The sequence below is a fragment of the Narcine bancroftii genome, chromosome 2 (assembly GCF_036971445.1).
Source record: "Narcine bancroftii isolate sNarBan1 chromosome 2, sNarBan1.hap1, whole genome shotgun sequence".
Taxonomy (NCBI): Eukaryota; Metazoa; Chordata; class Chondrichthyes; order Torpediniformes; family Narcinidae; genus Narcine; species Narcine bancroftii.
Window position 1 is genome coordinate 191493358 of NC_091470.1, and position 71452 is coordinate 191564809.

General features: G+C 49.8%; 2 protein-coding genes across 6 annotated transcripts in view; one reads left to right on the top strand and one right to left on the bottom strand.

The window, feature by feature from the left end:
• Positions 1–7448: 7448 nt before the first annotated feature.
• On the top strand, positions 7449–31033 carry tap1 (transporter 1, ATP-binding cassette, sub-family B (MDR/TAP)). Of its 5 annotated transcripts, none has more exons than XM_069919745.1 (12): positions 7449–7624; positions 9182–9703; positions 10308–10422; positions 11391–11521; positions 17132–17337; positions 18468–18665; positions 19572–19700; positions 22732–22920; positions 27336–27509; positions 28009–28165; positions 28897–29033; positions 29248–31033. In XM_069919745.1, exons 1-12 carry the CDS (start codon positions 7564–7566, stop codon positions 29458–29460), a joined length of 2232 nt encoding a protein of 743 aa, XP_069775846.1. In that variant the 5' UTR covers positions 7449–7563; the 3' UTR covers positions 29461–31033. The 5 variants fall into 5 exon arrangements, with proteins under 5 accessions (XP_069775846.1, XP_069775841.1, XP_069775843.1 ...); XM_069919740.1 differs by having other exon boundaries at positions 7549–7624; positions 18483–18665; XM_069919742.1 differs by having other exon boundaries at positions 7611–7678.
• A 27034-nt stretch (positions 31034–58067) lies between these two features.
• The window catches only part of tap2a (transporter associated with antigen processing, subunit type a), a 16752-nt gene continuing 3367 nt past the window's right edge, over positions 58068–71452 (bottom strand). Inside the window, exons 4-9 of the mRNA XM_069915630.1 lie at positions 70377–70505; positions 64154–64342; positions 62488–62661; positions 61435–61594; positions 60317–60453; positions 58068–58319 (exon numbers count right to left, since the gene is read on the bottom strand). Coding sequence (XP_069771731.1) covers positions 58125–58319; positions 60317–60453; positions 61435–61594; positions 62488–62661; positions 64154–64342; positions 70377–70505 — 984 coding nt within the window. The 3' untranslated portion in view covers positions 58068–58124. The remainder of the gene's footprint in view (positions 58320–60316; positions 60454–61434; positions 61595–62487; positions 62662–64153; positions 64343–70376; positions 70506–71452) is intronic.

The following is a 71452-nucleotide window of genomic DNA, read 5'->3' on the forward strand; positions in this document are numbered from 1 at the left end:
AGCTCGCCCGCACCGCCAGCACTCGGCCGCGGCAGGAGTAAACGCACTCAGGCCGATTCCAGGGCGCACCACTCCATAACTGTGGACAGCGGTCGTAGATCTCCAGATATGGTTCGACCTAAAAGGGGAGGCAGGCCTCTCCAGCCCGGTTAAGCAACCTGCATAGGAGAAGGACACTCCGATATAAAACCTACGACCCAAGGACCTCGCTGCCACGTCCCAGCTTGCTTGGCTACGGCACACGAACCATGGGTGTAAAGGGTGGGGCCAGTACTGCGCACACTGCACTCCACCTAAAAGCTCCTTTGCGCAGGCCCGAGGACAGGTCCACGTCCTCCCCCTCAAAAGATGCACACAAACTCAAGCTAGCATGCTGGAACATCAGAACCATGCTAGACAAGGCTGACAGCTAACGACTTGAATGTTGGTCTGCCCTCATCGCACATGAACTCCTCAGACTCGACATCGACATAGCCACTCTCAGCGAAGTCCGCCTTGCAGATGTAGGCAGCCTCCAAGAACATGGCGCGGGCTACACACTCTACTGGTCTGGCAAGCCTCTGCCTGAACGACGCCTATCTGGTGTTGGCTTCATGGTCAAGAACTCCACTGCCTCCAAACTCGAAAACCTCCCGACAGGCCACTCTGACCGGATCATGTCCATGCAACTCCCCCTTCAAAACAAGTGACCCATCACTCTCATCAGTGTCTATGCTCCAACCCTTCAGGCAGAACCAGCAGAAAAGGACAAGTTCTACACTGATCTGCGCAACCTCATCCAATGCACCCCTACACCGACAAAGTTGTCATCTTTGGCGACTTCAACGCTTGTGTCGGCAAAGACTCAGAAACCTGGTCAGGAATCCTTGGCAAGCATGGTGTCGGCAAGTGCAATGACAACGGGCGCCTCCTGTTGGAGCTCTGCGCAGAACAGCGGCTTGTCATTACTAACACCCTTTTCCAGCAGAGAGACAGCCTGAAGACTACCTGGATACATCCCCCATCCAAAAACTGGCACCTCCTGGACAACGTTCTGGTGCGAGGAAAAGACAAACGAGATGTGCTCCACACCAGAGTCATGCCCAGCGCAGAATGCCACACTGACCACCGGCTTGTTCGCTGCAAGTTCAACCTTCATTTCAAGCCAAAGTTCAAGAACAGTGGAGCCCCCAGAAAGAGGTTCAATGTTGGAAACTTGCAGTCAGACAAAGTGAGAGGAAACTTCCAGGCAAACCTCCAAGCAAAGCTCGAGGATGCAAACTGCCTCATGGACACATCTCCTGAAACCCTCTGGGATCAGCTGAAAATGGCCATACTGCAATCCACTGAAGAAGTACTGGGCTTCTCCTCCAGGAAAAACAAAGACTGGTTTGATGAAAACAACCAGGAAATCCAGGAGCTGCTGGCAAAGAAGTGATCTGCCCACCAGGCTCACCTTGGAAAGCCTTCCTGGCCAGAGAAGAAACGAGTCTTCCGTCTCGCATGCAGCCATCTTCAGCACAAACTCCGGGAGATCCAAAAAGAGAGGTGGACTAGTCTCACCAAATGAACCCAGCTTAGCGCCGACATTGGCAACTTCAGGGGTTTTTATGAGACACTAAAGGCTGTGTCTCACCCCAAGTCCAAAGCACTCTGTGCAGCTCAGACGGCAAAGTCTTCCTCAGCGACAAGATCTCCATCCTCAATCGATGGTCAGAACACTTCCAATCTCTTTTCAGTGCCAACCGCGCAGTCCAAGAATCGGCCCTGCTCCAGCTCCCTCAACAGCCCTTGAGTCTAGAGCTGGATGAGGTCCTTACCCGGGAAGAGGCAAATAAGGCAATTGAACAACTGAAAAGTGGCAAAGCAGCAGGTATGGATGGAATCCCCCCAGAGATTTGGAAGGCTGGCAGGAAAACTCTGCATGCCAAACTGCATGAGATTTTCATGCTCTACTGGGACCAAGGAAAGCTGCCTCAGGACCTTTGTGATGCCATCATCATCACCCTGAACAAAAACAAAGGCGAGAAATCAGACTGCTCAAACTACAGGGGAATCACGCTGCTCTCCATTGCAGGCAAAATCTTTGCTAGGATTCTCCTTAATAGACTACTACCTAGTGTCGCCGGAAATGTCCTCCCGGAATCACAGTGTGGCTTTTGCGCAGAGGAACTACTGACATGGTCTTTACCCTCAGACAGCTCCAAGAAAAGTGCAGAGAACAAAACAGAGGACTCTACATCACCTTTGTTGACCTCACCAAAGCCTTTGACACCGTGAGCAGGAAAGGGCTTTGGCAAATATTAGAGCGCATCGGATGCCCCCCTAAGTTCCTCAACATGGTTATCCAACTGCACGAAAACCAACAAGGTCGGGTCAGATACAGCAATGAGCTCTCCGAACCCTTCTCCATTGACAACGGCGTGAAGCAAGGCTGCGTTCTCGCACCAACCCTCTTAACAATCTTCTTCATCATGATGCCTAAACAAGCCATGAAAGACCTCAACAATGAAGACACTGTTTACATCCGGTACCGCACGGATGGCAGTCTCTTCAATCTGAGGCGCCTGCCAGCTCACACCAAGACACAAGAGCAACTTGTCCGTGAACTACTCTTTGCAGATGATGCCGCTTTAGTTGCCCATTCAGAGCCAGCTCTCCAGCGCATGACGTCCTGTTTTGCGGAAACGGCCAAAATGTTTGGCCTGGAAGTCAGCCTGAAGAAAATTGAGGTCCTCCATCAGCCAACTCCCCACCATGACTACCAGCCCCCCCACATCTCCATCAGGCACACAGAACTCAAAACGGTCAACCAGTTTACCTACCTCGACTGCACCATTTCATCTGATGCAAGGATCAACAACGAGATAGACAATAGACTCGCCAAGGCAAATAGCACCTTTGGAAGACTACACAAAAGAGTCTGGAAAAACAACCACCTGAAAAATCTCATAAAGATCAGCATGTACAGAGCCGTTGTCATACCCATGCTCCTGTTCGGCTCCGAATCATGGGTCCTCTACCGGCATCACCTACGGCTCCTAGAATGCTTCCATCAGCGCTGTCTCCGTTCCATCCTCAACATTCATTGGAGTGACTTCATCACCAACATTGAAATACTCGAGCTGGCAGAGTCCGCAAGTATCAAATCCACGCTGCTGAAGATCCAATGTGCTGGGTGGGTCACGTCTCCAGAATGGAGGACCATCGCCTTCCCAAGATTGTGTTATATGGCGAGCTCTCCACTGGCCACAGAGACAGAGGTGCACCAAAGAAGAGGTACAAGGACTGCTTAAAGAAATCTCTTGGTGCCTGCTAAATTGACCACTGCCAGTGGGCTGATATCGCTTCCAACCATGCATCTTGGTGCCTCACAGTTCGGCGGGTAGCAACCTCCTTTGAAGAAGACCACAGAGCCCACCTCACTGACAAAAGACAAAGGAGGAAAAACCCAACACCCAATCCCAACCAACCAATTTTCCCTTGCAACTGCTGCAACCGCGTCTGCCTGTCCCACATCGTCATTGTCAGTCACCAACGAGCCTGCAGCAGACATGGACATACCCCTCCATAAATCTTCATCCGCGAAGCCAAGCCAAAGAAAAAAGAATAGGTGTGGTTCGACGATTAAGGTTTTTGAGGGGAGAAAGCCAGATTTGATGAAATGAGAAGGGATTTGCAGGGAGTAGTTTGAGCTGATTAGTTTTTTTGGGAAGGAGGTCAAGGAGAATTGGAGGGCATTTAAAAGTGAGATTTTGAGGGTGCAGAATCTTTATGTTCCTGTTAGGATAAAAGGCAGGGCCAAATGTTCAAGTGAGCCATGGCTTTCAAAAGAGATTAGGAAGTTGGCTCGAGATAAAAAAGGAGGCCTACTTTAAATGAGATGCTTGAAAGATACATTGATTGTAGAAGCTTAAGAAGGAAATTAGGAAAGCAAAAAGGTGGATGTAGGGAACAGGGTGAAAGTAAATCCGAAGGGTTTTTACAAATTTGTGAATAGCAAATGGAGAGTGAAGGATAGAAATGGTCCACTAGAAAATCAGAGTGGACAAACGTGTGAGGAACCAAATGAGATGGGGGAGATTTTGAATGAGTTCTTCACTAGAAAAAAATGGAATTGTGAGGCAAAAAGGGTTAGGAAAGAGGAGAGGTTGGAACTTCTGAGGAATATAAAGGAGGATAAGTCTCCGAGTCCCAACGGGATTTTCCCCAGGACCTTGAGGGGTCAGGGAGGAAATAGTGGAGGCTCTGCCAGTGGATGTTTCAACAGTCACTGGAGGAAGGTGTGGTGCCACGGGATTGGCATGTTGCAAACTTTTGAAAAGGGCTCCAGGTGTAGGCCCAGCAATTATCAGCCAGTAAGTTTGACATCGGTGGTGGATAAACTAATGGAAAATATTCTTAGAGATAATATTGTAATGGAAGATTCTAACCTGTTTTTTTAATTTGCTGCTCTTGGTTTTGCAAGGCTGAGAACCTGCTTGTGTTTTAGAATCAGGAGACATAAGCTAAATTCCACCAAGGGGCCAGAGATGCTGTTATCTGAAGAAAGGACATCTGTGTACCAAGAACATTTAATCTTCCTGCTTGTTTTGATCACAGACTGTCAGAGGCCTAGCCTTGATGCAAAATAAATCATTGTATTCAAAGTGATAAGCTGAAAATTATGTTATTCATTAATAGCCTAGCATGCTAGCTTGCTTGCTTATCTTTCTTGCTGTGCTGGGAATAGGTGCTTGGGTAAGCAGCTTTTGGGTAATATAAGCCATGGTCCCACTGCTGAAGAGAGAGACTCTCCGAGAGGTGGCAACATCTCTCAGCAAGAAAAAGAACTTCTAGAGTCCAGCCAACGTCCCGGTCAGGGGAGGTGGAGAAGCTGTTACTGGTGCCCTGACAACCTATTACAAGTGTGCAGTCGTTGCCTCGCTTCGGCAGTTGGGACCAGTCCAAGCATTGATAAGTACAGTTTGGAAGGGCTTGCATATTGTAGTGTGAAATCAGCTTTTGAATTTGTAATAAACATTTGTATAAACTGAACTGCTCTTGGTGTGTGTGTGTGTGTGTCTATTTTCTTTTGGTAGCTCAAACACTGTGACCAATCTAAAATGAACAAAGTGAGAGGTCTAAGTTTACCCAAGACAAATATGTATAAGTATCTAGAGGGGCAGGGATTGATCAGGGACACCCAACATGGGTTTGTGAAGGGGAGGTCATGTTTGACAAATCTTGTTGAATTTTTTGAGGAAGTGACTAGTAAGGTTGATGAGGGTAGAGCAGTAGGTGTAGTTTATATGGATTTCAGTAAGGCCTTCGATAAGGTTCCACATGGAAGGTTGATGAGGAAGGTTCAGGCACTAGGGATTAATGTGGAGATAGTCAGATGGGTTCAATGGTGGCTAGAAGATAGGCACCAGAGAGTGATAGTGAATAACTGTCTGTCAAGATGGAGGCCGGTGACAAGTGGTGGGCCTCAGGGATTGGTGTTGGGTCCCTTGTTGTTCTTCATTTACATTAATGATTTGGATGATGGAGTGGTAAATTGGGTGAGTAAATATGTGGATGATACAAAAATAGGGGGAGTTGTGGATAGTGAGGATGGATTTTGGGGACTGCAGAAGGATTTGGACTGTTTAGAAGAGGGGCTGAAAGGTGGCAGGGAGTTTAATGTAGATAAGTGTGAGATGCTTCATTTTGGGAAGAATAATAAAAAAAAATAGGACATATGCAGTGAAGGGGAGGGTGTTGAGGAATGCAGAGGAACAGAGGGATCTTGGAATAATGGTTTATCGTTCATTGAAAGTGGATTCTCATGTAGGGAGGTGAAGAAGGCTTTTGGAGCTGGGAGGTGTTGTTGAGACTATTCAAGGTATTGGCAAGGCCAAGTTTGGAATATTGTGTGAACTTCTGGTTCCCAAATTATAGGAAGGATATCAATAAGGTAGAGAGACTACAGAGAAGATTTAATAAAATGTTGCCTGGATTGCAGTATCTAGAATACAAAGAAAGATTGAGTAGATTGGGTCTTTATTCATTTGAGTGTAGAAGGTTGAGGGGGGATTTGATTGAGGTATATAAAATTATGAGGGGGATAGATAGAGTAGATGTGAATAGGCTCTTCCCCTTGAGGGTAGGGGAGATTGGAACGAGGAGTCATGAGTTAAGGGTTAGGGGGCAAATGTTTAGAAGTAACATGAGAGGAAGCCTCTTCACTCAGAGAGGGGTGGCTGAGTGGAATGACCTTCCAGAAGAGGTGGTTGCAGTAGGGTCAGTTTTGTCATTTAAGAGCAGGTTGGATGAGTGCATGGATGACAGGGGATTTGAGGGTTATGGAGAGGGAGCGAGTAGGTGGGACTAGTGGAGTTCACTTAAATCAGTGCGGACTAGAGGGGCTGAGATGGCCTGTTCCGTACTGTAATTGTTATATGGTTATATAAGGCAGGTGATAGGTGGAGGCGGGGACAGCAGCGATCAGGGGAGAAGGGATGGGTGGGTGGGTGGAGAGGGAACTGGAAAACCTGGAATGGGGAAGGGGAAAAGAAGTGAGCAGCTTAGCAGTGAAATCAATATTAATGCCATCTGGCTGGAGGGTGCACGGACAGAAAATAAGATGTTGTTCCTCCAATCTGAGGGGGGGGGTCCTGGGTGGAATGATACATAAGGCCATGAACAGACATGTAAGTGTGGATGGGTGACTCAGAATTTAAATGGCTGGCTACTGGGAGGTCTCTGTTACTGTAGTGGAGGTACTCAGCAAAGCACAGTAACAGTTTGAGCCGGATCATGGATCTGTTCACAGCAACGGGTTCATGGCAGATTCCATTCCACTGGCTCAACATAAAATTAATGAAGGGAAAATCAGAAGTGTTTAATGGGGGATCAGAGATGGAGAGGATGAGCAAATTTAAATTCCTAGGAGCCTCTATCTTGGAGGATCTTTCCTGGATCACGTCAGCACCTCTACCTCCTTAGGAGTTTGTAGAGGTTTGGAATAACATCAGAAACCCTGGCAAATTTCTAGAGATTTGGTGGAAATTGTGGTGACCAGCTGCCTCACAGTCTGGTATGGTGTCACCAGAGAGACACTCAGTGTCTCCACTCAGTGGAAAACCCCACAAATGGTAGTGGACACAGCCCAGGACATCACATCACATCACAGGCAAAACTCTCCCCACCACTTGTTAAGGATCCACACGCTCTGCTCTTGCAGCTACCGTCAGGAAAGAGGTGTATGTGCCACAAGACTCACCCCAGCAGGTTCAGGAAGAGCTGAACCCCCTTCACCATCAGACTCCTCAACGACAAACTCAATCAGGGACTCTAACTTGTGCACTTTATTTATCACTGAATATTATGTTTCCTGTATTTCTCCAGTTTGTTTATAACTCTCCGCTCCCAGGGACAAGCCTGGGAATCTCCCTTGGACTTCGTCCATCGCCAGTCTCTCCCTTCTGACAAATGTAGCAACTACACCCGCCGTCGCGTCACTGGCTGAAGTTGTTATTTCCTGTAGGGGGCAGCAACGGGCCCAAAGCTATCGACGGTGTGAAAAGTCAAACTCTGGACGCACACTCTACCCAGCAACTAATGACTGTCCATGCAGCTCTTGTCCCATTGGTTACTCTCACCCGGCACAGCTCTGGAGGAGGTGAGTGAGTTTGGCGCCGTCCGGAGAAATTCCCGTCAGTCGTGGAGGGGTCGGGTGAGGAGGATAGGGAGATGGGGTGCTGTTGATGGGGAGGGATGAGGATGGGGGGTGGTGGGGAGGGATGATTGGAAGGGGTTGGGTTGGTGGGGGTGACGGGGAGGGGGGGGGATGGGGTTTGCGGATCAGTGTCCAACATTGAACTGTTCCAGGGAAGGAGTGATGGGCTTGTAGACACCCTTCATTTTCTGTCGGTCCCGAGGGCACCGACCCCATCAATCTCTCCCTGGGCGATCGCTGCCCGGTGCCCGTCTCCCCCTGCCCGGTGCCCGTCTCCCCCTGCCCGGTGCCCGTCTCCCCCTGCCCGGTGCCCGTCTCCCCCTGCCCGGTGCCCGTCTCCCCCTGCCCGGTGCCCGTCTCCCCCTGCCCGGTGCCCGTCTCCCCCTGCCCGGTGCCCGTCTCCCCCTGCCCGGTGCCCGTCTCCCCCTGCCCGGTGCCCGTCTCCCCCTGCCCGGTGCCCGTCTCCCCCTGCCCGGTGCCCGTCTCCCCCTGCCCGGTGCCCGTCTCCCCCTGCCCGGTGCCCGTCTCCCCCTGCCCGGTGCCCGTCTCCCTGGGCGGTCGCTGCCGGGTGCTCATCTCGCTGCCCGGTCACTCCCCCTCCCGCTGTGTGAATTCCGACCTTTCGCTTTCGTTTTCCCCACATTTCCCCGAACGCCTCTTCACTGTCGCAGCAACGGCGCCGAGTCCGACCTTGACCCGCACTCGGTCCCTCGAACAGAGCAAATATGGCACCCGGACCGACTGTTTGCGTCAGGCAGTCCCCGGGACAGTGATTGGAACCGACCGAGAAGCCAGTAGTGAAAACGGACCGGCGAAAGGGCGGTAGGTCAGGGCATTGAGTGTCCGTCTCCATCCCACAGCGGCAGCAGGTCTGACTCCAACTCCGATCTCTCTCTCCCCCTCCCCGCCACACCGTCTCCTCCCTCACCGTCACACTCCTCCCCACCTTCACCATCACTCTCCCCCCACCCCCCGCTCGTCTTTCCCCCCCTCCCGCTCCCTCCCCGGTCGCCCCGCCCCCTCCCCGGTCGCCCCGCCCCCTCCCCGGTCGCCCCGCCCCCTCCCCGGTCGCCCCGCCCCCTCCCCGTCATCCTCTCTCCTCCCTCCCCTATTGCACCCTCTCCTCATTACTCTGTTCTATCCTATCCTATCCCAACCCTTCCATTCCCATCCCAGCCAATTCCATGTCCATCCAGCCTGTCCCCTCCCATCCTCTCCTGTCTTAGTCATTCCTGTCCCAACACATCCTGTCTTGTCCTTTCCTCTGGCTTCTCCTGTTTCCTGATCCCCAGGTGAATGGGTGTGTTAAGTTAATGTTGAGTAAGTTGATCAGGTGGTCTTAGTTGGCTAGATAGTCCTCTGTGCTGTAAATATATAGATGTCATGGGTTGCCTGTGCCAGGCCATGCTGTATCGCTACAAATCAGCCTTTGCACGGCTTTCGCTTCTTCGTTTATTTTTGAGAGAAATGTTGATTTTTTTTCTCTCCCATGTTTTTCAGGGACTGAGATCGATGCTGGGACCATGACTGTGCGTACCGCCCTTCTGTGCCTCGCTGTGCTGGACGTTGCTGCGGTCTGGGGACTGCGTGTGATCCTGCGACTATGGTGGGCTCCACCACTTCTGGAGCTGTGGGTGGGCTCGGTGCTGCGCTGGGGCCTGTTGTCTGCCTTGCTGCAGCCCCTGCGTTGGCTCTTGCCGGGGCTCACTGCTGCCCGGGTGCAGGATCTGAGGCCAGCTCTGGCCGCCTGCTGCCTCCTTCTCCCGACCTGTGCAAGCCTATGGGCGGCTGCCCGTTCCCCACGTGCCGAGCTCCTGCATGGTGCCCACTCCGGCCCTGTGCAGGCCCTCACCTATCTGGCTACTGCGTTGGGCTTCATTGTTAGTCGCCGCTTCCTGCCGATGATTGTTAAGTCCCAGGCACCAGCCCGGAATGCCTCCCTCTACCGACTGTTGTCCTGTCTGAAGCCTGAATCCAGGCGCTTCCTCCTCATCACCCCCTTACTCGTCCTTTCATCAGCTGGTAGGTTCAGCCCAGGTCTGGGGGGAGGGGAGGTATAAAATGGGGGGGGGAGGGGAGGTATAAAATGGGGGGGGGAGGGAAGGTATAAAATGGGGAGGGGAGGGGGAGTGGGGGGTGAATGGGAGGTGGGTAATGGGTAGAGATGGAGGACAGGGGTGGTGGTAAGGTAAGGAATAGAGGGGAGGTGGACTGGTGGCGGGGAGGGAGTCTGGTGGACTGATTTGGAGTTGTGGTTATGGTTGGAGTGGAACAGTGGGGTGAAAGGTTGGGGGTGAAGGTGGGAAGGTGAGAGGGCATGAAAAGCAAGGTGGGGTGGTAGGGGTGAAAGGGAAAGAGGTGATAAAGTGTTAGGAAGCAAGTTTGGGGTTGAAGGAGAGGGGGTGAAGAAGGGATGAATCAATGGGATGAAAGGGGAATGGGAGGAGACGGGGAAGTGAGGAGGGAGCAGTAGAGGTGGGTGAATGAGGTGGGGTGAATGGGAAGGAGGAGAGGAAGGTGGGGGAAGGGAGTGAAGAGTTTGGGGATGTATGGGGAGGGGAGGGGGCTTTTGCAGTGGGGTGGGTGGTCTGGGGGCTCTTGCTCTGACTGTCCTCTCTGTCCCCAGGAGAGATGGCTGTCCCCTACTACACTGGACGGATGACCGACTGGGTGATGAACAAGGAAAATCCATCGGCTTTCTCCAGCGCCATCATGGCCATGGCCACCTTCACCGTTGGAAGGTACCATCACTAGTGGGTTGTAAGGGGTTCATTGTGGACACACACCCAAACGTCTCATTCCCATAGATGTACACACAACCATCACCCATCCAACAGATGCGCACACAAAACCGTCCCATTTTCCCCAGACACACACATGCAACCTTCCCATTCCCCCGGACACACACGCAACCTTCTTGTTCCCACGGACACATACACACACACACACACACAACCGTCCCATTTCCCCGGAAGCACACGCAACCGTCTTGTTCCCTCGGGGGCACACACACACACACACACACACACAACCGTCCTGTTCCCGTGGACACACATGCAACCATCTCATTCCCTCGGACCTGCACACACACACAACCATCCCATTCCTGTGGATGCACACACAACCGTCCCGTTCCCTCGGACACATGCAACTGTCCCATTATCACGACCACCTGTAACCCCAGTACCCCTTGACCCTCACAATGATATCTGTAACACCCCCCAACCCTCATGGTGCCGTTTGTAACCTTGGTGACCCCTGACCCTCACCATACCACGTGTAACCCATTGACCCCGACCCTCAGGATGCTGCCTGTAACCCCAATGTCCTTGACCCTCACAGTACTGCCTGTAACTCAGTGATCCCTGACCCTGATGCTGCTTATAACACAATGCCCCTACCCCCCTCCGATCCTCACCCATGCTGTCTGTAACGCCAGTGATCCTGACCATCACTGTACCACCTGTAGCCCAATGACTGCTGATCCTTACGGAGTTGCCTGTAACCCCAGTAGAACTTCACAACCCCTGTTTGTAATGTGTGACCCAGTTGCTGTCTCAGGGTCCAATCTGTAATCTGGAGACCTGTGATTCTTAATAATGCCATCTGCAACCCTATGACCCCTGACCTCTTCCATGCCCCAAATGGGACCCCTAACCTCCACAGTGCCCTGCCTGTCACCTAGTGACCCTGTCCCTGTCTCTCACAGTGCTGTTTTGGAGTTTCTCTGTGACTATATCTTCAATACCACAATGACGAGGGTTCACACCCGGATCCAGAGTGCCTTGTTCAGATCTGTCGTACACCAGAAGATTGAATTCTTTGACACTCGGCACACAGGTATGGAATGCAATCCTTCCCAGTAGTGGAAACAGCAGAGGTACTGATACAAAAGGAATGAGGGGGAGAAGATAGTAAAAAAATACAGAAAAGTACAGATTAATGTGTGTCTGTGTCTATGTGGGTGTGTGTTTGTGTCTATGTGGGGGTGCGTCTGACTCTTTGGAAGTATGTGTGTTTGTTCTATGTGGGGGTTGTCTGTCTCTGGGAGAATGTGTCTGTCTCTGTGGGAATATGTGTGTCTATCTATGTGGGGGTGTATGTCTCTGGGTGTATGTGTGTCTATCTATGTGGGGGTGTGTCTCTCTGTGGGAGTATGTGTGTGTCTCTGGGAGTATGTGTGTCTGTCTATGTGGGGGTGTGTCTGTCTCTTTGGGAGTATGTGTCTGTGTCTATGTGGGTGTATGTGTGTTTGTGTCTATGTGGGGGTGTGTCTGTCTCTGTGGGAGTATGTGTGTCTGTCTATGCGGGTGTGTGTCTGTCTCTGTGGGTGTATTTGTGTTTGTGTCTATGTGGGGGTGTATCTGTCTCTGGGTATATGTGTGTCTGTGTCTATGTGGGGGTGTGTCTCTCTGTGGGAGTATGTGTGTGTCTGTCACTTGGTGTATGTGTGTCTGTCTCTGTGGGAGTATGTGTGTTTGTGTCTGTGTGGGGGTGTGTTTCTCTGGGATTATGTGTGTTTGTGTCTATGTTGGGGAAAGTGTCTGTGTGTATGTGTTTGTTTATGAGTGTGTGTTTGTGTCTGTGGGGGTGTGTCTGTGAGTGAGTGTGTGTGTATGTGAGTGTGTTTGTCTAAGTGGGGGTGAGTGTATCTGAGTGCATACGCGCGCGTGTGTGTGTGAGAGAGAGATATGGGTATAAAGAGAGGTAGGGAAATGAGAGGAAACCAGGATAAGGAGGGGTACATCCAGATTAGAGGTGGAAGACTGGGAGGAGTGAGGGAGAGGGTAGTTGGAGGGACTTCGAGAGACTGATCAGAGAGACTTTATTTCCAGAGAGGGGAGAGGATGTGTTCATGGAGGCATGAAGGGCAGAGAGGGGAGTGGAGGGGAGCTAGGGGGATGTCTGCTCTGAGTGGTGTTTGGGACAGGTTGACTCACCCACAGAGAAATATTCTGGACCTTCAAGCACCTGTGAAGATGGACTCTGCAGCCATTGCTATGAAGCTGCCACCTTTCTGGACAGCTGAGCCTGAACTGTGGTTCCAACAGGATGAAGCACAATTTGACCTTGGCAAAGTCAAGTTGGACACCACTCGTTATTACCATCTCATCAGTGCCCTGGACCAGACCGTTGCTAAGAGGGTTGGTGACTTCCTACGAGATCCACCACGTACAACGCTTTAAAGGCACTTTTATTACATGTATATGGTATGTCCCGAAGGGAAAGGGCAACCAAACTACTACATCTGGATGTGATGGGAGACTGCGCCCCTTCAGAACTAATGGACAAAATGCTGTTCCTGGCATCTGGCGAAAGGCCCATTTCAATGGGTGATGGATGCTTTAGGACCAATGTCTTAATTTGCCTTGACAACATTTTAATGGCCAGTGGGACCAAAGAGGAATATTTGGAACATCTTCGTTTGCTTTTTATTCGTTTTCAAAACTTTGGACTGACCATCAATCCAGATAAATGCATTTTGGACAAGAAATAATTGATTTCTTGGGGCATAGGATTACTCAGGAAGGCGTGACTCTGCTGCCATCCAAAGTTGAGGCCATTACTAAGTACTCAAGATCTGCTCTGTTTAAAAGCATGCAGGAATTCTTGGAAATGGTCAATTTTTTTGCATCGGTTTCTTCCAGAGCAGCTCTTATCACGAAGCCTCTTTTCGATTTACTGTCCACAAACACCAGAACCATCCATTGGACTGAAGAGGGAAACAACGCCTTCTTGAAGTTGAAAGATTAGCTGACTCTACTGCTCTGCTCAGATACCAGTTTTAAATACAGTCACCGCCCTTTGTACAGACGCTTCCAATATGGCCGTAGGAGACACACTTCATCAATAAGTCAACGGGCAATGGGAACGGTTAGCTTTCTTCAGCCGCCATCTTCATGAAGCAGAGAAGAAATACAGACCTTTTGATAAGGAGCTTTTGGCCATTTACTTGTCTATTTGACACTTCCGTTATTTTTTGGAGGGCAGAGATTTTACTATGTCCCCTGATTACAAGCCCTTTTCCAAGACTTCAGAGCCCTGGTCAGATCGACAACGAAGGCAATTATCATTCATTTCAGAATTCTCCACAAAAATATTACGTATTTCTGGAAAAGACAACGTAGTAGCTGATGCACTTTCCCACTCTGCTCCACTCGAGGTATTGACTACACAGCTTTGGCCGCAGCCCAAGAACATGACTATGAGACGAATGCTTATCGGACTGCAACCACGAACCAGCAACTGAAAAATGTCCAGTTTGGTGTTAATGGCAAACTACTCCTCTATGATATATCAACAGGACACCCATACCTCGTAGTTCTGGCATCATGGAAATGTGGAGTATTCGATTCTGTGCATGGTCTCACACATCCATCGATTAGCTCGACCATTTGTATCGTTTTGGACAGGGTCATGTGGCATAGTCTTAAAAAGGACGTTACACAAATGGCGAGGTCCTGCATTGCCTGCCAGAAAACAAAAGTTCAGCGCCACTAAGGCATCACTGCAGTCTTTCCCGGCAGTTACTTGATGTTTCGCTCATGTCCACATGGACATTGATGGTCTGTTTTCTGTTTCAAGAGGATTCTGTTACTTTTTTTACAGTAATAGACAGGTTTTGCACGGTGGCCCTAGGCTGTCCCTATGGTAGATGCCACTGCAGACACGTGCTCAGTCATTCCTCAGTTCCTGGGGGTCTCGTTTTAGTTTACCGATGCATGTTATTTCAGATAGAGGACCACAATTTACTTCCTTGCTGTGAACGGCTTTGTCTCACTTGCTCAGTACAAAAATTCCTCATATGAATGTCTATCATCCCCTGGTCATTGGAAGGGTGGATAGATTTAATCAACATCTCGTCAACCTTGATGGCTCGGTTAGAGGGCCCAAACTGGGCTGATGAGCTGCCCTGGGTATTACTGGGCATTAGAACAACTCCAAAGGAGGGCCTCTAAGCTTCATCTGTGGCGCTCGTGTATGGCGCACCGTTGGTTATTCCAGGGAAGTTCATCCTCTACCATTCCAACTCCAGCAATGATCCTAAGGAACCGTTGAGCAGGCTAAGGGAGATCATAGGAAAATTGACCCCTATGCCACCATCTTTGCATGGAGAACCTTCTTCCTTTGTACCTGAAGACCTCAAACAGTGTAAATGTGTCTTCATCTGAAGGTGAACACTTGGTCAACATTTACAGTTACCCTACAAAGGGCCTTATAGGATACTCAGACAAACTAGGTCAACCTGTAATTTGGACATTGGAGGGAAGCCACAGTCTTTCACTATTGACAGGCTTAAACCAGCTTTCCCCACTGCAGCAGCTAACAGTCTGTCGCAGAGGTCGACAACCTAAAAGAGAAACAAACCTTTCTGTGGTTCTGTGGGGGGGGAGGGTCGTGTAATGGCACTGTGGTGGCACTACAACTCCCAGAAGGCATTGAACCAGCCATGTGACATCAGTGCATGATGACGTCAGCATGGGTCAAGCGCGTGATTCGGTCTTTTAAAAGATTGTGCGGGTGATGAAGGGTAAATCCGTTTGATTCACTTTAGAAATGCCTTGTGTGTTATTTTGTCACGTCCATTGTGATTCCAGTGGCCACACCCTTCCCACTGTAAAGGTCCCGCCCCGAATCACTCACTGACCATCTCCCTCCACTTATCCAGCACCTCCCTGTTTTCTGTAACTATATTTACTGATTTATTTTCACGTCCTTTTACATTTATTAGCTTTCTTCCTGTATGTTTTGTGAACTCACCTCTGCACCTGGAAGTAAACGAGGAAATCTGCAAGTGCTAGAAAAAAAACCCAGCAGGTCACACAACATCCACAGGAAGTAAAAGGCAGTCGACATTTCAGGCGTGAGCCCTTCACCAGCAGTGCAGAAACTCAGACAGATGCCTGAATACAAAGGTGGGGGACGCACTCATTCCCTCCCTCCAATCAGCCCCTCAGTTTCCACCCCTGTGACCGCAGGAGGTGCTCCACTTGCACTCACACCTCCTCCCTCACCACCATTTGGACCCTAAGCAGCCCTTCTAAGTGAAGCAATGGGTTTGTGAATCTCCAGGGGTCATCTGCTGAATCCGGCACTCCATTAGGGCCTCCTTGACTGGAGAGACTGAACACAGACCAGGACATTGCTTCGTTGAGCTCCATCGCTCTGACTTCCGCAAAAGCAAGGGTCCACCAGTGGCCAAACATGTTAATTCCACGCAGCTTTGCCACACCGACATCAGCCCATGGGCTTGTGCACTGCCAAACGGAGGCCAACACCTCGGTTAGAGAAATGATGCCTTCATACCAACTTTGCAGTCTCAATATAGACTTTTCCAATTTCTATGATCCATTCCCCTATCTCTCTCTTTCCTTGCCTCTCTGTCTCCACCAGCAGCCTACTAATTCTATTCTATCAGAGCCACCCTCCTGCCCCTGTTACTTGCAGCACAGAAAACAGGTCTTTCAGCCCTTCCAGTCTCTGCCAAACTATAATTCTTCCTACTCCCACTGACCTGACCCAGTCCATAGCCCTCCACACCCCGCCCATCCATGTACCTGTCCAAATTCTTCTTAAGTGTTAAAATTGAGCCACATTCACCACCTCAGCTGACAGCTCGTTTCACACCCCCACCACTCTGTGCAAAGAAGTTCCCACTGATGTTCCCCCTTAGTTTTTGCCCTTAACCCATGCCCTCTGGTTTGTGTGTCACCCAACTTCAATGGAAAAAAGCCCAATTGTATTTGTTCTATCTCCCTCATAATTTTAAATACCTCTGTCAACTCTTCCCTCATTCTTCTATCCTTCAGGGAATAAAGTCTTCCTGTTTAAAATTTCCCTGTAACTCAGCTCCTGAAGTCCTGGCAACATTCCAGTAATAAATCTTCTTTGCACTCTTTCAATCTTATTGATGTCACCGATCTCTGATACAACTTTCCACAACTCCTTTATGAAGGCCAATGTGCCAAAAGCTCTCTTTTCAACCCTCTCCTGTGACACCACTTTCAGGGAATTCAGTATCTGTATTCCCAGATCCATTGCCCATTTACCATGTTTGTCTGACCTGCAACACCTCACACTTGTCTGCATTAAATTCCATCTGCCATTTGTCATCCCATTTTTCCAGCTGGACCAGATCCCTGTGCAAGCTTTTAAAACCTTCCTAGCTGTCCCCAACGACTCCAATCTCAGTGTCATCTGCAAACTTGCTGATCCAATTTACCACATTATTATCCAGATCATTGATATAGATGTGGAGTATTGGGTCCAGGACCCCAAGAGATCTCCTGTGGAGTGAAGAGTATGGAATCCCAGGGGATCTCCTGTGGAGTCCAGGACCCCAGGGGATCTCCTGTGGGGTGTTGATGCAGAACCCCAGATCCAAGAGATCTATTGCTGTCCCAAATGTGCACTGACATGTTTTGATGAAACACTGTTCTCTGTTGCCAGGTGAAATCACATCCTGCATCACCACAGATACAAATACCATGAGTGACCTGTTGACGGAACAGCTGAGCCTCTTGATGTGGTACCTGATAAGGGCCATGTGTCTCCTGGTCTTTATGCTGGGCCAGTCCTTCAAACTCTCCCTCTTCACCCTTGTGCTGCTTCCACTTGTCATCATCGTCCCTGAGTTCATCGCCCAGTTCTACCAGGTTAGTTTGGCAGTGCTCCTTCCCCTCAAAACATTCCCCGGTGTCCAATCCCAATCTCCCACCCCTACTGGGCATCCTCCTTGTGGTCATCCTCATTCCCAGACCCTTTCCCGTTGACCAATCACCAACACATTGATCACTATTCATTCCCTGCATGTTTCTGAAAGTGGGTGGGAGAGTGAGATCTGGATCTTTCAGGGAGTCAGGAGAGAGGACCCTCAATGACCCTGATCCAAGATTCTCCTCGTTCAGGAAACCCACACTGATCTCCCTGTGCAGGTGCCCTTGATGGTTCCTGATTCTGGGCTCTCCCTGTGTGGGACCTGTTGGGATCTTCCCATGTAGGAACCTTTGCAATGTTCCTGGACCCTGTGATCTCGCTGTGTGGTTCACTTAATCCCATCTCTCTTTGACTCCTTCGTGATGATCCCTGACCCTGGGATCTCCCTGTGCAGCCCTTCACCAATGCTCACAGACCCTGGGATCTCCCTATGCAGCCCTCAACCTATGCCCACTGTCACTGGGATCATACTGTGCAGCCCTCCACCAATGCTCACGGACCCTGGGATCTCCCTATGCAGCCCTCAACCTATGCCCACTGTCACTGGGATCATACTATACAGCCCTCCACCAATGCTCACGGACCCTGGGATCTCCCTATGCAGCCCTCAACCAATGCCCACTAACCATGGGATCATCCTGTGCAGCCCTCCACCAATGCCCACTCACCCTGGAATCTCCCTGTGCAGCTCTCCACCAGTACCCACTGACCCAGGGATTGTACTGGGCAGACCTCCATCAGTGCCTACTGACCCATGGATCATACTGTGCAGCCCTCCACCAGTGCCCACTGACCCTGGGACCATCCTGTGCAGCCCTCCACCAGTGCCCACTGACCCTGAGATCATCCTGTGCAGCCCTCCACCAGTGCCCACTGACCCTGGGACCATCCTGTGCAGCCCTCCACCAGTGACCACTGACCATGGCACTATCCTGTGCAACCTTCCACCAGTGCCCACTGGCCGTGAGATCATCCTGTGCAGCCCTCCACCAATGCCCACTGACCCTGGGACCATCCTGTGCAGCCCTCCACCAATGCCCACTGACCCTGGGATCTAACTATGTGATAGGGATTGTCTGTCAAGGTCCAAACATCTCTGGCCAAGGCCAACGATGTGGCGATGGAGACCTTTTCGGCCATCCGGACGGTACGAAGCTTTGCCAATGAGGAGGGGGAGTGCCGTCGTTACGAGAACCGGCTGCACCACACCTATCAGCTCAACAAGTGGGAGGCCCTGCTCTACGCCCTTGACATGTGCACCAACAATGTAAGCCCCACTACCATACAGGGTGAGGGCTCACTGAGGAAGGGTGGCCAACCCCCCAGGGGTGGGGGTGGGTGGGACTGGAGGAGACTGGGAGGAGAGTGTGCTGGTGGGATTCATGGGGTGGCTTGAGGGATATAGGATTGAGGGGTTTGTCGGGGGTGGGATCGAGGGAGTGTTGTCGAGGGGAGTGGTAACAAGGAGATCAGGAGGATCAAGGGGAGTGGATTGATGGGGGAGTTGAAGAGCAAAGCAACGGAGAGGGGATGAGTGAGACTGGATGTGGTGGCACAGGATGATGGGGTTGAGCGGAGCTGATCGGGGAGGAGATTTAATCAAGGGTTGAGGGTGTGGTCTCAGGGCCAGGTGGTCCCTGGATCATTCGGAGAACAGACACCATTTGGTTGGTTAGGGGCCACGGTGTCGGTGTTGCTGGAACATGGAGAATGACCAGTAGATCCACATCTTCCTGAAAATGGCATCACAGAGAAGAATGAGGCCAACCCTGGAGTATTGTGTGCCCTTTTGGCCATGTCATTATTGGAAGGATATTGAATGAATACAGAGGAGACTTACACTGATATTGCCGGAGTTACAGGGTTGGGAATTTATTCCCTAGGGTGTCGGAGAACGAGGGGAGATTTAATCAAAGTGTGCACAGTTATGAGGGGTACAGTTGAAGTAAATGCAAGCAGGCCTTTCCCACTGAGGCTGGGTGAGACAAGAACCAGAGGGCATGGGCTAGATGTTTAGTGGGAGCTTGTCTCTGTTTCAGGGGAGGGAGGGTCTTTGTCTGTGGGGGGGTTGGCTCTGTGTGGATCTGAATTGGGGAAGAAGGGGAGTCTGTGATGTGGGGTCTGTCCCCTGGGTTGCTACCCCCTCTGTAACGGAACTCCTCCTGTGCTGTAGCTCTCAGGCCTGTTTCTCAAGGTCAGCATCCTGTGCTACGGGGGCTTCCTGGTGACGGAGGGCAGTGTCACAGGCGGAGGCCTCGTCTCCTTCATCCTCTTCCAGCTGCAGTTCACTTCGGCTATCGAGGTGAGTGAGGGCACACAGGGTAGGTGGTCAATGCTACAAGTACTTGCAGACTAGACAGGGACACAGCGCCCCTGGCAATCAGACACACCCAGACAGCACCTCTGGCAGCCAGACAACTCCCAGACAATTAGACCCCACACCCATAACCCTCTATTATTCTTGCATCCACATGCCTGTCTGAGTCATTTAAATGTCCTTATTGTACTATCACCCCTGACAATACATTCCTGGTAAATAAACCATACCTCCAACATCTCCCTGAAACTGTCCTCCACTCATGTCCTCTGCTGTTGGCCATTACTGCCCTGGGTCAACGGTGTTGGCTATCCTTACCACATTGCCTCCTATCCTCTATCACTGCAAGGAGAAAAGCCCAAGCTCACTCAACCTTTCTTCAAGACGTTCATAACTTCCAATCATCATCCTGGTAAATCTCTTCTACACCTTTTTAAAAGCTTCCACATTCTTCCTATGCAGAGATCCAAGGGTGGTCTAACCAGTCTTATCAAGCTGCAACATTACCTCCCAGTTCTTGAACTCAATCCCCCAATGAAGGTCAATACATGATATGCCTTTTTAACCACCCTATCCACCTGTGTGGGTACCTTGACTAATGAATAGACCTCCTCTCCATGATCTCTGTTCCTCCACTCTGTTGAGAATCCTGCTCGTAACCACATACTACACCTTCAAGTTCACACTCATCTGGATTGGATTCCATCGGCCACTTTTCTGCCCAACTCTGCTGTCTCTTTTCTGCTGTAACCTTCAACATCCTACACTATCCACGACACCTTTGTACCATCTGCAAATTAACTTAGCCATCCGTCTACTTCCTCATCCAGGTCATTTATAAAATTCCCAAAGAGCAGGGGTCCCAAAACAGATCCCTACGGAACTCCACTAGTCAACAACATCCAGGCACATTACTACCTAGGACTCTACCCTCCCTGCGGAGGGTAAGCAATACTGAATCCAAGGAACCTGGATCCCATGGCTTTCTGAATGGCTTGCTTGCTTTCTATAGTGACCTGGGGGATACCTCCATCTGGTCCCAGAGACTTGCCCATCTGAAGCTCAAACACTTGCTCTCTTCACCTTGATATTAGCCTGTTCTGCACTGATCTCACATGGTCCTTCTCCCTGGTGAACACTGAAGCAACGTATTCACTATGGAGCTCCCCTACCTGCCGGCACATGGTTTCCCCCTCCCCCCCTTTATCTTTGCACGGTCTTACCCTCACTCTGGCCTCACGCCCACTTAAAGCTTTCCAGTCCCTCTTAAGTTCCTTCTTGGTTACCTTACTTCATGATGTATTCTCCTGACCAGCTCTCCCAGCTCTCTAGTCAACGATAGCTCTACCATCTTTTCCCTGTCTCAGTAGGACAAACCTATCCAGAACCCCCACGTAATTGTTCCTTCAAAATCCTCCACATTTCTGCTGTGCAATTCCTTGAGAGCGTCTGTCCTCAATTTACTTTCCCAAAGTGCTGCCTAATCCTATCGTAATCAGCCCTTCTCCAATGCAAAACGTTCTCCAGTCCTTGTCTGAGCTAAAGGTCAGCGGTTCTGATCACTGCAATTGAAAGGCTCCCCCACCAAGAAGTCCATCACCTGACCAGGTTAATTAGAAAGGCCTCCCCTCTGACTGGCTTGTCCACGCAAACCATCAATAGTCAGGAAGTTGAAGTTATTTTTGCATCTTTCCAAAACTTGCCTATTTAGATACTCCTGTTTACTGGTGGCTATTGGGCGGTGGGGTCTATAGAATCCTCCCAGTAGAGTGACCCTCCCTGACTCTGACTTCCACATGCAATCACTCAGTATAGTGTCCTTCTACAGATGTAACACGATGCCTGATTAGCAACGTGAACCCCACTTTTAACTCCCTCCCCTTTTGAAACATCTATAAGACCATAAGACAGTAGCAGAAGTAGGCCATTTGGCCCATTGTTTCTGCTCCACTATTCCATCATGAGCTGACCCATTCTCCCACTCAGTCTCACTACTCTGTCTTCACTACATAAGCTTTGATATCCTGACTGTTCAGATACCTATCAATGTGGACAGCATGGTTAGCGCAACACTGTTACAGCACCAGTGATCGGGACTGGGGTTCAAATCCCACGCTGTCTGTAAGAAATTTGTATGTTCTCATGTCTCCATAGGTTTCCTCTAGGGGCTCTGGTTTCCTCCCACTGTCCAAAATGTATTGAGGTTGCAGGTTAATTTGGTGTAATGGGGCGGCACTGGCTAGTGAGCCAGAATTGTTTGTTACTGTTCTGTGTGTCTAAATTTTTTAAAATCTCTGCCTTAAATACACCCCACGAGCTGGTCTACACAGCCGCCTGTGGTAGTAAATTCCAGAGATTCACCTCTCTCTGGCATCTGTTTTAAATTGGCGCTTTTCAAACCTGAAGTTATGCCCTGTTGTCCTTGACTCCCGACCATGGCAAATAACTTTGCCACATCTACTCTGTACATGTCTTTAAATGTTCAAAATACTTCTGTGAGGTCTCCTGTCATTTTCTTCTGAATTTCAAGAAGTGTAGTCCAAGAGCCATCCAACGTGCACCCCAGAAATTGCATCAGCCAATCCTGTCTGCACCGTCCAACTCTGTGATATGGTCACAACATCATAATTCCTTTCCCAGATCCACGCTTCAAATTCACCACACTTTATTCTTTGCTTTTCCTGTATTAAAGTATGCACCTTTCAACCTTATCCTGCTGACTCCATTCACTGCCTACCGTTCCTCACAGTCTCACTGCACACAGCTTCTACCTTTTCACCTCTATCATCTGGCCTAACACCCCCCCCCCCCGGACACCCCATCAGCTCCTGGAACTGCCCTCAGGAAAATGGTCCCTCTGCCAGTTCCAGAGCTCCTTCCCCAATAGAATTGTACCTCGAGACTGCAGTGGTTCAAGAAGGCAGCTCTCCACCCCATTCTTAGGGGCAACATGGACGTGCAGCCTGTGAAGGCCATGTCAGTGGATCACACTAACACCAGCCCTGTGTCACCACAGGCCCTGCTCCATACCTACCCTCAAGTGAAGAAGGCTGTTGGGGCCTCGGAGAAAGTCTTTGAGTACATGGATCTCCAACCTGAACTGGACCCCATGGCAACTCTCGCTCCAGAGAGGCTCAAGGCTCACATCGAGTTCAGGAACGTGACCTTCTCTTACCCCAGCCAGCCAGATATCCCGGTGTTGAAGGTAAGATGGGGTGGTGGGGGGGCTAGGGGTGGTGGGCAGGTGGGGAGTGGGTGACTCTGCTCTGGCAAGTCAGAGGGTGGGGGCAGGTGCAGTGACACTCCATACCCCCATCGGGGCTTGTCAGAGCTGCCCAGGACTTGTTGACCAGTATCGGGAAGTTTCCACTGGCCCTTCAGCCCACCGAGTTGCTTCTGGCCCATGGTGGTGGAGAACCAGAAGACCCAGAACACAGAAGTAAGTGGGATTCAGGTGATGTCAGGATGTGACCAGTGATCGATGATCCTCAGTTCCCCTTGAGGACTAGGGCTCCCAAGTCTACTACCAGCACGTTGGGGAGTAATGCGTGGAGGTTTGGTTGGTCACGGGAACACAAGCAAGAGGAGGCTAATCAGCCCTTCGAACCTGTCCCACCAATCAATCTGATCACCTCCTCTCCACGTGACTCACAGTTTCTTCAACGCACATGTCCTATCCACCCCCGGATTATGCATGCAGCCCCATTCTGTGTGTGTACACACACTGAGCACGCAGCCCCTCTCTGTGTGTGTACACACACTGAGCACGTAGCCCCACTCTGTGTGTGTACACACACTGAGCACGCAGCCCCACTCTGTGTGTGTACACACACTAAGCACGCAGCCCCATTCTGTGTGTGTACACAGACTGAGTATGCAGCCCACTCTGTGTGTGTACACCCACTCTGAGCACACAGCCCCACTCTGTGTGTCCACACACTGAGCATGCAGCTCCACTCTGTGTGTGTACACCCACTCTGAACACGCAGCCCCACTCTGTATGTGTACACCCACTCAGAGCACGCAACCCCACTCTGTGTGTGTACACACACTGAGCACGCAGCCCCACTCTGTGTGTGTACACACACTGAGCACACAGCCCCACTCTGTGTGTGTACACACACTGAGCACGCAGCCCCACTCTGTGTGTGTACACACACTGAGCACGCAGCTCCACTCTGTGTGTGTACACCCACTCTGAGCACGCAGCCCCTCTCTGTACATGTGCACTCACTCTGAGCACACAGCCCCACTCTGTGCGTGTACACCTACTGTGAGCATTGAACTTCACTCTGTGCGTGTAGACACACTCTGAGCATGCGGCCCCACTCTGTGCGTGTACACACACTCTGAGCATGCAGCCCCATTCTGCACATACACACACTCTAAACACACAACCCCATTCTGTGCGTGTACAAACTCTGAGCACACAGCCCCACTGTAGCATGAATAAAAGCTCTCATGACTGGTGGGAGAGCATATGCTTTTATTAGCTTATAACTGAGGGTAAGGTCTTACAGTGATCTTCAGAGGGTCTTAGGTTTTAGGCTGGAAACCAGGATTATATATATGGGTAGATGGGGGCGGAGCCAGCAATCAGTATAACACCAGTGAATCTCAGTTCCCTGTATTCATCCCATCCTGCAGAATTTAGGGTCTGTGGATAAAGATGAGAACATTGATTCAGAAATTTTTTTAAAAATAGTTATTTACAAATTTAAGCAGTCTGGGGGTCTGGAAATCCTGGTGGAGCGCCTAAGCACAGGAGGGCCTTGGGTCTCTTGGTCCCCTTGTGTGGGAGGAGTGGCATGCTGGGTCTCCAACTTGACGATGGAGGGGGCTGCACTTTCCTCCTGAACTGGATCCCCTGAGGCCCTGACTGAGAGTGGCGAGAATGAGCTCCATGGCTTGCAGGGCACCTGAGGCAATGGACCCTCGGTTCTGGCAGGTGCCAGGTTCCTAATGGAGATGTTGTCCTCCCTGCCATCCAGGTACTCCACATAGGCATACGTGGGATTGGCGTGGACCAATTTCACCCTCTCCACCAGGGGGTCAGTCTTGCTTCTCCTCGCGTGTTTCCTGAGAAAGACTGGACCAGGAGTAGGGAACCAGAGTGGGAGTGTAGTTCCCGATCCCGACCTTCTCTCGAAATTGAATAGGAGCTCGTGAGAAGTAGCGTTGGTCACGATACAAAGTAGCAACTGGATGAAATGGAGAACCATAGGGAGGACACTGCCAGTGTGAATCTAGAAGTCCTCTTGACTTCAGAGCCAGTTTGATAGCCTTCCAGACTGTGGTGTTTTCCTTTTCAACCTGCCTGTTCCCCAAGGGGTTTCAGCTAGTAGCCCTGCTGGGCGCGATGCCCCTCACCAGATGAGCCCCGGTCGCTATGAATATAGCTGGGATACCCGAACAGGGCAAAAATTGAGTCTAAGGCCTTTATGACTGACGAAGTGGACATGTCTTGGCGTGGAATGGCGAACGGGAAGCAAGAGTACTCATCAATGACAGAGATGAAGGTGGTGTTCCCATTCATGGAGGGGAGAAGTCCCTTAATATTGACACTGAGCCGTTCGAAGGGCCTGGATGACTTGATCAGGTACGTCTTTGCAGGGCGGTAGAAATGCGACTTGCACTCCGTGAAGACCTGGCAAGACTTGGTCATTTCCCTGACGTCTTCCATGGAGTAGGGCAGATTGCGCGCCTTGATAAAATGTGCCATGCGGGTGATCCCAGGATTGCAGAGCTCATTATGCAGAGACCGCAGTTGGCCAGTGTGTGCAGAGGCACAGCTTCCTCTGGATAAGGCATCTGGAGGGTCATTAAGGGCTCCTGGCTGATAGGCAATGTCATACTTGGAGGTGGAGAGCTCGATCCTTTACCTAGCAATCTTGTCATTCTTGATTTTTCCCCTCTTAATATTATTAAACATGAATGCAACAGAGCACTGGTCAGCGAGGTGCGTAAATTTCCTACCAGCCAGGTAGTGTCTCCAGTGCCTCACGACTTCTACAGTGGCTTGAGCCTCCTTTGCCACAGAGGGGTACTGGAGCTCTCCGAGAAAAGAATGCAACCAATCTGCCCGGCTGGTTGAGGGTAGTGGCCAGGGCTAAGTCCGAAGTGTCGCTTTCCACTTGGAAAGCGACATTCTTGTACACCGTGTGCATGGCGGCTTGAGCAATGTGGTTCCGAAGGTAGTTAAAAGCCATTTGGTCTTCAGCCGAGGGGGGAAATTAGTGGCTTTTAAAAGAGGGCGAACGTTATCAGCCTATGGGCATAATATGAGAAAAACCCCAGGCATCTCCTCAAAGCCTTTATGGTTCTAGGAACAGGGAGCTCTAACAGGGGGCGCATCCTATCGGGATCGGGGCCAATCATGCCATTCTCCACCACGTAGCCAAGGATAGCCAGACGTTTAGTCGTGAACATGCACTTGTCAGAGTTATAAGTGAGGTTCAGAGCTTTTGCTGTATGGAAAAAACTCTGGAGGTTGGCATCATAGCCTTCCAAGGTGTGGCCACAGATAGTGACATTATCGAGGTAGGGGAAGGTAGCCTTCAATTCTGTCCATCTGCCTCTGGAAGATAGAAACCCCATTAGTAATACCTGAAGGGACCCTCCGGAATTGATAGAGACGGCCGTTAGCCTCAACTGCCATATGTGGATGGTCCTCAGAACAGATTGGCAGCTGGTAGCTTTCAGGTTGATGGTCAAATAGACCTGATGGCGTGCAATATCATTCACCATGTCTGAAATTTGAGGGAGGGTTATGCATCCAGGAGTGTATACCAGTTAATGGTTTGGCTATAATCAATTACTAGCCTGGACTTGTGCTCTATATTCGATGATATCCTCTTCGAGCAGATGTTGTGTCTCAACGTTATAAAATCTCGGTCTGCTGGACTGTACATCCTGCTCTCGGTAGCAATGGGTTTGCAGTCCGAGGACAGATTCGGGAAGAGAGGAGGGGAGTCAATATTCAGTGTGGAGAGGCTGCATGTGGGTCCTGATTTTAGAGGCCCTCCATTCTGAACCATTACGGGGTGGGGGGTGGGGGCCAGAATACTCCAAGATCACGCTTTTAAGGTGACACAGGAAGTCCAGACCCAACAACACTGGAGCACACAATTCATCAAGTACATACAGGCGAATCGTACACAATTCCCGCCCTTTAAACGACAAATGTACTATACAATCTTCTTGAATACAGGTAGATTGCAACTGAGACGTGAGGAATCTGCGATAATTGAAAGGATACATCTTTAGGTTGTATTCTTGTACAGTCTGTGAGTCTATTAAATTTTCAGTGGACTCTGCTTGCGCCCAACACTCTACGCTCACCCACTTGCACCTCTTCTCACCACCACCAAAACCACAAATCCACCAGGGGTGGGGACATGGCAGTGGTCTTACAGGCTAGAACACATACCATTCCAGCTTACACCCCTCCACTCCCCGCTCCCCATCACCCCCCTTCCCCATCACCCACCCTCCCTGACACCTCACCTCCACCTCACCCACCCCCATTCCTCTTTTCTCAATCCTATCATCGCTCACTCTTCCCACCCTCCACCCCCCTGTGCATGACAGTGGGTGACGCTGGGACATGTGTGTTTGCAGGACGTGTCTTTTGTGGTGCGGAGCGGGATGGTGACGGCCCTGGTGGGTGTGACAGGGGGAGGAAAGACCACCTGCGTGTCCCTCCTGCAGCGTTTATACCAGCCCCAGTCCGGGCACATCCTGTTGGACGGGCATCCCATCAAAGAATACCAGCACTGCTTCTATCACTGTAAGGTGAGGTTGGGGGGGAGGAGGTGCTGGGAGGAGTAGGGGCCACAGGGAGAGGAAGGGGGTTGAGGCAGAGGGTTGGGGGATATGGTGAGGGGGAGGAGGAAATAGGGGAAGGTGGGGATGGGTGGGGGACACAGGGGAGTAGGCAATGGGGTGGAGGATGGGGAAGAGGGGTGGGGGATGCAGAGGGGGAGAGACAGGAGGAGCGGTTGCCACTGGAGAGGAGGGCTGGGGAATAGGGTGAGGAGGGGCAGAGGGTGGAACAAGTGGAGGGAGCAGATGGATTACTGGGATGGGGATGGAGGGTGATGTGGATGGAAGGAGATGGGACACAGGGAGTACATCAGTTAGGGGCATGTGGGAAACAGGGCAATGGGGACGAATGCACAAGGTGCAGGGGTAATGGGGGAACAAACCCATCTGTCTGCCCCCTTCACACCATTTCTCCTCCCGAGAGCTGTGAGAACACTCTCCCCAGGGTGATGGAGTTCTCCCTCTCCAGGTGACCCTCGTGGACCAGGAACCAGTGCTGTTCGCCCGCTCGGTGGGGGAGAACATCGCCTACGGACTGGACTTCTCCCCCGAGTCAGTCGTTAATGCAGCAAAAAGGACCTGTGCTCACGGGTTCATCACAGATCTGAGGGACGAGTATAACACAAGTGAGTAGAAGAGCAGGGAGGGGGAGCGAGGGGATGGATGGCCAAGGAGGGGGTTAGGGGTTGTGAGAGGGAGCAAAGGTGGCAGAATGGGACGAGAGGGGAGGGAGGAATGGAGGGCCACGGAGTGGGGCAGGATGGGGGGGGGGAGGAGGGCCAGGAAGGAGTAGATGAGGTGGGGAGAGGGGCTGCGGAGTGGAATTGGGTAGAGTGAGAGAGGGGAAGGGGGTGGGATGGAGGGCCGCGGAGTGTGGGTGTGGACGGGAGAGTGGGGAGCGGATTTGGATAGAGTGCCATGTTGGGCGAGGTGGGGTGGGAGAGAGAGGGGAGAGGAGTGGGATGGAAGGCTGTGGAGTGGGGGAGGTGGGGTGGGAGAGGGGAGGGGGATGGAGGGGAACAGGATGAGAAGGTCAGGGAGCAACAGTGTTCATGGAGAAGGGGAGGGGATTGGAGAGAGCGGACCGGAGGGAGGGTCGCAGGGTACAGACAGGAAGGGGGGTCGGAGGGAGTGGACTGGAGGGGGTATGGGTGTGGGCCAGGGTTTGGAAGGGGAAATGGCTGAGGATGGAACAGATGATGGGAGGGGTTGAAGAGGTGTGATTGTGGGAGGTGAGAAGGGGCTGATATGTGTGGGTGTCTGCTGGAGTATGGGGCGGGATGATGTTAGGGAGATAATAGGGGATTGTGTGGCTGTGGGTGAGGGTGCAGCCGCTGACTCCTCCCTGCACTCACAGATGCTGGTGAAAAGGGGGGGCATCTATCAGGGGGGCAGAAGCAGCGAGTGGCCATCGCCCGTGCTCTGATTCGAGACCCTCAAGTCCTCATCTTGGACGATGCAACAAGCTGCCTAGACAGTGAGACGGAGTATCTGGTGAGTCCACCCCCCCCAACCCTCATCCGGCAGGGACTCTTTCCTCCACCCTCCACTCCACTCCCTCCAGCCAGGACTATCCCCTCCCCATCCCATCACAGCCGCACCCCCTCGTGCCCCTCCCCCTCGAGCAAGCTCCCTTCCCGTTCTCTCTACTTTCCCCTTCCCTCTCCCCTCATCCATTAATCCATCTCCCCCCTTTCCCTCTCTGCAGGTACATCAGTCGGTTTACCGCGGGGACGGGGACCGCGCCGTGCTGGTGATCACCCACCGCCCAAATGTGATGGAGAGGGCCGACTGGGTCGTGGTGCTGGAGAAGGGGGAGGTGGTAGAGGAGGGGACCCCCCAGCAGCTGCGGCAGAGTGGGGGGAGATTCCACCGCCTGCTCCACACACAGGGCGATTCCTGGTGGGATGTGGTTACCTGAATGGGGGGGGGGGGGGGGTTGAAATGAAGCCCTGACTGGGGTGGGGGGGGTGTGTTGGGTGGCTGAAGCCCTGACTGAGGCCGGTGCTCTGTCCAGGGGAAAGGAGATCCCTGACAGGTTCCCATCTGGGTGGGGCAGGTGAGGCCTGGACCAGAAGAAGGGGTGGGGACTTAACTCAGTCGATGACGCTCTGATTGGAGGTGGGGCGCAGGTGTGGAAACCAGAGCGAGTGGGGCCTTCTCCAAGGGGAAAGTTCTGATGGGTCACGAAGCCCAGATGGCGTGAGGGGTCCTGTCTAAGAGGGGGGCAAGGATCCATGCTGTTGGGGCGTGGGGGGGGGGGGGGGGGCGAGGATCCATGCCAGGGGTTTTACTGCCTGCGGGTGGGAGTGGGAATGGGGACTCTCCAGTGGATTAAGGCTGGGGAGGGCATGCCCCTCAGTGGGAGTGGGGGGGTGATGATTTACCGTCAAATGTTCATTTCAATTAAATCAGTGGTTCCACTGGATCTCTTTTCAGCTCCCGTTTATCCCAGGATATCTGCATGCCTCCCCTTTATTCCGGGATATCTCCGCACCTCCTATTTATCCCAGGATCTCTCTGCGCCTCCCCTTTATCCCAGGATCTCTCCACACCTGCCGTTTATCCCGGGATCTCTCCACGCCTCCCCTTTATCCCGGGATCTCTCCGGGCCTCATGTTCATCCTGGGATTTCTCCACAGCTCCTGTTTTTCGCAGGAATTCTCTGCACCTCCTCTTTATTCCGGGATCTCTCCACACCGCCCCTTTTCTCCCCGCCTGTTTATCCCGAGATCCCTCCACACCTCCCCTTTATCCCGGAAAATCTCCCCGCCTGTTTATCCCGAGATCTCCCCATATCTTCTGTTTATCCCGGGCTCTCTCCGTACCTCCCATTTATCCTCCATAACAGATCAAATATCCTGCTGGGAAGGGAGAGGTCACGTCCCTGACCCCTTCTCGCTGGGGAGGGAGAGGTCACGTCCCTGACCCCTTCTCGCTGGGGAGGGAGAGGTCACGTCCCTGTCCCCTCCTCGCTGGGGAGGGAGAGGTCACGTCCCTGACCCCTCCTCGCTGGGGAGGGAGAGGTCACGTCCCTGTCCCCTCCTCGCTGGGGAGGGAGAGGTCACGTCCCTGACCCCTCCTCGCTGGGGAGGGATAGGTCACGTCCCTGTCCCCTCCTCGCTGGGGAGGGAGAGGTCACGTCCCCGTAGGCAGGAAGAGGTCCCTTGCCGCCCCCCCCCCCCCCCCCCACCCGGGCAGCGAGAGGTCCCCGATGCCACCCACTGTCACTAGCAGCTTCACCCACACAGTCGCAGTCAGTAGAGACCAGGGCTCCCTTCCCCTCGGGCCCCCTTTACTGAGCCGAATTGTTAGTCCACCGCTGCCCCAAGTCCGTCGGGGTGCACTGGGATACGCGTTAAACATTGCTCCCAGTGCGGGGACTAAAACAGGAAGGTCTGCAGACTCTGCGGCTGAAGTACAAACACAAAATGCTGGAGAACGTCCGCAGGTCAAACTAATTTATGTGCAAAATAAAGATCCATAACCAACTATTTAGGCTTGAGGCCAACATCAAGTTTTGAACAAAATTTTGGCGGGTGGCTGAATAAAATGCTGGGAGGAGGGGCAGGCGGAGGGTAATAGGTGGATAAGGGAGGGAGGGCAGAGTAGCAAACAGAGGGTGGAGGGATGATTCTGTAAGTGGGGAGGGGAGGAGAGAGCTGGAGATAGGGAGACAGAGGGAATGGGAAGGTGGGCGATGTTAGTGCCATTCGGTTGGAGAGGGCCCACACAGAATATTCAGTGTTGCTTCTCCAAGTCATGGATGGCCTTGGATTGACAGTGAATGAGGCCATGGACAGACATACAAAGAAGGACACCCATGGACTGACAAGGAAAGACATGGGCAGACATGTCGGTGCAGACTGGGACATAGAATTGAAATGTGTGCCCACTGAGAAATCCCAGTAAATGATGCAGAGTAAAGGTGCTCAGTGTAGCAATCTCCCAGCCTGCGCCGTCTCTCCAATGTAGAGGAGACCACAATGGGAGCCCCGGGCGCAGTAGACGAGCCCTGTAGATTCACCAGTGAAGAGTTGCTTCACTGGGAAGGAGTGTTTGGGAGGAGTATTGGTGCAAGTGGGGCTTCTGCTATAGTCACAGTGATGTATCATCAATTACTCGAAAGACTTGTTGAGAAACCAACAGACTTTTACTCACTTAAGAATAAAGGCACATCCCTACAATTCGTCTGTCCTGCACTGAGGAGGGGGGTGTGGAATAGTTTCCTTTATTCAGGAGCCTGTGGGGAGTGACCACAGGTACAATTGGCCAATAAGTGTGTTTTACCAGATAATTAAACGCAACAGTGGTTTATCACATCCCACCCCCCCCCCCCCTTGTTTGTAAAAAGAGTCCAGCAGGGTGAAATGAAACTTTCAAAGTTACAATGCAACAGTCACAAATTCAGTCTTTTGGGTGGTCGGGTCATTTGTTGGGGCCATCGTAGCACTAGTTGTGGCTGCGGTGCAGCGCCGGGATCCTGGATGGTCCCGAGCACCAGTATGCTGGTGGGTAGGTGCCGATGAGCCTGGTGTACCCTCCCTCAGGGCTGAGGCATTGGGTGCATTATGTGTGTTCACTGGTGAGGAGGGTGTGGGGTGATTAGGAGTAGTCTCCAGGGCCCCTGAGGGAGCCAAATCCCTGACAGAAACAATGTCCTTGTGTCTGTCCAGATATGTCACGTAGGCATATTGGGGGTTGGCATGGAGGAGGTGGACCCTTATACCAATGAGTCAGACTTATGGTTCCTCACGTTTCTGGAGCAGGACGGGCCTCAGGACGTCAGCCATGCTGGTGGTGTGGTCTTTGTCACAGATTTCCTGGGGTAGGAAAACATGCGTTCATGTGGTGTGTTAGCGGCAGTGACAGCAGGGACATTATAGAGTGGAGAGCCTCCGAGAGAACCTCCTCCCAGCGGGAGACTGGGAGGCCCTTGGACCACAAGGCCAGGAGGACTGTCTTCCAGACTGTAGTATTCTCCCTCTCCACTTGCCTGTTACCCCAGGAGTTGTAACTGGTGGTCGTGGCAGTACCTCTGGCCAACAAGTACTGCCGCAGCTCATCACTCATAAAGGCCACTGGTCACTGTGGCTATAAATGGGGAAGGCAAACAGTGAAGAGGACGTGCAGGACCTTGATGACTGTGACAGCGGTCATGTCTGAGCAGCGGATGGCAAATGGAAAGTGGGAATATTCATCAATTACAGTCAGTGGAGGGTAGGGGTCCTTTAAAGTCACTCAAAGGGGACGGGTGGCTTTAATTAATTGTGCCCTGTCTGACCGGTAGAAGTGCGGCTTGCACTCAGCGCAGACCTGGCAGTTCTTTGTCACAGACCTGATCTCGTCGATGGAGTACGGCAGTTTGCATGCTTTGACAAAATCAAAAAACCTGGTGACTCTGGGGTGACAGAAATCGTTGTGGAGGTTTGGCAGTCAGCCAATCTGTGCGCTGGCACATGTCCCGTGCGACAGGGCGTCTGGCGGCTCATTAAATTTCCACAGCCGGTACAGAATGTTATAATTATAGGTGGATAATTCTATTCTCCACCACAGTATTTTATCGGTTTTGATTTTACCCCACTGCTGATTATTAAACTTGAACACATCTGCGCATTGATCAGTCAGCAGCGTGAATCTTTTACCGGCCAGGTAATGGTGCTAGTGTCCCGCAGCCTCGACAATGGCTTGGGCCTCTTTCTTGACTGAGGAATGTCGAATCTCGGGGGCCTGCAGGGAGAAAGCTGCTGGCCTGCCTGCTTGATTAAAGTGGCTGCCAGGGCGCAATCTGACGCATCGCCTTCGACCTGAAATGGGGTGAATTCGTCCACAGCATGCATTGCAACCTTGGCGATGTCTGCCTTAATGCGGTTGAAGGCAGCACAGGCCTCCACCGCCAGGAGGAAGGACGCGGATTTGATGAGGGAGCAGGCCTTGACCGCATAGTTGGGGACTCATTGAGCATAATAGGAAAAGAACCCAAGGCCTCTTCAGGGCCTTGAAGCTGTGTGGGAGGGGAAGCTCGCGGAGTGGTCGCAGGTGATCTGGGTCTGGGCCGGTGACCATTCGTTTTTTAAAAAAATTATTTATCAGTTGGTACAAAAAAAGATTCACTAATACAGTAATTATTGGAAGTCTACAAAATAATACCAAAAAATTATTTTTCTCCCCAACTCCCCTCTCCACTAAAAGAAAAAAAAGAAAAGGAAGATAGAAAATATACAAAGTAATCAATGAATATTCTAACTGGGTGGGTAAGATGGAAAAAGTGGATGGAATTTTATTCATAAAATCCATATATGGTTTCCAAATTTTATAAAAGTTTTAAATTTGATTTCTGAAAATATATAATTTTTTTCTAAAGGTATACAGTTTTGCATTTCAATCTGCCATTTATCTAGTTGAACCATACTCTCAGTTTTCTATGTACCTGCTTTACCTTTCTTTGCAGTCGCTATTGCTATATATAAAATTATTTCTTGATATTTATCCAATTTCAGTTTTATATCTTTTTCATATATATTCCCAAGTAAAAAATATTCTGGGATCTTTTTGTATTTTTATCTTCATAATTTGTCCTAACAATACACTCAAATCATTCCAAAATCGTTCCACTTTCTTGCAGGACCATCCCAAATGTAAAAAAGTCCCTGTTTTCTTGGTACTGTTATGGACCAAAAGGACCCCAAAACCCAGCAGCAATAGATGTGCGCCACAACACAAAGCAGTACTTAAACAAAAGTAGTTTGTAATTATAATTGAACAAGAAAACAAAATTAAACTTTAATGTTATTTAACCTACCAAACCTAGTTAATCCCCCCTCTAATACTAAGCACAGGTGTGTATAATGTGTATTTAAGATTAGAAAAGTTCTTTGGATCACAATCCAGCCTCACTGGTTGCAGGCAATTCTTGTACTGTGCACAGAAGTTAGCATGAACAAAGTTCACCAGTCTTTGGTGTTTAATAGGCAAATGGTTACCACTCAGGAGGGTTCTTGCTGGTTTTCATAGAGAGATTCCTTTTGTTCCAGGACATCTGCACCTGATTCTTATTTAATCAGTCTTGCTGATGAAACTTTCCCTCTTCAGGGTTCTCCAGATGATCCTCTTTCTTTCAGGTCACCTTCCACACAGCCAGTTTTCTCCTTTGATCAGGCAGCCTTCCAAAGTTTGCCAGCTTTTCCATCTGGAGCTGATTTTCTCTCTGTTTCACTCCCTCCCCTCTCTGAGAGCAAAACTCTTCCGGCTCTGTGGGCAAAGATCACATGCTCTCCCAGGAAAGCTGCTGTCAATACTTTGTTGCCTCCTGCAAAAAGCATTCTGCAAAAGTCCTGCAAATATTGTGTGTTTTAAAATGTGTGTGTGCAACCTGCTCTAACAATTCCTCCAAAACCACCTCAAAATACTCCGTCACAGTACATTGAAAATACTTATCTGAATAATTAAAATTAAGCCCATTTAATTTATATAATATAATCAATGTTGAAAATTATATTTAACCATTTGATATCTAGCATTAATTGTATTTGTAACGCGCTGTTGACACAGCCAATTTGAAGGTGTAATAACAGATGCACTCAAAATTTAAAAATTCTAATATGTATATAAAATTAAAATTAAATAAAATTAAAATAACATTAATATGAAATTTAAAAACTCTAATATGGATATAAAATTACAAGAAACTACAAGGAAAAAGATTTATACAAATCAAAATTATGATGGGAGAAATATTTAATTATACAAATTCAAGAGGAAATTTGGTAAAAACTGTGTCAACAGTCTCCTTTGATACAATGGTTGGCTCTATTGCCAGTCATGTGTCTTGAGGCTGGAGAGGGAGGGCTGGCTCCATAGGAGGTAGGGGCAGTCGTAGTGGTCAGAGCAGCTGGAGCAGGGTCTGGGGTATATGTTGTGGTGGGTTGCTAACCTGCACCGTCCCTGATGGGGGCAGTATGGGGGAAGGTACCAACGATGGTTGGTGGAGGTGGTGGTGGGCAAGGGGTCTTTGACACATGACAGGTCCCAGACGGGTCCTCATGGCCGTCCAGGTATGCCACGGAGGCATACTGAGGGTCGGCGAGCAAGAGTTGCAATTCGGCCATCGGGTCGGATTTATGTTTCAGCAGTAGGACAGGTCCCAGGATTGCAGTGACGGTGTGGTTCCGGTTGCCAACTTTCTGAGGAAGGAAAACATGGGGTTGCATTGGTAGCAGTGTATAGCAGAGATCGGATGGTGCGGAGTGCTTCCAGCAGGACGTCCTGTCAATGGGACACTGCCAGGCCTTTGCATTTGAGAGCTAGGAGGACAACTTTCCAAACTCTGGCATTTTCTCTCTCTAACTGGCCGTTGACCCAGTCATCCTACTAATGCCAATTCCTCTAGCCAACAGGTACTGCCGCCGTTTGTCACTGCCCTTGATCACTGTGGATGCAATTCGGGTACCCAAAGAAGGTAAATATGCCATGGAACGCCTTTATGATGGTGGCTGAGGTCATGTCGGGACAAGGGATGGTGAAAGGAAACCTGGAGTACTCATCAATGACTTTCTGTTGGATGAGGGCAGGGGCCCTTGAAAGTGATGCCGAGTCGTTCAAAGGGGCGTGTGACCTTTATGAGGTGCGACTGTCAGGCCAGAAGAACTGTGGTTTCCATTCCACACAGACTCAACAGTGTCTGGTCATCAACCTGACATCCTCAGTGGAGTAGGGAAGGTTCCAGGCTTTCACTAGGTAGAACAATCTCATGAATCTGGAGTGGCAAAGGTCGTTATGCAGGAACTGAAGGTGGCCAATATGCGAACCGGTGCACGTCCCCCAGAATAGGACATCTGGGGATCATTGAGCTTGCCTGGGCCGTATAGGATGTCGTTGTTGTAGGTGGAGAGAGAGCTCAATTCTCCACCTCAGGATTTTGTCATTTTTGATCTTACCCCACAGTTTGGTATTGAACACGAAAGCAACATCTTGTTGGTCAGTTAGTAGGGTAAATCTCATCCCGGCCAGGTAATGACGCCAGTGGCATACCGCCACAAGGATGGCCCGTGCCTCCTTCTCAACAGAGGAGTATCGTGTCTCAGGACCGTGAAGGGTTCAGGAAAAAAAATGCCTGCCTGGTTGAGAGAAGTCTGAGGAATCACTTTCCACCTGAAATGGGATGGATTCGTCCACGGTATGCAGCGTGGCTTTGGCGATGTCTCCCTTGATCTGGGTGAAGGCTGCCCGGGCTTCTGGTGATAAGGGGAAGGTTGTGGATTTTATAAGGGTGTCGGCTTTATCAACATAGTTGGGCCCCATTGGATGTAATAGGAGAAGAACCCAAGGCACCTTTTTAGTGCCTTGAGGTTGTGGGGGATTGGGAGTTCCATGAGGGGATGCAGGCGGTCGGGGTTGGGGGCAATGACACCATGTGCCACGACACATCTGAGGAGAGCCAGACAAATTGTGCTAAACACACAATGCCACAGATGGTGACATTATGTAGGTAGGGGAATGTGGCCGTCAGTTTGTGCTTGTCCACCATCCATTTCCCTCTGAAATAGAGAGACACCATTGGTAACTCCAAAGGGTCCCTGAAGGAAATAGAAGAGCCTGCCATCTACTGGTGGTATAGTGGTGGTCTCCTGGGCAAAGGGGGAGTTTATGGTATGCCATCTTCATCAATGGTAGAGAACACCCTATACTGACCATACGGTGATCTGGAGAAGGGAGTAAGCGTACCCCCAGCTGCATGAAGGGGTTGATCATTTGGCTGTAGTCGATCACCATATGGGGTTTACTTCCGCCCCTGACTTGGGCTCTCCACGGACTGGAGCTGTGCACTATGACCCCCTCCGCCAGGAGTCACTGCAGCTCGGACTTTATGAATGCCCCGTCCTCAGCGCTGTAGCGTCTGCTCTTAGTGGCTTTGGGCTTACAGTCTGGGCTCAGGTTCTCAAGCAGCGATGGTGGGGTTATGTGGAGGGTCAAGAGACCGCAGGCGGGGGCTGGCTCCGGGAGGGGTCCATGAGCTGGGGATTGTGTATAATGATGGGCGGTTGGGGCCTCCCAAGTGCAATTGTGACACTCCTGAACTGACTCTGGAGGTCCAGCCCTAGAATGATTGATGCGCAGAGCTGAGGCATGAAGAGTAAATGGACATTGTCATATTGTTCACCCTGCACTGTTAATGATGCAGTGCAATACCCACAGATCTCAGCAGATTGGTCCTTTGTGGCCATTGATATCATGCCGCTTGTTGGCAGGGAGAGTTTGTGAGCAGTGTTTGGGTGAATGAAGCTTTCAGTGTTTCACTGTCGAACAGACAATTCGTTTCCCCATCTATAAAACAATTGCCTCACTTCCGGACGTGCACAAGAAAAAAAAACATAGAATGATCCAATATAACCCGGCTTTTATCATTGGTTTGAAGTCCTCTACCTTGTAAATGTGCTGATACCAAAAAAAAAATCTATTCTAGAAAATGAATCATGTCTCAATGAATGAAAAGAGAAATCTTTCTCTGTAGGGTTTACTCTCCTGCAAATATCAATTAAATTCAAATCTTTCATCAAAGCCCCTATTTGTACTGCCACCTTTGATTTCCTTATGCTTTTCGGAGATCTATCCAACAAAGGATCTAAAACACAGTTAAAACCTCCCCCAACCAAAATATTTTCCTTGGCTTGATTTAACAAGAAAAAAGCCTACGACATAAACCTTTCGTCATCCACATTAGGTGCGTAGATATTTAACAAAGTCCATGATACAGCAAAAATTTTAGAATTCAACCTCAAAACCCTCCCTACATTACCTTCAAAGGATTCTCATTCAAACGGTGATTTCTTACGAATTAAGATCGCTACACCTCTCGCCTTAGAATTGAAGGAAGAAGAAAATACATGTACAACACATTCTCTCTTCAATTTCATATGTTCTTTTTCAGTCAAATGTGTCTCTTGCAAAAAAGCAATGTTGACTTTTTCATTTTTCTTATACAAGCCAATACCCATTTACGCTTAATATGTTTATTCAATCCCTGTACATTAAAAGTTGCAAAGTTCAAATTAGACATTTCAGTAAAAACTCTACTATAAAATATAACTCCCCTTTCTAATCCTCTAAATATTCTAAACCCTCTCCCTATATAAAAATATCGCAAAAGCAAAAAAAATAAATAAACTTCCCCTCAGTAAACTACTAAAAAATAGTAACTCCCTAAAAATCTGGGTGTGGTAAAACTCACTAGTGACTATCAGGTCTCAGTGTCATCCATCCCCCCAATCAGACTTTCACAATGCAATTATTCAGACATAGTCAACCCAGTGATTCCAATCCCAGTGATTGTTCCGGATCTTCAATCTCAAGAAGACTTTGCGTCAATTCAACCTTCTTTCCATGTTTCCCATTCTTTCCATTCCCATTTCCATTCACCTGTGGCGGCTCACCACAAGGCAAGCGGACCGGCCCTGGTTGTAAGCCATGTGGCGGGGCAGCCAGCCAAAATGGTGCAGTCGAGGGTTTCCCTTTCTTCCAGCTTGGGGCTCAGAAACCCACGCTTGGGGAACACGTGATGCCCGGGTGACGTCAGCGCCCTCCAGCGCGGTTCTCAGCCAGGTCTGGGCTGGGAGTATAAGCGCAGCCCAGCAACCTGCAATAAACTAGTCTGCTCACTGAGCTCAACCCTTCTGGTTGTGTGTGTTATTGCAGGAGCAGTGTAGCCGCCGCTACAATTGGTGACCCCGACTGGTTCAAACATCTTTGAACCCATCATGAGCGAGCCTGGGATCAGCGCTATAGCCATAAAACTGCCTGAATTCTGGGTTCAGGACCCAGAGATCTGGTTTGGCCATGCGGACGCCCAGTTTCACCTCCACCAGATTTCATCCGATGCGACCAAATTCTACCATGTGGTCGCTGCCCTGGACCAGGTCACCGCCAGACATGTGCTGCACCTTGTTCAGCACCCACCCGCCGAGGACAAGAATGAGACCATCAAGCGAGTGCTTACTGAGTTCCTCGGACTATCCAGACACCAGCATGCCACTCGGATGCTGCACCTCAACGCCCTGGGGGACAGGTCCCTGATGGAACTAATGGACGAGATGCTCACACTCATGGGTGAACACACCAACTTCCCACTTTTCAAGCGCATCTTCCTCGAACATATACCCAGGGACATCTGCCCGCTGCTGGTTCAGGAGAGCTTCACTGACCTGAGGAAGGTCACCCAGAAGGTCCAAGAGCTATGGCTCACATGATTCTTGGAAGGCTCAGTGGTTCAGCAGGTTATGGGGCATGGGCAAGACCACACCAAGCCCACCCCTAGTGCTGCGGTAGAGCACCCGGCTCCTGCAGGGGCCCCCAAGAGCATAACCAAGGCTGCAGCATCCGCTTCAGGCCTCTGCTTTTACCACCAGCGCTGGTGAGCCAAGGCCCGGAAGTGTCGTCAGCAGTGAAACGACCAGGCTGACCGCTGTTAATGGCTGCAGCAGCTGGCCAAGGACACAGCCTTCTCTACTTGCGGGACTCAGTCAGCGGCCTGCGATTCCTCATTGACACTGGAGCCCAGATCAGCGTCATCCCGGCCATGGCTATCAAATCCAGGAACCGACCTCGTGAACCTCCCCTCTGTGCGGCCAACGCAATGGCAATCCGGACGTATGGAGACAAGATAGTCCACTTCCAGATCAGCCAATGGAATTTTGCTTGGAGGTTCACCAACTCATCCCTCCCGACTGCCATCCTGGGTGCAGACTCCTCGCACACAGGCTTCCGGTGGACATTCGAGGTAGGCGCCTGGTGGACGTCCATACCTTCCAGGCCATTTGCCTTGATGCCTCCCGCTCGGAGAAACCGCAGATGGCCATGATCAGCACGCCAGGAAGAGTCACGTGATGGAGTAGTGGCCAGTAAGAGAATACCAGCCCTCTCCAGAAAAGAAGAAATAAAGTGAAGGAAAAAACAAAGTTCAAGAAACACAAAACACAACAAATAAAAGATAAAGGTGTGGAGAAAAATGGCACCCAAGATGGAAAAAGCAAAAAACAATGGGAAAAAAAGAAGAAGAGATGCTGGAAGAGAAAGGAGAAGGCCTTACCTGCATGAAGAGGCAGGGAGCTGTCCTGGAGAGAGGAGCCCACTCCTCAAGGTTGGTGGCGACCCCGCAGAGTAGTGACCTCCCGACCACTGGACTGCAAAAATGGCTCTCTGAGGCAAACAGAAATGTGCAACTGCGCATGCGCAATGCGCACACTAAGGAAAAAGAAAACACCAACGGGAGGGGGGCCCAGCTGAGGAGTGAACTTACACAGCGCGACAAGCTGAGAGATGCCCGCCAGCAGGGCTCTCAGCTGGAAGAAGAGGAAAGCGACAGGAAAGGGAGTGATAAGAAAGAAAAACAGCAACAGGAAGCCCAGAAGAAGAGGACCAACAGCAAAAAGCTATGCAAAAAAACACCCAGCAAACTGAGGCAAGCAGCTCAGCAAGAAAGTCAGAAAAGACACAGATACAAGGAAGGGAAGAAGACACAAACCCAAGAGCAGACACAGAAGAAGAAGACCAAGCTCTGCACAGAGGAATAGAAGGTAAAATAGATTGACAGAATATAGATAAAAATAATTTTCAAGAACAAATGAAAGCATTCAAAGAATGGTTGACATTAGAATTTAGTGAAATGAAAAGAAAAATGAAAAGTACAGAAGAAAAGTGAGTAGAATAGAGGTCAACATGACAGAAATAGGGAAAAGATTAGAAAATGTGGATGAACGAGAAATGGCCGTAACACAGCAAAATCGATCCTATAGAAAAAGGCTATAAATTTATGTTGAGATATCCAGCTTATATAATTATCCCGGGGGAGCCAAACAGACTGTTCTCGGATCTGGAGAAAGCAAGAGAATTTGCAGAACACCTGCAGGACAGAAGGAGAGATGAAGAGATGTAACAAGAACGAAGAACGATGACAAACTACATATAAAGATGTAAAAATAATGTATAATAAGAACTAGAGAAGGGAAAGAAAAGGGAAGAAAAGGGAAGAAAAAAATAGGAAAAAAGGAGGGTGAACTTTGTTAAACGTGAAGATAAAAGTCTTTTCTGGAGGGAGTTGGGTGGGAGAGAAGAACAGTTGACGCTTGCGAGCGGGTTCACAATCCAAATGGAGTGAGGAGTTTTGGTTGCCTGGAAAGGGACAAGGGGAAACTCAGAGAGGGGGGGACACTTGGGGTTAAGGGAATTTTAGATGTGGGAGTTGTTGAAGTATTTTATGTTTTAGAAGTGTTGTCATACATTGAGTTCAAAAAGGGAAAACCGAGAGATGAAAATGGGAAAAAGGGGAAAGGTGGGCATGAGGAAGCGGAAATGAGGTGTAAACAGAGTATGAGATGATCACGTTGAACTATATGACTATAAACATTAATGGAATACATAACCAAATCAAAAGGAAGAGGCTATTAAATTTACTGAAAAAATAAATAAATAGATATAGCATTTGTGCAGGAAATGCATCTAACGGAAGTGGAACATAATAAATTAAGGAGAGACTGGGTAGGGCACGTAATGGCAGCATCATATAATTCAAAAGCCAGAGGTGTAGCTATATTAATCAATAAAAATGTACCAATCAAAATAGAGGAGGAAATAATAGATCCACCAAGGACGTATGCAATGATAAAGTGTCAGATATATTCAGAATTTTGGAATTTGATCAATATATATGCATCTAATGAAGAGGATCAAAAGTTTATGCAAGATATTTTTTTGAAGATTGTATATAGGCAGGAGAATATATTGATAGGAGGGGATTTTAACCTTAATTTGGGCCCAAATTTGGATAAAACTGGACAAAAGACTAGCAAAAAGAATAAAGTGGCCAAATTTATGGTTAAATCAATGCAACAAATGAAACTTATGGATATATGGAGGAAGCAGCACCCAAGGGAGAAGGAGTACTCATATTATTCGAGTAGGCATAAAATACAGTCAAGGATTGATATGTTTTTGTTATTGGCCCATATTCAAGAGTTACGAAAACTGAATATAAAGCTAGATTGTTATCTGATCACTCACCCTTGTTATTAGCAATAGAACTGGAGGACATCCCACCAAGAACATATAGATGGAGATTAAACTCCATGCTACTTAAAAGGCAGAAATTTAGAGAATTTATTGAGCGCCAAATTAAAATGTACTTTGAAATAAATACGGAATCAGTGAAAGACAAATTTATATTATGGGATGCAATGAAAGCCTTCATTAGAGGGCAGATAATAAGTTATGTAACTAAGATAAAAAAAAGGACTACATTCGGGAAATAGAACAGTTGGAAAGGGAGATAGTAAGTACAGAAAAGGAACTAGCAACAAGGGAAGTTACAACAAAAAGAAGAGAATTGGCAGACAAAAAAATAAAATATGAAACATTACAAATGTACAAGGTGGAAAAAAACAATGAAAATAAAGCAAAAGTATTACGAGCAAGGAGAAAAACACATAAAATATTAGCCTGGGAACTTAAAATAGAACAAACTAAAAGAACTGTATTGGCATCAAGGAAAAAGGACAAACAAATTACATATAACCCAACAGAGATCAAGGGAAACTTTAAGGAATTTTATGAACAATTATACCGAACTGAGAACGAGTGGAAAGACAAAATAGATGAGTTTTTAGCTAAAATTGAACTGCCAAAATTGCAAGGAGCAAAACAAATTGATAAAACCATTTGAAATAGAGGAAATACAGGATATATTAAAAAAGCTGCCGAACAATAAAACACCTGGAGAGAATGGATTCCCAATAGAATTCTATAAAACATTTAAAGAGTTATCAATTCCTCCTCTCCTGGAAGTAATGAACCAGATAGAAGAAACACAACACTTGCCAGATTCATGTAAAACAGCAATAATTACAGTAATACCAAAGACGGGGAAAGATCCACTAACACCAGCATCATATGGACCAAAATCTCTACTTAATTCAGATTATAAGATTCTTCTTCTTTGGCTTGGCTTCACAGATGAAGATTTATGGAGGGGTAATGTCCACGTCAGCTGCAGGCTCATTTGTGGCTGACAAGTCCGATGCGGGACAGGCAGACATGGTTGCAGCGGTTGCAAGGGAAAATTGGTTGGTTGGTGTTGGGTTTTTCCTCCTTTGTCTTTTGTCAATGAGGTGGACTCTGCAGTCTTCTTCAAAGGAGGTTGCTGCCCGCCGAACTGTGAGGCACCAAGATGCACGGTTTGAAGCGATATCAGCCCACTGGCGGTGGTCAATGTAGCAGGCACCAAGAGATTTCTTTAGGCATTCCTTGTACCTCTTCTTTGGTGCACCTCTGTCACGGTGACCAGTGGAGAGCTCACCATATAACACGATCTTGGGAAGGCGATAGTCTTCCATTCTGGAGACGTGACCTACCCAGCGCAGTTGGATCTTCAGCAGCGTGGGTTCGATGCTGTCGGCCTCTGCCATCTTGAGTACTTCAATGTTAGGGGTTGTGATAGTACAGGTCTATCACCAATGCGTCCCCTAATGGACTTACCCCCCCCCCCACATACCCAGAAAGCTCTCAAACGTTGCCTGGGCCTTTTCTCGTATTACGCCCAATGGGTTCCAAACTACGCCGACAAGGCGCGTCCTCTTATCAAGACCACCTCTTTTCCCCTCTCGACCGAAGCCACAGCGGCTTTCGATCGAATCAAATCTGACATCGCTGCTGCGACGCTGCATGCGATCGATGAGTCTGTCCCGTTTCAAGTCGAGAGCGATGCATCCGACTTCGCCCTGGCAGCCACCTTGAACCAGGCCGGTCGGCCTGTAGCCTTCTTCTCCAGAACCCTCCAGGGTCCGGAGAGTAGACACTCCTCGATCGAGAAGGAGGCCCAGGCCATAGTTGAAGCGGTGCGTCGTTGGAGACATTACCTCGCTGGGAGGCGCTTTACACTGTTGACTGATCAACGCGCGGTCTCCTTCATGTTCAGCAACACCCAGCGTGGTAAGATAAAAAACGACAAAATCGCCAGATGGAGAAATGAACTCTCCACCTTTAACTATGACATCCTGTACCGGCTTGGTAAGCTCAACGACCCGCCTGACGCGCTCTCCAGGGGGACGTGCACCAGCATACAGATGGACAGACTACGGAAACTCCATGAGGCGCTCTGTCATCCAGGGGTCACTAGGTTTGCTCACTTTGTCAAGGCGCGCAACTTACCCTACACAGTCGAGGAGATCCGCTCCATGACCCGAGCCTGTTCGGTGTGCGCTGAATGCAAGCCCCATTTCTTCCGTCCGGATAACTCCCACGTTATCAAAGCCACCCGCCCCTTCGAGCGTCTTAGTGTAGACTTTAAGGGGCCCCTACCGTCGACCAACCGTATTACCTACATCCTTACGGCCATCGACGAGTACTCCCGCTTCCCATTCGCTGTAGCCTGCCCATCCACCACTGCCACCTCAGTGATACAGGCCCTTCACAGTATTTTCACCATCTTCGGGTACCCCAATTCCATCCACAGTGATAGGGGGTCCTCATTCATGAGTGCAGAGCTGCAACAGTACCTTCTGGAGTGTGGTATTGCTTCAAGCAGGACCACGAGCTATAACCCACGCGGTAATGGCCAGGTCGAGAGGGAGAATGCCACCATATGGAGAGCGGTTACACTGGCTCTCCGGTCTAAAGGTCTCCCGACCTCTCACTGGCAGGACGTTCTCACTAGTGCTTTACACTCCATCCGCTCCCTCCTATGTACTGCAACAAATGCCACCCCCCACGAAAGGATGTTCCTTTTCCCGAGGAAATCCGAATCGGGAACCACTGTACCGGCATGGCTCACCGACCCTGGCCCCGTCCTTTTGCGACGCCACATCCGGCACTCAAAGAACGACCCCTTGGTCGACCGAGTGACTCTACTCCACGCGAACCCACATTACGCATACGTGGAGTTCCCAGACGGGCGGGAGGACACTGTTTCGGTGCGGGACCTAGCTCAGGACGCGGTAGACCCAGCAAACCCCCCAACTCCTTCTCCAGGCCCCGTGCCGCAACAGAAGGACCAACAGCATCCCAATGACCCGGGCCACCCTGCCGACAAAACGACTGGGGAATTGAGCGACGGAGCAGTCGCTCCCGACGAGCCCGCTGGCAACACCACTCCAGTGACCCCAATCCCGGCACCACGGCGGTCACGCCGGATGGTCAGACCCCCTGACCGCTACAGTCCTTGACCTACCCCTTCCTTTCATTCTCTCCCTCGTTTTTGTTTTTTTTTCCAGGGTCAATTCTCCAAGAAGGGGTGAATGTGATAGTACAGGTCTATCACCAATGTACATAGTGTATATAGTTACTGTACCTAGACTGTGCTTACAGCGATTGGCTGAGAGCTAAGCCACTCCTATTGTCTGGGCCTTAAAGGGTTGTGTCCCTAGCCAGGTCGGATCATTCCGGACTGGTCGGCCACCTGTGAAGAGCTCCGGACTTTTGCTAATAAAAGCCTTGGTTTGGATCAACAAGTCTTTGGTTCTTTCGACGAGCTCTACAGGGGTGAAGTCGCTCCAATGAATGTTGAGGATGGAGTGGAGACAACGCTGGTGGAAGTGCTCTAGGAGCCGTAGGTGATGCCGGTAGAGGACCCATGATTCGGAGCCGAACAGGAGTGTGGGTATGACAACAGCTCTGTATACACTAATCTTTGTGAGGTTTTTCAGTTGGTTGTTTTTCCAGACTCTTTTGTGTAGTCTTCCAAAGGCGCTATTTGCCTTGGTGAGTCCGTTGTCTATCTCGTTGTCGATCCTTGCATCTGATGAAATGGTGCAGCCAAGATAGGTAAACTGATTGACCGTTTTGAGTTTTGTGTGCCCGATGGAGATGTGGGGGGGCTGGTAGTCATGGTGGGGAGCTGGCTGATGGAGGACCTCAGTTTTCTTCAGGCTGACTTCCAGGCCAAACATTTTGGCAGTTTCCGCAAAACAGGACGTCAAGCGCTAAAGAGCTGGCTCTGAATGGGCAACTAAAGCGGCATCGTCTGCAAAGAGTAGTTCACGGACAAGTTGCTCTTGTGTCTTGGTATGAGCTTGCAGGTGCCTCAGATTGAAGAGACTGCCATCCGTGCAGTACCGGATGTAAACAGCGACTTCATTGTTGAGGTCTTTCATGGCTTGTTTCAGCATCATGCTGAAGAAGATTGAAAAGTCGGTTGGTGCGAGAACGCAGCCTTGCTTCACGCCATTGTTAATGGAGAAGGGTTCAGAGAGCTCATTGCTGTATCTGACCTGACCTTATTGGTTTTCGTGCAGTTGGATAACCATGTTGAGGAACTCTGGCGGGCATCCGAGGCACTCTAGTATTTGCCAAAGCCCTTTCCTGCTTACGGTGTCGAAGGCTTTGGTGAGGTCAACAAAGGTGATGTAGAGTCCTTTGTTTTGTTCTCTGCACTTTTCTTGGAGAGATTATAAGATAATAGCAAAATTATTAGCAAACAGATTGGCCGACCAAAAATTATTAAAAGATGAACAAAGGGCAATGTCTGTAAGTTCATTAATTTAATCCATGCAGTTCAAGGAAATAAGATACCAACAGTGGCTGTTGCTTTAGACGCAGATCAGCATGCCCAGAGACAATTTCCAGCAGATCCTGGATGAGTTTCCGACCCTCCTCAAGCCACAGTTCTCCACTGCCTCGCCGCACCACGGGGTGTTCCACCACATCCCCACCCACGGCCCACCGGTTCACACCAAGGCATGCCGACTCCCACCTGTCAAGCTCCAGGTAGCGAAGGAGGAGTTTTCACACCTGTTGGAGCTGGAGATCATTCGGCAGTCTGACAGCCCATGGGCCTCACCCCTCCACCTGGTCTAGAAAGCCTCTGGTGACTGGCATCCCTGCGGAGACTATCGACGGCTCAACGAGGCAACCATTCCTGACCGTTACCCCAACCCTCACATCCAGGACTTTATGGCCAACCTGCACAGCGCAAGGGTCTTCTTCAACGTTGACCTGGTGTGCGGATATCACCAGATCCCAATGCACCCGGAGGACATACACAAGACGGCCATCATCTCCCCTTTTGGTTTGTTCAAATTCCTGCTCATGCCATTCGGGCACAAGAACGCTGCTCAGATATTCCAGCACCTCGTGGACTCTGTGGGCAGGGACTTGGATTTTGTCTTTATTTATTTAGATGACATCCTTGTCACCAGCAAGGACCGGGTGCAACACAAGGCCCACCTGCGCATCCTCTTCTCCCAGCTGGCCGACTTCAGCCTCACCATCAACCCAGCCAAGTGCCAGTTTGGGAAAGAGTCCATGCAGTTCCTGGGCCTTAACATCATGACCAAAGGAGCCACACCCGCCGCTGCGAAGGTCGCCGCTATCAGGGAGTTCCCACACCCGGGGCTGTAGGAGTTTGCGGGTATGGTCAACTTTTACAACCGCTTCATCCCAGGACCTATGTGCATCATGCAGCCGCTGTTTGCCCTCATTGCAGCCAAGCACAAGACGCTCGCTTGGAACCCAGAAGCCTGCACCGCATTCGAAATGCGGCATTTCCGCTAGTTTTTGGAGGGGAGGACTTTTACCATTTTCACAGACCACAAACCCCTCACCCAGGTACTTGCGATGGCAAAGAATCCCTGGTCGGCCCACCAGCAGTGTTACCTCTCCTTCATGTTGGAGTTTACAACCGACATTCAGCACAAGGCGGGGAAGGACAACGTGGTTGCTGATGCACTCTTGCACCCAGCCATCTGTGCACTGACACCCGGCCTCGACTTGGACCAGCTCGCCCGGGACCAGGAAGCTGATGAGGAGACAAGGGCCTTCAAGATCTCCATCACCGACCTGCATTTCCGAGACCTCCTAACTCTGAGCGGTGAAGGCACCATCCTTGGGCACCCCGCGGCCTGTGGTTCCCCAGCAGTGGCGCAGGCAGGTCTTCCGTCACATCCATGACCTTTCACATCCGTCCATCAGGTCCATGGTCTAGATGGTGGCAGAACAGTTCGTATGGCATGGGCTGCGGAAACAGATCACAGGCGGGGCCAGAACATGCACCCATTGCCTGATGTCCAAGGTGCACAGGCACACCAGAGCGCCCGTACAGGAGTTCGAGCATGCCCAGGAATGGTTCAGCCACATTCAAGTGGACATTGTTGGGCCCTTACCCGTTTCATGGGACAACCGTTACCGGTTTACGGTGATGGACCGCACCACTCGCTGGCCCGAGGTGATCCCGAAGCCAGACGCCTCCACCGACTCCTGCTCCCGAGCCCTTTTGCATGGTTGGGTTGCCCGGTTCGGTGTCCCGGCTCACCTTACCAGCGATCGAGGCGCCCAGTTCACATCTGCACTCTGGGCACAGCTCGCCAACAGGTTGGGGATACAGCTACACTGCACCATGGCCTACCACCCACAGACCAATGGACTGGTCGAACGTCTGCACCGCCACCTTAAGTCAGCACTCATGGCCCGCCTCACCAGTCCCGACTGGATGGACGAACTGCCTTGGGTGCACCTGAGCATCTGCTCCACTCCCAAGGAAGATCTGCAGGCGTAATCAGCTGAGCTGGTATACGGTGTGCCGCTGGCACTACCTGGAGAGTTTGTCAATGCACCTCACAATCCCCAGCGGTCGCCGCATGAATTACTTTCTCACCTCAGGGCCCGCTTGGACTCCTTCGAACCCCCACCGCTGCCCAGGCAAGGCACCCACCCAACTCATGTTCTGCCTTCCGCAGAATTCATTTTTGTTCAGTGGGGCCCGACCGTGGCACCTCTGCAGCGACCGTACGAGGGCCCATACAGGGTCATACAGGCATGGAGAGGCTGAAGCCAACACACCTTGTTCCCACTGAACCCATGGTAGTTGCCCAGCCCAAGCAGCGAGGCCGCCCAGCAAAAAAGGACATTGGTGATGGTTCTGGGGGTGTGCTGTGTGGCAGCTCACCACAAGGCAGGCGAACCAGCCCCGCTTGTAAGCCACGCAGTGGGGCAGCCGGCCAAAATGGCGCCATCGGGGGTTTTCCTTCCTTCCAGCTTGGGGCTCAGAAACCCCCACTTGGGGACCACGTGATGTCATCGCCCTCCAGTGCGGCTCTCAGCCAGGTCCGGGCTGGGAGTATAAATGCAGCCCAGCAGCATGCAATAAACTAATCTGCTCACTGAGCTCAACCCATCTGGTTCTGAGTGTTATTGCAGGAGCAGTGTAGCTGCCACTACCCACCCTCCTTTTAGGTGATAATAATGGCAACCGACCATTTCCTCACAAACCTTGCAACGAATTAGCAAAAATTAATGCATCGTGATCATTTTCAAAGGATTGAGACTGAAAATTTCTGTAAAAACTTTAAGTACAGCCGGGTAACGAAAGGCAAATTTATAACCCTTTCGCCACAACACTTCTTTAGCTGAATTAAATTCTCGGCGCCTTCTAATAATTTCTTGACTCAAATCTGCATAGAAAAACACTGTTATTTTGAACCATCATTGGAGTCTGACTTTGCCGCGCCTTCTGCACCGCAACTCGTAATATCATTTTTCTATTTTGATATTTCAAACAACAAATCAAAACTGCTCGCGGTGGTTGACCTGGAAATGTTTTTTTCCTCAATGCTCTGTGCGCTCGATCCAACTCTAGACCATCTGAAAAAAAATTCCTTGCCCAGTACCTCAGGAATCCATTTCTTTAAAAATTTTACCGGATCTGAACCTTCCATATCTTCTGAAAGACCTACTATTTTTACATTGTTCCTTCGACTTTGATTTTCTAATGAATCACTCTTCAATAATTCCTTCTTCTGAATCCCCCAATCAACAAGAGTCTTCCGCTTTTTCCATTTTTTTTCTATTACGCTCTACTTGATTCTTATATTCGAAAAAAGCTTTTTCAATTTTTTTTAGTTATCCTGTACAGTATTTACTGTTTTTATATATCTACTAACATCACTTTTAACTACAGTCATAACTTTCTTCATAGAAATCATCTCTTCACACATATTATTCATTTTAGATTTCACTTCCATAAATCTTTGGTTTATCTGAATAGACATCTGCATTGACATGTTTTCCATTTGATGAGGAATCCCTTCCAATATTGTAAACACAGAATCCAGTCCAGGTTCCATCACTTCCCCTTGAGGCCTACCTTCTCTGGTCTCAGTCCCCATTTCTTCTTGTGTTAGTTCCAGTAATGGTGAGCTCTCTTCCTCCCCTAATACAGTAGCTCCTCTTCCAGTGCGGCTGCAGGTCTGGACACCCGCCAACGGCATGCTGACCTCGTCAGCCCGCCATCTTTCAGGCTCCCCCACAGCCCACACCTTTCCCACCAACTCACGGACCCGTGACGCACTGTGTATGCCCAGCAAAGTCACCGACCACACAGATGCATCCTCTGACGCTATACTGCGCACCCCCGGACCACCAAGCAATGCTGCGGGCTCGCAGGTCTGTCCTCGCTTAGCCAATCCGCCTGCGTGCCCAGAATCACGAGTGCACAAGTCAGGCCCGGCCGAGCTCATCACTGAACCGGCGTCATCTTGCGGATGCACGATCGGCGCTGGTGTAATACTTAGCCAAGCAAGACTCCTCTGAGGCTTGGGAGCTCCAATCGACAATTCCGTGGCTTCAACTTGATAGATAGGCCTCAATTCTTCAACACTTTTATAAGGTAATTTCTTTTGCAATTGAGCTTTTGATTTCTTCACACTTGTAGCCATTTCAATCCTCCACCATTCCAAAGTCTATAAATACTATTTTTAACCACTTTTGCAAATTTGAAAACTGGGTATTTATAAGTCTAACTGGGGGAAGGTGGAACTACATCTTCCCTCTACGCCATCTCACGACACTGGAATCTTGTTCAAGTGCTATAATTACTGTGATTTTAAAGAAAGATAGGGATCCATTGAAAGCATCTTCATATAGACCTATTTCATTACTAAATGTAGATTATAAAATTATGGTGAAAGTATTAATGGATAGGCTTGCTAAATATTTACCTCAGTTGATACATATAGATCAAACAGTTTTATTAAGAATAGAAATGCGTCTGATAACATTCTTAGATTTATCACATTGGTCAATGCATCTAGACAGCAACCCAACCACCCAATGGATACGGAAAAAGCTTTTCATAAGGTTAAATGGAATTTTTTATTTAAGGTGTTAGAGAAGTTTAACTTTGGCCGTTATTTTATTGGTTGGGTTAAAGCTTTATATAAAAACCCAATTGCTAGGATGCTGACAAATGGTCAAATTTCTTTACCATTTAAATTAACACGGTCAACTCGGCATTATCACCAGCCTCGTTTGCACTGGCTATCGAACCATTAGCTCAGACAATATGACAGAATGATTAGACCCATCGATTTTTTTTGTTGGGCCATATGGTTTATTTGAAATTATTGGGGTTGGATAAATTTCAAATTGCATTTGTAAGTTTAGCGTTATCTGTAGCATGACAATGTGTAGCCAGTACTTGGAAAGATAATGTGGAAATTAATTTAGTTAATTGGCATAATGAATTAAGAGCTTGTATTCCATTGGGAAAAAAATTACATGCAACTTGTATGATAATTATTCCTTCTTTATTAATATGTGGTCCTCTTATTTGGCATATATGAAGTTGAAAATACTTTGAAATATTTTCTATATGTTATATATTCTGTTTTGTTTTAGTATTTGGCTCCCCTTAAGGGAGTTGGCTGAAGGGTTGGGTGGGTGGGGAGGATTTTTCTTTATGTATCCAGAATATCTTGATGTGACTTGATTGTATTTTGTTTATAAAAAAATTCTTTAAAATAAAATTTGAAAAAAAAGACAGTTAGTTTCCCCATTTACCTCGATCTCCATCATCGAGTGGGTGATCGGGTGAGGGTTTCCCTGATCCAAGATGATGGACGACGGTACCGAGTCACCGTCACTGTGGAGGAGGAGCTGGTTCGGTAAGATGGCAGCCCCCATGTTTGTCACACCAGGAGAGGTGGATGAAGATGGCGGAAGTGATGTCGTCCACGATGGCAGAAGTGGAGTCAGGTAAGTTGGCGACCCCCAGGTCACGCACGCGGTTGAGCTGTTCGAGGCCAGAGTGACATTGTCATTGCGGGAGGAAGTGAAGTTGGGTTCGATGGCTGACCCCCAGGGGTGCACGTGCCGCTGCTCGGTAGGGAAGGCTTCAACTTACATACTCTCTCAGTGTCCTTTCTTCCCGCATCCTGAGCGGGTGGCTTTTCTTGCCGGGCAGTGTCACCAGGGGTGCTTCAGCTTGCCGCAGAAGTAGCACTTTGGGTGCTTGGCTGTGGCAGTGGCGGTGGGGCCTCCCTGTATGGAGGCGGTCTGTGACGATGTGTCCTAAAATGGCTGTGCCCGTGGCCCACATATGGAGAGCCCATTGCCGGCAGAGATGGATTCAGCATTGCGGTGGGCTAAATCTAGATTCTTAGTAAGCTGGAGGGCTCTCTGCAAAGGCAGTCTGTCTTCCTCTAGCAGTCGCAGGTGGATGTAATCAGACCTCACCCGAGCCACACAGGTGTCCCGGATCAGTTCTTCCACATACTGGTCCGCCAGTACCAGGGCAGGGATATTGCCCCTGCATTCTTGCCCCAGATCATGCAGGGCCTGAAATAAATCATCCAGAGACTTACCGGGTTTCTGTTTTCTCGAGGCCAGGAGGTACCAAGTAGATTTCATTTACCCGTGATCTGTAGAGGTTACAGAGCTCAGTCATGGTGGTGGAGTGCGTCGTGCAACCCCTGATCGCAGTAACCTGTGTTTGTTCTCATCAGAGTCCATGAGATCCTCAGAAGCTTCCAGGAAGTCTGTGAAGCACTCGATGCACTGTTCATACAGTTCTGGGGCTCCGGGAGTCTGTGGGTCTAGCATGTTGGATCGCAGCAGTTTGTACATCCCATGCGGAAAATTTAAAGTATACTTTCTATCCATAACTCCAAAGCCATGGAGTGAGGAACGATAGGCTTTATTACACTTTGTAGCTGGTCCGATTCCAAGTGCTCAACTGAGGACAGGGAGAGGGAGGTCGACCTTCATTCCAGAGCCTCAAGGGGAGGAATTTCCAAGGAACAAGTCACCGGTGGGTGACGGGCCACTCCCCATCAGCAGTTACATATTCGTATCACCACACACTTTCAGTCCCATTAGTTTGCTCATCAATATCTCTTGTGTAACAATTATTTTTTTCAGGCCTCCCCTTCACATCCCTTTCACCACTCCTTGCCATACTGGACGTGTCTTCCACCGTGAAGACTGACACAAAATATCTGTTCAATGCCTCAGCCATTTCCTCATTACTCAATATCAATCACCCTTTCTCATCTTCCAAGTGACCCATGTTGACTCATCATCCTCTTCCGTTTTATATATTTATAAAATTTTTTGCTTTTTTTTAATATTGTGTGCTAATTTACCTTCATAATCCTTTTTCCCTTTCCTTATTTTCAGTTTTGTTGTCCTTCGTTGCCTTCAGTTTCCCACAACTTGGCGTCTTGGTCCACATGAGCTTTTAATGTTATACTTTCCTTTATTTCCTTAGTTAAACCAAAGATGACTCTTCCCTCTCTAATTGCCCTTATTTTTATACCTCTTTCCAATGGCAGTGTTCCCTGTAGATCAGTCATTCTCAACCTTTTTCTTTCCACTCACATCCCTCTTTAAGTCATCCCTAGTCCATCGGTGCTCTGTGATTAGTAAGGGATTACTAAAGGTGGTGTGTGGGTGGGAAGGGAAGGATGAGAATCAATGCTCTGGACCCAATTGTTTCTGTAATATTTTGCTGGAGAAAAGTTGTAATTGGCCCATTTCCTTTGGAGTTCGGAAAGTGTGCACAGAATGAGTCAATGAGGGATGATTAAAGCAGTGGTTTTCAAACGTTTTCTTTCCATTCACATACCACCTTAAGCAATCCCTTACTAATCACAGAGCACTGATGGCGTAGGGATTAGCTAAAGTGGCATGTGAGTGGAAAGATAAAGGTTGAGAATCACTGGTGTAGATACACCCAATTGGGTTTTGCCTGTGATATCCTGGGCTGTGTCCACTACCTTTTCCAGGGCTTTAAACTCAGGGGGTATTGGTGCCCCCAACCCAGACCATGATGCAGCCAGTCAGTGAACCTTCCTCCCTACCCCTGTAGAAATTTGCCCGGGTTTCTGTTTCCACATTCCACAAACTCCGGAGGAAGCAGAGGCTCTCTTGTGCTATCTTCACAATGCTGTTGGTGCGTCGGGTCCAGGAAAGATCCTCCAAGATAGTGACTCCCAACAGCCTAAATTTACTCACACTCTCCTCCTCTGATCCCCCAATGATCGCTGGATTGTAAACCTCTTGCTTTCCTTTCCTGAAGTCAGCAATCAGCTTTTTAGTTTTGGAGACATTAAACTCCACTTTATCCCGGAAAATCTCCACAGCTCTGGTTAATCAAGGGAAATCTCCACAATTCTGGTTTATCCCAGGAATACTTCCCAACTCTGGTTTATCACAGGAACACTCCCCAGCTCCAGTTTATCCCAGGAACACACCCCAGTTATGGTTTATCAAGGGAAATATCCCCACCTGCAGTTAATGCTGGGAAAACTCCAGAGCCGCATTTTATCCCGGGAACACTCCCCAGCTCCAGTTTATCCTGGGAACACTCCCCAGCTCCAGTTTATCCTGGGAACACTCCCCAGCTCCAGTTTATCCGGGAACACTCCCCAGCTCCAGTTTATCCCGGGAACACTCCCCAGCTCCAGTTTATCCCCAGTTCCAGTTCAAAATTTACCGGGAACGGTACTCAGATCTGGTTTATCCCTGGAAACCCACCTCCCAGCCCCTATTAATCCTGGGAACATTTCTGAGCTCTGGTTTATCTCCAGCTTATCCCAGAAACACTCCCCAGCTCCAGTTTATCCCAGGAACACTCCCCAGCTCTGGATTATCCCGGGAACACTCCCCAGCTCCGGTTTATGCAGGAAAACTCCTCATCTCTGGTTTATCCTGGGAAATATTCCCACCTGCAGTTAATGATGGGAAAACTCCAGAGCTGCATTTTATCCTGGGAACACTCCCCAGCACCAGTTTATCCTGGGAACACTCCCCAGCTCCGGTTTATCCTGGGAACACTCCCCAGCTCCGGTTTATCCTGGGAACACTCCCCAGGTCTGGTTTATCCTGGGAACATTCCTCAGCTCTGAATTATCGCAGGAACACTCCCCAGCACCGGTTTATCCCAGGAGCACTCCCCAGCTCCGGTTTATCCAGGAAAACTTATCATCTCTGGTTTATCATGGGAACACTCACTAGCTCCCATTTATCCCCAGTTCCAGTTCAAAATTTACCGGGAATGCTCCTCAGATCTGGTTTATCCCTGGAAAATCCCCCCGGCTCCTATTAATCCTGGGAACATTTCTGAGCAGTTTATCTCAAGAAATCTCCCCAGCTCCAGCTTATCCCGGGAAAACTCCCCAGCCAGCAAAACTCCCCAACTCTGGTTTCCCCTTGGAACACTCCCCAACACCAGTTTATCCCGGGAACACACTCCATTTCGGATTATCCTGAGATTGATCCTCAGCTCCAATTTATCCCGTGAACTGGGGAATGTTTGCCAGTTTAACCTGGCAAAACTGCCCAGCTCTCATTTATCCCTGGAACACTCCCCAACTCCGGTTTATCCTGGGAATGCTTCCCAGGTCCAGTGTATCCTGGGAAAACTCACGAGCTTTCTTTTATCCCAAAAATGCTCCTGTTTATCTGGAAACACTCCTAAGATTAGGTTTATCTAGGGACCACTCTACAACTTTCCCAGGATCAATTCTCAGCTCCAGTTTATCCCGGGAACACTCCCCACCTCCTGTTTAACCTGGTAAAGCTCACCAGCTCTGGTTTATCCCAGGAACAATCTTCAGCTCTGCCTTATCCCGGGAACCCTCCCCAGTACCAGTTTATCCTGGGAATGCTCCCCAGGTCCAGAGTATCCTGGGAAAATTCCCCAGCTCCCTTTTATCCCGGGAATGCTCCCCTGCACCTATTTATCCTGGACGCAGTCCTCAGATCAGATTATTCCAAGGAACATTCTCCAATTCCAGATTATCCCGGGATCGATTCTCAGTTCCATTTTATCCAGGGAACACTCCCAAGCTCCAGTTTAACCTGGAAAAACTCCCCAACTCCAATTTATCCCAGGAACAATCCTCAGGTCTAGTTTATCCCGGGAACTCTCCCCAACTTTTAATTATTCTGGGAACACTCCCAAGCTCCAGTCTATCCCGGAGAGGCTCCACAGTTCCGGATTATCTTGGGGACACTCCCCAGCTCCCTTTTAATTCTGGGAACTCATTGTCCCAGGAACATTCTACAATACGTTCTTACCCCATGTTCCACACAGATCCTGTTTATACAGGGAATTCTCCAAATATCCAATTTATCCCAGGTATATCCAATTCTGTGTTTTATCCCAAGAAAATTCCACATGTCCTGTTTATGCCAGCACCCCTCCAGTTATCCCGTCTATTCAGGACCTCTATTTTGCTCTATTCTGGGAAATCCTCACATCACGTCTTTATCCCAGCAATTCTCCACAACTCCCGTATTTCCCAGGATATTGACGCAATTCCCATTAATTGCGTTAACTTGCTACAGCTCATGTTTAGTTCAGAATCTATCCAAGATCCCGTTTATTCTGTTTATTATTTGTTTGTAAATATATTGATTTTTCAAAGTCCATCCCTGGACTCTCTCCCTCCCCCATTCTCCCTTGCCCTTTTCTCCCTCATCACCCCACCCCATCCCTCCCCCTTTCACTCACTTCTCACCCCCTTTCACTCATTCTACTCCCTGCTCTCCAGCATCAGTCCAGCCTCAACACACTCTCACCCTGCTCCCTCAAAACCCTCCCTCACTCTGCACCTTCACTCCCTGCCACTCGCCCTTCACTCCATCCCACCCCTATCACTCCCAGACTCTCCCACACAAGCCCCCTCCCTCCTCATCACTCCTTCTCACTCTGCTCCTACCCCGTCACTCCCCCCTCATGCCCCCTCATTCCCATCTCACACCCTCTCACTCCCAGTCTCCCACACAAGCCCCCTCCCTCCTCATCACTCCCCCTAACTCTGCTCCTTCTCTCACTCCCCCCTCATGCCCCCTCACTCCCTGTCACTCCCCCAACTCCTTCACTCCCTGTCACTCCCCCAACTCCTTCACTCCCTGTCACTCCCCCAACTCCTTCACTCCCTGTCACTCCCCCAACTCCTTCACTCCCTGTCACTCCCCCAACTCCTTCACTCCCTGTCACTCCCCCAACTCCTTCACTCCCTGTCACTCCCCCAACTCCTTCACTCCCTGTCACTCCCCCAACTCCTTCACTCCCTGTCACTCCCCCAACTCCTTCACTCCCTGTCACTCCCCCAACTCCTTCACTCCCTGTCACTCCCCCAACTCCTTCACTCCCTGTCACTCCCCCAACTCCTTCACTCCCTGTCACTCCCCCAACTCCTTCACTCCCTGTCACTCCCTCCCCCAACTCCTTCACTCCCTGTCACTCCCTCCCCCAACTCCTTCACTCCCTGTCACTCCCTCCTCCCACTCCTTCACTCCCTATCACTGCACCCTCACACCCCCTCACTCCCTGTCACTGAAGAGCAGTTGCACCATCCTGTTGTAACAGCCTCCCTTCTCCATCAGCTGCTGATGGGTGCCTTGTTCCACCACCCTACCGCCCTCCATCACAATGATCTTGTCCGCCTGCTCCACAGTCTTCAGGCGGTGAGCGATCACCAGCGTGGTCTGGGCTCCTTTTGACAGCGCTCGCTGGATCTGAGAGAAAGCAGGCTTCAGTTGGTGGCCAATGTACCCACTCACAAGCTCACCTGCACCTCTCGTACTCGCCAGGGGCTCCTGTCCAGCACTGGCATGCATCCATACTGAGGCAAGGCAGTGCCAGGGTCAGGGGGTCATGAGTAGGGGGGCAGGGAAGATGCATGGGATCTGGTCCAATGTCCTTGGAGATGAACCTTGTGGTGTTTGGGTGTCAGGGGTATGGGATACAGGACAGGTGAATGGTTGTGGGCAGGAAGTGCAGGCAGAGGGGGGAACTGTCAGTCTGAAGAGCAGACGTGGGTGTGAACAGGCAAGTGGTAGAGTCCAAGGTGTCTGACAGCTTGGGTAGTCAAACTTGGAGCACTGACCAGCCAGGGTCAGATTGTTGCCAAAGCACAGGATTGGTGGCTCAATGTTACATGGTAAGGAATCTTCAGACATGACGGCGAAGTAACGAGGATATCCTCTAAGGCTCTGTGGGGGAATTTTTGGCATTTCATTTAAATCCTCTGACAGTGGCAGATGTCACCTTGGGTTCTAATGGTGGGGTAGGGGGGCAGATTTCAACTTCCTCACCATGAACTCTGTCTTGAGGAGGTGGGGTTTTAAAGAGCCCCCGTGGGAGGATTTTGACACAGAGAGGAGATAGTCCATTCTGAGAAAGCTGGACCCGGTCTCAGGGAACGTCACAACAAGTGGCTGGGAGGCCTGTGACTTGGTAGGTTTCAAAGTTTGAAGAGAAAGGGACAAGGCTGGCCTGGAATCAGATGCTGGGGTCCAGTGCAAGACACAAATGTGGTGGAGAAGCTCAGCAGCTCAAGCAGCATCCACAAGAAGTAAAGGGGTCACCAACATTTCTGACCTGAGCCCTTGGTCAGGGTGTAAAGTCATCCCTAAATATTGGTTACATTTCACTTCCTGCGGTTTGCCAGTTGGGGCCTGGTGTGGAAGTGTTGGTCATTGAACAGGGGATGGAGACTAGGGGCAGCAGGTCACTGTTCGGCATGGGGATTGATCAGTGCCAGGATCCTGGGAGCTTGAGGGTTGGATAAAGGAAGAACACAGCTGGTGCAAAGACCCAGCAGTTCAGTACACAGCATGGAAACAGGCCAGTACTTGATCTCCTATTAGGGAATCAAGCAGGTCATGTGACGGATGCATGTGTAGGCGGACACTTTGGGTCCAGTGACCAGAATGTCATTAGCTTCAAGTTAATTATGGTTAAGTCTGGTCCTCATGTTGGGATTCTAAATTGGAGGAAAGCAAATTTTGTGCAAATAAGAAAGTATCTTGGAAGAGTGGATTGGGATGTGTTGTTTTCTGACAAGGGTGTGTTCAATAAGTGGATGGCCTTCAAAGGAGAAATCTTGAGTGAGCAGAGTTTGAATGTTCCTGTTAGGATTAAAGGCAAAGTTACCAGGCATAGTTTTCAAGCGATATTGGCGATCTGGATAAGAAGGTGTAGAGCAAATATAGGTACAAGGTACTTGAAGAGTACAGATAAATACTCAAGAAGGAAACGAGGGGTGGTGTTGATGGTGATGAGGTTGGAGATGGATCAGCGAGTAAACTGGGCAGGCAAAAGCAGGTGGTGTGTCATTCCAATGGGTATGAGGGGTGGATTCTGGGGTTCAATGAGGATGGGGCCCACAAGGGATGTCAGAGCCCCCAGGAACATTGAGAGACAGCGGAAATGGGGGCAACAGAGCTAGGAAAAGTGAGATACAGGTGGATTTGTGTGGAGGGATGGAGACAGAGAGTGGAGCGTGGGGAGGTCTGAGAGAATTGCTATTGGGCCACAGTTGGAGGACTCTTTTCAGCTCTGGTCCCCCCACGAGAGACAGGACTTCCTCACAAAACAAACTGAGTCCGATAGTCCAAGCTCTGGGTCCCAGGACAGAGGCAGCATCAAGGTTTGACAATCGGACATTATTCTACAGTCAGACACAGGGAGGATGCATCGGGAAACAAGGACAAATCAACAGCCGTCTCACCGTGAGCTCGGTCTGGACGTCGAGTGAGCTAGTGGCCTCATCCAGGACCAGTAACTGCGGCTGTCGGACCAGAGCACGTGCGATGGCGATCCTTTGCTTTTCTCCCACAGAGATCTGCGCTCCGGACTCACCCACATCTAACCAACAGGAAGACAACTCATTACCATCAATCCTGGACAGATTAACAGCACATGCACATGGAATCCTAAATGTGACAGATAACATTCCATCCGCACAACAGTGGTGACCAGACAATGCTAAAATCCATGGCAGGACATGAGCAGACTAGAAAACTGCATGATGGGACATCAGTGACCAGACCCTGGTGAATCTCGTGCAGAGACATGAGTGAAAGACCCTGGTGAACCCTGTGCTGGGACATTAGTGACCAGACCCTGGAGAACCCCATTAGGGGACATTAGAGACCAGACCCTGGCAAATCCCATTAGGGGACATTAGTGACCAGACACTGGTGAACCTGGTTAGGAGACATTAGTAACCAGACCCTGGTGAAACCCATGCTGGAATGTTAGTGATGCACCCTGGTGAACCCCATGCCAGGACATTAGTGAACAGACCCTGGTGAATCCCATACTGGGTCATTACTGACCCAACCCTGGTGGACCTCGTGCTGGGACATTAGTGACCAGATCTTGGTGAACCCTGTGCTGAGACATTAGTGACCAGACCTTGGTTAACCCCGTTGGTGGATGTTAGTGACCAGACTTTGGTGAACGCTGTGCTGGGACATGAGTGATGAGACCCTAGTGAATCCCATTAGGGGACATGAGTGACCAGACCTTGGTGAACCCCATCAGGGGACATTAGTGACCAGACACTGGAAAACCTCCTGCCTGGACATTTGTGACCTGACCCTGGTGAACCCTGTGCCAGGACGTTAATGACCAGACCCTGGTGAACCCCATGCCAGGACATTATTGACAAAACACTGGTGAACCCTCACTGGGCCATTATTGACCGGACCTTGGTGAACCCCGTTAGGGAACATTAGTTTGTAGTGCACTGTGACCTGTACCAATGTCACAAGGGCATGTGGCGCTCAGTGCTCACGCCATGTCACTTCCATAGCTGACAGAATTGGCTTTGTGACACAGTACCTGTGTCGTATCCCTGATCCATGGCCTCAATGAATTCCCGTGCATCAGCCTTCTCCGCTGCCTCAGTCACGGCTGAGTGCAGACAGCTCTCCAGTCCGTAGCGGATGTTATCTCGCACTGAGCCGGCAAACAGCACTGGCTCCTGGCTGACCAGGGACACCTGCAGAAGGTCAGCATTCTGTCAGTGGGGACACATCTTACACCGGGATGGTGCACCAAGGCAGGCCGTCACTCACCTGGAATGAGTCTGACATGTGGCGGTGGAAGAACAGGACCCCGACCCCCACAGAATGGTCCGAGGAAATCACAGGGAGATTACGGGCATTGGGAAGAGGGGAGGGGAGATGGAGAGGGAGACCAATGATAATGGCAAAGGAGAGGTAGGGGAGGAAGGGAAAGGGAAGTGGGAGGGGAGGGAGGGAGAGTGGAGGGGAGGGAGGGAGAGTGGAGGGGAGGGAGGGAGAGTGGAGGGGAGGGAGGGAGAGTGGAGGGGAGGGAGGGAGAGTGGAGGGGAGGGAGGGAGAGTGGAGGGGAGGGAGGGAGAGTGGAGGGGAGGGAGAGTGGAGGGGAGGGAGAGTGGAGGGGAGGGAGAGTGGAGGGGAGGGAGGGAGAGTGGAGGGGAGGGAGGGAGAGTGGAGGGGAGGGAGGGAGAGTGGAGTGGTGGGGGAGGGGAGGGGTAAAGGAGGGATGGAGAGGGAAGGGAGTGGGGTGTGGGGGAGGGATGGTAATGGGGATGGTGGTGGTGAGGGGCAGTAAGGAGGGAGGGGTAAGGGGGTTGGCAAAAGTGAGATCCTCCCCACCTAATGACACCCTGTCCTGGGATCATTGGGGGAAATCAGGACCACAAGCAGGTCTCTGACCACCCCCCACCCACCCCATCACCCTTCCTCCTTCCCCCTCTCTGTCCCCAACCAAGGGTCCCTCTCCTTATCTCGATACCCCATCAACCCCCATCCCCAACCCCAACCATGACTCCCTCTCCTAGTCCCCACTTCCCCTGTCTCCCTCTACCTCCTATGCTCCCTCCATTAATCTCCCTTGCAGCCCCCTCACCTTACGGTGGTAGTACTGGTGCTGGTATTCCTCAATGGGATGCCCGTCCAACAGGATGCGCCCGGACTGGGGCTCGTAAAAGCGTTGTAGGAGGGACACACAGGTGGTCTTCCCTCCCCCCGTCACACCCACCAGGGCTGTCATCTCCCCACTCCGCACTTCGAACGACACATCCTGAAAACACAAAAGCAGATGACATTGAGCACCCATTCTCCAGTCCCTGCATTGGTGCTTGAGGTTGGCCTGGAGCTCTGGACGGCTGCTGTGGATGCCAAGCTGGACCTGGTGATTTTGGACTGAACTGCAGGGTGATGCAGACACTGAAGGGCTGGTCCAGGAACAGCCCTTCTGGGCCAAGGTGGAGGCCATTTTGTCCCCCTTGACACTACTGATGGAGTTGGCATTCTGGCCTAGAATCGTTGTCCTGCATCTGCTCCCCATCCTAACCCCTTCTTTTCCAAGTGTCTTGTGGAAGGTGAAGTTTTCCCCACTTTGACAGCTTCTTTCAACAGTTCATTCAAAATAGGGACCCCCCCCCCCTCCATGAGTGAAAAAAGCTTCCCCTCAAATCCCTCTCATATCCTCCCTCCTCACCTTAACCCTGTGCCCTCTCATTCTGGAATCATCTACCCTGGGAAACAGACTGACCATTCACTTTATCCGTGCCCCTTCAGTTTTTATAAACCAGTATCAGATTTCTCCCCCCCCCCCCTCCCCCCACATCAGCATCTTTTGCTCCAGGGAACCTCTCCCTTCTACCCCATCCCACTGACCACCACCCAGTCCATAGCCCTCCAGACCTCTCCCATCCATGGACCTGTCCAAATTCTTCTTTTAAAAATTGAGCCTGTATTCACTACTTCAGCTGGCAGCTCATTCCATGCTCACACAACTTTGTGTGAAGAACATTCCCTCTAAACATTTCCCCTTTCACCCTGAATCCATGTTCTCTGCTTTAGATCTCATCAACCCTCAGTGGAAAAAACCTCTTCAATAAAGTCTCATCAGATCGGTGAGACATGATCTGTCACACATCATCCCTCGCTGACGACCTCCGCTCACTTCCTGATGATCCCCTCAACCACCCATCCCACACTCTCCCCTGACCCACACTCCCCCCATACCCTCCATCCCACACTCCCCCCCAACCCATTGTCCACACTCACCCCTGATTCCCATCCCAGACTCTCTCCCATTCCCCCCCACCCCATTCCAGATTCCCTCCTTTCCAGTTGTGACCTGGATTAAAATCGGGTTTGCTTTCAGATTTGTTCTTGTCCAGACCCTGTCCTTTCACCATCACCTACATGCTGACCTGTGCTCCACATCCACACGAAGCCTCGGTTGCTGCCACTCCCTTGGCTGGTTGTGTGGTAAGTCTCGGGCCTGGAGTCCTCCTGTCCATCTGTCGGGACCCACGCTGCCCATTCTCCTTGCTGCGAGGAGACCACTGATGACTGTACTCACTTCTCTGGCTGCAGCTCTCTCTCAGATCCCCTGTGGGGCTTTGACACCTCTGGCCCGTGCCTGTCAAGAGTCAAATTCTCCAATGGTAACACTCCAGCGCTACCTGGATGCAGGTGCTTTTGTTGTGGTCTCTGACATCAGGCTGATAGACCTGCCCTGTGAGATACCCCTCAACACCATTCTCCGCCTGTTATGTTACCTTAAGGACTTGGGTGTGAGGCCTCATGGGGTAAGAGAAGGACACATTTTTGAACTCCAGGTGACCTGTCAGAATTTCTGGCACCAACGTTCCATCACAACGAATAGCCGGCTTCCGGTCGAGGTATTCAAATACCCTCTCAGCAGCTCCCATGGACAGGCTCATGTCTGAGCACATGTGGACCAGTGTCTAGATAGAGAAAGGAACAAAGAGAACACAGGTGTATGTGCATGCTCACACACACACACACACACACACACACACACAGAGAAATACATATACACACAGATACACAAAAACAACACACATACACAGCTACACAAGCACACCACCCAGATACACAAAAATACACACACAGTCACACAGATACACAAACACACAAAAATACAGACACGCAAAAACACACAGACATAAAAACAGACACAAATACACCCACAAACACAAAGACTCACACACAAACACACAGACACAAACACACTCAGACACACAAAAACACACACACATGCCCACAAACACAGATACACAAAAACACACACATGCTCACAAAAACATAGATACACAAAAACACACATACAGACGCACACACTGACACACACACATATACAGAAACATACAGACACACATCACAGACACTCACACATAGACACACAGACACACATCAGAAACACAAATACACAAACACACACATACAGATACAAACACACATAAACACAAACACAGATACACAAAAACACACACACTGACACACACACACAGAAACATACACAGAAACACTAACACATTCACTGACACACAAACACACAGATACACACAAATATTCACATGCACTCACAAACACACTCACACTGATCTTCACAGACACACACACATGTATATAAACCCACACACTCACACACCCAATAAATCTAACCTGAGGTTAATTTTTTTTTACTGTGGACACCAACATAAACTCCTTTTCTAAACATTTTGTCCTATTTTGTGATTCTGGAACTTCAATAACCGCTGCTGCGTCTCCTCCCCCTTCCCGTTATCCAGACATAGGATGAGAGGGTTATCGGGTGAGGAATATTTGATGTCTCTGGGACTGTACTCTCTGGAGTTTAGAAGAATCAGGGGAAATTTCTCTGAAACCTGTCGAATACTGAAAGGCCTGGGTAGTGTGGATGTGGAGACGATGTTTTCTACGGTGGGGGAGTCTGGGGCCAGAGGACACAGCCTCAGAACACAGAACCATCCTTTCAGATGAGGAGGAAATTCTTTACCCAGAGGGTCATGAATCTGAGGGATCCCTTACTGCGGATATCTGAAGAGGCCCAGTCAGAGGGAAAGGTTTAGGGGTAACATTAGGGGGAAGTTCTTCACTCAGAGAGTGGTGGGAGTGTGGAACGAGCTGCCAAATTTCGTGGTGAATCTGGGCTTGACCATGTGCTTTAAGAATAAATTGGATAGGCACATGGATGGGAGAGGTCTGGATGGTTATGGAATGGGAGCAGGTCAGTGGGACTAGCGAAATAATGGTTGGCACGGACTAGAAGGGCCAAATGGCCTGTTTTCTGTGCTATAATGGTTCTAGTGAGGATACTTAAGACTGAGGTAGATAGTTTCTTGATTAGGAAGAGAACCAGGAGAATGGGGTGGAAAGAGATAGTAAATCAACCATGTTGGAATTGTGGGGTGCACTCAATGGGATGAATGGCCTAAATCTGTTCCTATATCTTATACCCCCCACTGCCTGGGAAGCACTAAAGGACCAATCACACCCCAGATAGATTCTCCTCCCACCTCCCATCAGGGAGAAGGCTCAAGTGTGAAATCACACCAAGAGGCTCAAAGACAGTTTCTTCACCATAGCCATAAGACTCCTAATGAACCCCATCACAGTGCCCTCTCTCTCACTGCCCTTGCTTGGTACTGACTGGTCTGTTCCCATTGAAACACTACAACTGGGTTTTTGCATTCTACTTCACGTGACTCAATGTATGTTAGAGTTGAGTTAAACAGGAAAGTCTACAGACGCTGTGGTGAAGTGTACCTCACAAATATGCTGGAGAAACTCAGGTGTCACGCAACATCCACAGGGTTATCAACGTTTCAGGCCTGAGGCCTTCGTCAGGGTATTAGCAAAAAGCAGCTTCTGAATATAAAGGTTCGGGGAGGAGGAGGGGAGGGAGGAAGGGGCAAGGGGATGACCACAGGCTAACCAGGATGACCATTCTGTGTCTGTCTTCACGGTGGAGGCACATCGAACATGCCAAAGACAGATGTTATGGACGTGATGGGAGGTGAGGACCTGGATGGAGGAGCGATCATTAAAGAGGTCGCACTCAGAAAACATGTCTAAAGATAGAGAAATCTCTGATCTGATGTCACGGAGTACTGAAAGAAAGAGCAGAAGTTATAGTTGAGGCTTTGGTGATAATTTACCAAAATTTCCTGGACTCTGGTCAAGTCTCAGTTGATTGGAAGAAGGCAAGTATCATGCTACTATTCAAAAAAGGATGGAGGCAAAGGGCAGGGAATTATAGGTCAGTTAATTTAACATCTTTTTGTTGGGAAAAGCTTGAAGCTTTCATTATAGAAAAAACAGTGAAGCGTCAGGAGTGAAATGGATCCATCAGGCAGACGCAGCATAGATTCAGCAAAGACAGGTCCTGTTTGACAATTTACTGGAGTTGTTTGAGGATGTAGACAGAGGGGAGCAGATACCTGGATTTCTAAAAGGTGTTCGATGAGGTGCTGCATAAAAGACATACAGAAGATAAGGATGCTTAATGTTGGCATATTAACATGGATAGAGGATTGGAAAGTAGAGAGTTGGGGTACAGGGGTTGGCAATCAGTGGTGAGTGGAGTGTTGACAGGGTCAGTGCTGGGCCCAGAACTGTTCTCAATATACATGTGGATATATCAACGTTCTGGAAGAGGGGACAAGGTGTAGTTCACTGATGATGCTAATCAATTGAGTGGAAAAACAATTGTGCAGAGGATACTGAGAGTCTGCAGAGAGATAGAGATAGGCGAGGGTCTGGCAGATGGAGTACAATGTTGGTAAATGTGAGGTTATCCCCATTGGAAGGAAAAATGGAAGATCAGATTATTACTTAAAAGGGAAGTGATTGCAGCATGTTGTCGTGCAGGGGGACTGGAGTGCTTGTGTATGAATTGCATAAGGTTGCAGCAGGCTGTCAAGAAAGCAAATGGAATGTTGGCCTTCATTGCTGAAGGGATTGAGTTTAGGAGCAGGGAGATTCTGCTGTAACTGTACAAGGTCCTGGTGAGGCTGCATCTGGAGCACTGCGTGTAGTTCTGGTCTCCTGACTCGAGAAAGGATGGACTGGCTTTGGAGGTGGTGCATAGGTGGGTCACCAGGTCGATTCCAGAGGATGAGGGGATTGACTTATGCAGAGAGATTGAGTCATTTGGGACTGTAGTCGCTGGAATTTAGAAGAAAGATGATAGGCATATTATGAAAGGCATAGATAAGTTGAGGTCAGTAAGTTCTTTCCATTAGTGGGGGAGTCCAGAACTAGGAGACATGGCCTCAAGATTCAGGGTAGTTTAGTTGAGTTTATTTTATTTATACAGCTCATTTTAAAACAACTCGCGTTGACCAAAGTTCAGTACAGATCAGAAATTACATCTTAACTTACACAACTATTTAAAGTGCAGTATAACATGGGTCCCCGAGGTTCAGAATTGTACATATAACATGGTAACAATTGACAATCACCTCAAAACACTTGCGAGTAAAAGTACAACTTCAGCCTGGATTTGAAAGAGTTAAAGAAGGGGCTGATTTGATGGGGGAAGGAATGTTGTTCCACAGTTTGGGGGCTGCAATAGGAAAGGCACAATCTCCCGAGTTAGCGATTTGAGCGTGGAATAAACAAGCACCCTAAATTGGCCGATCTGAGTGGTCTTAAAGCGGAGTTGGAAATCAGGAGTCTGGTGATGTAGGAGAGGGGTAATCTATTAAGGGCTTTGTGAACAAACTGGAGAACTTTAAAATCTATTCTGAGCTGTACTGGCAGCCTGTTAAGGGAGGCGAGAATAGGGGTGATAAGGTTCCTTCTTCTTGGCTCCTTTCAGGAGCCTTGCTGCTGTATTCTGAACCAATTACAAACGGGATAATGACAACTGACAAATTCCTGTATGTAGGGAGTTAAGAGTAGTCTAAATGAGAGAAAATGAGGCCGTAGTTAACTTTCTCAAATTCTTTCAGCAACAGGAATTATTGGATTTTGGCAACAGTGTAGAGCTGGGAAAAGCTAGCTTTTACTACTTGTCGAACGAAGGTGAAATCAAATATCACACCAAAGGATATGATGTGTTGTTTAATGAGGGTGACTAAGTTGTCAAGAGTATTGGCGATAATTTTGGTGGAGCTGGAGGGGCCAGATAGGATGATCTCAGATTTGCCTTCATTTAGCTGCAGGAAGTTTTGAGCCATCCAGCACTTTATGTCCTCCAGACTGTCAATGAGGTTGGTTATCTTTGCTTAATTGTTGGGCTTCGGGAGAGATAGAGCTGGGTGTCATCAGCATAGCAGTGAAAGAAGATGCTGTGTTTTTGGGTTGGTGGATTTAGGACGGAGGTGAGGAGGAATTGCTTTTCCTAGAGGATGGTGAATCTGTGGAATTTGCTGCCCATTGAAGCAGTGAAGGTGACCTCAGTAAATGTACTTAAGATAATGTTGAATAAATTTTTACAGAGTTGGGGAATTAAGGGATATGGGGGAAAAGGCAAGTGGGTGGAGATGAGCTGAGCACCAGATCCGCCATGATCACATTGAATGGGGAACAGGCTCGACGGGCCAAATGGCCGACTTCTGCTCCTGTTTCTTATGTTCTTAATAGGCAAGAAGTCACAGGTGAAAGGATAGGAGATTAACTAGATAAAGATGGATTTAATTTTGGCCTCATTATGGGAAATGGATTAACTGTTAATTCAATATAATCATAGAAGGTAATGTTTTGACTGGGATAAGTTTGGTAAATAATTGTGATTACATTTCTGATTTACAATTTTTGTGTGATATGTATATTATATGATTTGATTCATTATTAATTAGAAGGGTAAAAGGGTTTTTTTTTCTTTTCAACTCAATAAAACTACTTTAAAGAGAAAGGAGCTGAGAAGTGATAGAGGGAGGGGGAAGCTCCCTACATGGGGAGGGAAGGGAAGGGGGTGGGGAGCTGGAGTGGAAGAGACAGAGGGATGATAATGCTGTCTGCTTGGAGAGTCCCCCTCTCACTTCTTAGCTTTTCTCCCCTTCCCCGTTAGCCTGTGCTCTTCCCACTGCCCCTCCCTCCCTTTCAAATGGAGGCGTACAGCACAGTGACAGGGCCTTCTGGCCCATGAGCCCATGCCACCCAAATTCCACAAATAACCTACGACCTCTGTACGTTTGGAGGGTGGGAAGAAACTGGAGCACCTGGAGGAACCCTACGCCGGACATGAAGAGAACGTCCTTACAGGCAGTGCGGGATTCAAACCTGGGACCTGGTGTTGTAAAAACATAACATTGACCACCACACCAACCATCCTCCCCCCAGCAACCCCCCCCCCACCACTCCTTCCCCCTCTGTCGATGCAGGCGTCTGTCTGTGTTTTGCTCAGTCCTTGACAAAAGGCTCAGGCCCGAAACATTGGTTACTCTTTACTTCCCAGGAATGCAGTGTGACCTGCTGTTTCTCCAACACGTTTGTGATTTAAAAGCACAACGAACAGGAGCAGAAACCGGACATTCAGCCCATTGAGTCTTCCCCGCCATTTAATCTTGAGCTGATCCATTTTCCCCATTCAGCCTCACTGCCCGGCCTTCTCCCCATAACCCTTGATGCCCTGGATAATCAAGAATCTGTCAATCTCTGCGTTAAATAAACCCAATGACTTGGCCTCCACAACCACCTGTGGCCACAAATTCCACAGATCCTCCATATCTGTTTTCTACTATGCCCTTTAATCCTGAAGTGTTGGCCTCTTGTCTGAGACTCTCCCACCCTGGGAAACTCTGCATTACACATGTTAGAGTTCACCTTTTAGACTGCTTGCACAAGAAACCTTCCCACTGTACAGGGTGAGCAGGAACTGATCGAACTACCCTGCTAACCCAGGAAATTCAGGATTTGGACAGATGCCCCACACTCCAAGACCACCCCCACTGATTCAAACTGTCTGGGGAGACTGAAGGCTGGGCAAAGGGCCACATGAGGTGAACCTACCTGCACGTGATTTCTGTAGTTCGTTTGGTAGAGGAAGAAGGCAACCAGGTTCCCCGTGGTCATCTGTCCAGTCCGCACCAGGTACTGTCCATAGTACAGTATCACCACCTCCATCAGCAGCTGAAGGTGCTATATAAATGCAGGAGAGGGGTCACGCACACAACGTGACCACCACATACAAACACAGGAGGGATCAGTTAACAAGCAAGGGCAGCGCAGGTGAGGACCCATTGCTTCTCTGCAAGGCCCTACCACCTGCTTGTTACATGGATGACCCCAGGTAGGTGTGATCGGCCTTCAGGTGTTTTTAAACATCAGAGACCTGTGCGTAAGATGGCAGCGCCCACTCTGGGCAGACCAGACCACAAGGGGTGTAGATTCCGGGGCAGCAAGGGACTGACATGGGGCACAAGGGTGAGAGAACAATCCCATCTTCCACACCCCCATCGGGGAGAATCCCAGGAGAGGATCCTACAGGGAGGGAGCCCACAGCAGCGGACCAGCGAGGGGCTCGGAGGTTGGAGGACCCAACCCAAGCTGCTGAAGACTGGCTCATGGGAACCAGGGATTGGCACCGGAATCCATGAGAGTGCCGACAGCAAGAAAGGTCTCTGGCGCTGACATCTCAGGGGTTGGGAACCGGGAGGTCAGGGTCACTGGTGGATCAGACATGAGGTACCGTGGTTGCAGAGGTTCCGGGGTAGGAAGAGAATCCACAGACATGTGGGGTCTCTTAAGGGACTCTCTTTTGGTTCCCTTTCCTGTCTGGATAGCCTGTGCTGAATTATTATCTACCACCTCCCCCAGGCCCATCTCCTCCAAACCCACCTCCCCCAAACCTGAGACCCACCTCCGCCAAACCCAACTCCTCCAGACCCATCTCCCCAGACCTGAGACCCACCTTCCCCAGACCCCACCTCCCCCAGACCCCACCTCCCCCAGACCCCACCTCCCCCAGACCCCACCTCCCCCAGACCCCACCTCCCCCAGACCCCACCTCCCCCAGACCCCACCTCCCCCAGACCCCACCTCCCCCAGACCCCACCTCCCCCAGACCCCACCTCCCCAGACCCCAC

Coding starts and splice junctions, on each gene's coding strand:
- tap1 (XM_069919745.1), top strand. CDS start 7,564: ATGACTGTCCATGCAGCTCTTGTCCCATTGGTTACTCTCACCCGGCAC. Junction 9,704..10,307: donor ACTCGTCCTTTCATCAGCTG/GTAGGTTCAGCC, acceptor CTCTGTCCCCAG/GAGAGATGGCTGTCCCCTAC. Junction 11,522..17,131: donor CTTTGACACTCGGCACACAG/GTATGGAATGCA, acceptor CTCTGTTGCCAG/GTGAAATCACATCCTGCATC.